Source organism: Salvelinus namaycush, chromosome 22 (genome assembly GCF_016432855.1).
Source record: "Salvelinus namaycush isolate Seneca chromosome 22, SaNama_1.0, whole genome shotgun sequence".
In the NCBI taxonomy this organism is placed as follows: domain Eukaryota; kingdom Metazoa; phylum Chordata; class Actinopteri; order Salmoniformes; family Salmonidae; genus Salvelinus; species Salvelinus namaycush.
In genome coordinates, this window is record NC_052328.1 from 9,570,067 (window position 1) to 9,642,155 (window position 72,089).

Consider the following 72,089-nt stretch of genomic DNA (forward strand, 5'->3'; position numbering starts at 1 on the left):
ACATACACAGACTGTTGGGCATCATCCACTGCCATAGCAGTGTGTTTCCAGCTACTCTTCTGGACTGTGAGTTCATTACACTTCGTAAAAACATAGCCCTACCAACTAACCCTACACCCATTAAAAACCTCACCACTGTTCCACTACTTGGCCCTAACTGATCCTTCACCAGGCCGGCAGCCTGGGAGGACAGGACACAATCACTCAACACAGCTTGTAACTCTTCTGCAGTAAAATCTTCTACACTAAAGTACATCTCTGCAGCTGCCACCAACACAGCTATTCTCTGTGATTTGTTCCTGCTGAGGCAGGTAGCCTAGCGGTTAAGAGTGTTGGGCCAGTAACTTAAAGGTCGCTGGTTCGAATTGCTGCAACATAACCATAAGCTTGGCATACGTCAGGTCACTCCTACGCAACGCTCGTTTCTCAACCAAGCAGGGATTTGTAGATCTATGTGGAGGGTTAGATGGGACTTATCTTTACACCTCCTGTGAACACTTGTGTAGGAGAGGTAAGGCACTATAGTCTAGGGTACAATTTGAACTGGGCCTAACCTTGAGCCCTCCCCTCTCAATGCAAGTGCATGATGCCATCTGGTGGTGAAGATATAGCTAATACCAGAAAACTGCTACTGTACTATGGGAATGAAAATATGTTCAGTTAAATTAGGGATAGTTTTGGCCAGTCCAGAAAATCCAGTCCAATAAGTTCAGTTCAGGTCCAGTCAAGTATACTCCAGTCCAGTCTAGTCAGTCAAGTCTATATACAGTACCAGTCAAAAGTTTGGACACACCTACTCATTCAAGGGTTTTCTTTATTTTTACTACATTGTAGAATAATAGTGAAGACATCAAAACTATGAAATAACACAAGTGGAATCATGTAGTAAGCAAAAAAGTGTTAAACAAATCAAAATATATTTGAGATTCTTCAGAGTAGTCACCCTTTGCCTTGATGACAGCTATGCAAACTCTTGGGATTCTCTCAACCAGCTTCATGAGGTAGTCACCTGGAATGCATTTCAATTAACAGGTGTGCCTTCTTAAAAGTTAATTTGTGGAATTTCTTTCCTTCTTAATGCGTCTGAGCCAATCAGTTGTGTTGTGACAAGGTAGGGGTGGTATACAGAAGACAGCCCTATTTGGTAAAAGACCAAGTCCATATTATGGCAAGAACAGCTCAAATAAGCAAAGACAAATGACAGTCCATCATTACTTTAAGAAATGAAGGTCAGTCAAGGCGTAACATTTTAAGAACTTTGAAAGTTTCTTCAAGTGCAGTCGCAAAAACCATCAAGCGCTATGATGAAACTGGCTCTCATGAGGACCGCCACAAGAAAGGAAGACCCAGAGTTACCTCTGCTGCAGAGGATAAATTCATTAGAGTTACCAGCTTCAGAAATTGCAGCCTTCATGGTCGAATTGCTGCAAAGAAACCACTACTAAAGGACACCGATAAGAGGAAGAGACTCGCTTGGGCCAAGAAACACGAGCACACAGTAGTAGGACATTAGACCGGTGGAAATCTGTCCTTTGGTCTGATGTGTCCAAATTAGAAATGTTTGGTTCCGCTGTGTCTTTAAGAGACGCATACAGTAGTAGGTGTGGTTCCCACTTTGAAGCATGGAGGATGTGATAGTGTGGGGGTGCTTTGCTGGTGACACTGTCAGTGATTTATTTAGAATTCAAGGCACACTTAACCATGGCTAACACAACATTCTGCAGCGATACACTATCCCATCTGGTTTGCGCTTAGTAGGACTATCATTTGTTTTTCAACAGGACAATGACCCACAACACACCTCCAGGCCGTGTAAGGGCTATTTGACCTAGAAGGAGAGTGATGGTGTCGCATCAGATGACCTGGCCTCCACAATCACCCGACCTCAATCTAATTGAGATGGTTTGGGATGAGTTGGACTACAGAGTGAAGGAAAAGCAGCCAACAAGTGCTCAGCATATGTGGGAATTCCTTCAAGACTGTTGGAAAAACATTCCTGAAGCTGGTAGAGAGAATGCCAAGAGTGTGCAAAGCTGTCATCAAGGCAAAGGGTGGCTATATTTTGATTTGTTTAACACTTTTTTGGCTACTACATGAATCCATGTGTTATTTCATAGTTTGGATGTCTTCACTATTATTCTACAATGTAGAAAATAGTAAAAATAAAGAAAAACCCTTGAATGAGTAGGTGTGTCTAAACTTTTGACTGGTACTGTATGTCAAAACAGGGTTGGACCCCGGACATTGCTCTGCATTGCATTTAACTTTATAATGTTATGTCTCATTATTTAATTCATATAATCTGCTGGGTTTTGAATAGGAGGCAAGTTCAACTGACCATTATTAGGCCCATGCTCTCAAGTGAACGAGATACATTCAATCTGGACATTTGTTCAGGGGTTACATCTGTATCAATTTCAAACAATCAAATAGAGGTTTCTCTTTGACCAAAAATAAATGTTTCTCTACCAAAACCTCTGACCCTTAAATCTCTGCCCTTATCCTTTAAAATATATGATATTCTTTCTGTGATATACAGTACATCAATATTTCCGTTATACACAAATTGAAATAGAAATTAACATTTACCTTATTGCTTTTTGCTCTGCAGAAGGTATTTAATCTGATCTGAGGTACCAGAATAGAAAGACTACAATAACCACAATCCATTGCAGGTCATGTTTATCCACGTTCCATGTGACGATAGATGATGGATGACAGCCGTGGGCTAAGAATAAAAGAACCGTTGATCTGCAACAGAACATCTTGGATTTCTTCTCTTTGGTCGATTTGTCCTCAAATTAAACAGATAAAATCCTAGCAAAGTAGCAGTTTACATAGTTAACCAGTCAAACAAAAAATGCTGAAGAAAAATATCCAGCTACCAGAGTAATCGACAGCAATTTACTGCTTTGACAGCTAAGCTAGCTAGTTAGCAAGCCAGAGAGGATCTCGACCAGACGTGTGACCAAGTAGTCACACCCTAATCTGGGGAAACATGAGTGAAATGTAGACCAGAGTAATGCAGCATGTAGTAGGACTTTTGTCATCGTGAAAGACATTCACTTTTTTCAGAATCTGGACATGGCTGCCTCATCATCATGCTACAGCCACAGCCGTCCGCGAGATAGCGCTTGCCAGCCAGTCTGCTAAATCAACTAGCTACATCGGAGCTTGAAAACAAATCGGTTTATTTTGTTGCACATATAATATTGTGGTATTATGAATTCACCCATGTATACATTTGTCGCACGAGACGACAACAGTACTATTTATGCTGAAGTTTCCAAAATTCTCGTCGCTACTGGACAATGGAAGAGACTGAAAAAGGATAATCCCCGATTCAATTTGATGTTGGGCGAACGGAACAGACTGCCATTTGGACGGCTTGGTAAGAGTAACACTTTTGGCATACGCAGTAAATGGTCTTACATTGCATTGAATTCCTTTTGTTACAGTGTCAGTATTCTTGTTCTCACCCTCAAGCTAAACCCATGAATTGTGTCGCATGAAACAGCTGATGTAGACCTCTGATGGAGGCCCATAGGCTGATACACATCAGAAGTACTAATCTGGCACTCACTGCAATGCGCCCAGTCTCCTTGGGAGTCAAACCAGGACATCTACCTTATGCAAAAGTAAAAAGAAAGTTACTCCCTTATACCACTGATCATTTTCCAGAATTATTCATTTGTGGTCCACCCCTGTCTCAGTTTATGATCAAGAGTTTGGCCTTGACTATCCTGGAGTCTATAGTCTATTGCTACTTTGTTACAAAATTATAACCATATTTTGGTGATATCACTGTATCCACATGCATCCTTGGTCACTGAATCATATCCTCTGTGGATAAGTGAGAAGATGCCACAAGTAGACTATATTGGACACACTGAAATGCCGTGTTTGACCTCTGAGAGGGAGAAGGACCTAAGTGATTGCTAAATGATTCATTGTGTTTACACCGCCCTATTGCAATCACCTTTTCATCCCTTTTTTCTGCATGCATTTGTTTATCCTCCACAGGTCATGAGCCTGGACTGATGCAACTGGTGAATTATTACAGAGGAGCAGACAAGTTGTGCCGCAAAGCATCTTTAGTCAAGTAGGCATTTTCAAACCTTGACGAGTTGAAAAGGTTCCAGTGTAATCATTTTCACTCTGATACTGTAATTTTCACTAAATCATGCTGATACTGTAAATATCATCAATATCCTCTTACTTTACATTGTGCAGGTTAATCAAGACTAGCCCGGAGCTTCCAGATCCCGGCAACTGGTTGCCTGAATCGTACATCATCTATCCTACTAACCTCAACACTCCCATTGCGCCTGCAAAGAATGGCATAAGCCACCTGAAAAGTAACCCCAAGACGGATGAAAGAGAAGTTTTCCTGGCCTCTTATCACTCAAGGAAGGAAAGCGGAGAGGGAACAGTGTGGATCGCCAAGTCATCTGCTGGAGCAAAAGGTACAAAACAGTCATGTCTAAAGGGTCATATTTCTACTAACAGCTGGTACTGCTAGATTCTGTAGTCATTGGGTATTATGGGGGGGGGGGGGGGGGGGTTGTTATAGTATTGCTGCCTAAAGAAGCTGTCTTTTTAAGATAATGCATGCCTCATGTTTTGGAAGTTTCCTTTGACTGCCCAGGGAGTTACAAACACTTAGTTGGCAAAATATCTATTCCAAGGATTGTATACAAAGATGAGGCGTGGGTTGGTTTTCTTGTTCCAGGTGCTGGAATTTTGATATCCCACGATGCAAATCAATTGCTGGAGTTCATTGATAATCAAGGGCAGGTTCATGTCATTCAGAAGTACCTAGAAAGACCACTACTGTTGCAACCTGGCAACCGTAAATTTGACATCAGGTAAGCAGCTGATACTAATACCTTTGAGTGATAGTACATCTAGTGTGTTTATTACCAACAAAGACCATATAGGCTTATAATACACAATTCAGGCTGTCTGAGGAACAGCAAAATAAGAAATGTTATCGCTGGTGTTTTCCCCAGTAATCTCTGACTCTGCGGGTTTGCTGTTGTGTTCTTAGGAGCTGGGTGCTCGTGGACCATCAGTACAACATCTACCTTTACCGGGAGGGTGTGCTGCGGACGGCCTCGGAGCCCTACGACAGCTCCAACTTCCAGGACGTGACCAGCCACCTGACCAACCACTGCATCCAGAAAGAGCACTCCCAGAACTACGGCCGCTACGAGGAGGGCAACGAGATGTTCTTCGACGAGTTCCGGCAGTACCTGCTGAGCACCTACAACATAGTGCTGGAGACCAACATTTTACCTCAGATAAAGCAGATTATAAGGTAGCTACTTCTCCTCCGGTGCTGTGCTGTTTGTGTTTACTTCGTTGAAGGAGATGGAAGAATACCGTTTTTTGTTCAATGACCTTGAAAACATGGCCTTTCCCTTAACATTGCGTAGTTCTACAAATAGTTATTTATAGGTATTTGCTTCACAACTAGGCTATACTCTACTTCGACAATGTTTGTTCTGTCTGGTCTCATAGGAGCTGTCTGACATGCATTGAGCCTGCCATCAGCACTAAGCACTTGTCCTATCAGAGCTTCCAGCTCTTCGGCTTTGACTTCATGGTGGACGAGAGCTTCAAGGTGTGGCTGATAGAGATCAATGGAGCTCCGGCCTGCGCACAGTCAGTCCTATTTTATATTCTTCTCCCAGTGGTCATAAACGTAGCAGGTAGTAATAGGCTATAAAACTGTCTCTTATCTTCCTGTTTATCCCCTTCCTCTTGCCTGCACTTGGTTGGTTCATCCTGTCTTTACGTCTGTTATATTGTTATTCATTACATTTTATTCATCGAATCTTTGTTGAACTCTGTTATTTTCACCAAAGGGTCTACATCTCACCTCCCCTTTTTGTTACTTTCCAATTTAATCTAGAATTTAAAGTAAAGGGCCTCACTCCCAAATGACAGTGTGAGACAATGTGATTTAAATGATTTGAGACGTGTGCTCTACTCAGACTGACCGGTAGTTGTTTGTTCATTCACGCCAAGAGGTTTGGGCTGAAATGTTAATTCCTTTGAAAATGTTTGTTCCATTGTTCAAGGCTTAGAGGGCTTTAATAACGTTTCATGTTAGGATTTAATGAATGTTTTTATTTTAAGATCTCTGACTTCCTGGTGAATCTAAATGTGCTGGAGTGTAAAATTGTCCTTTGAAATTATTTTCCATGCTAGATAAAGTTTCTGGACTCTTGATCATTAATTCCTCCCTATATAATCTGTCTGATTTAACTGTCATGGCGTTTATTAATTGCGCTGTTAACTCTCCCTCCTCTAGGAAACTCTACCCGGAGCTATGCCAAGGTATCGTGGACGTGGCCATCTCCAGTGTCTTCACACTGAACAACGATTCCGAACCACGATCATCTTCCTCCTCCCCTGCTCCCTACTCCTCCTCCCCCTCATTTTCTACTCTCACCTCATCCTCCTGTTCCTCTCCGAAACTGAGAGGACCTCTCCACGTGGGCCCATTCACCCGATTGTAAGTCCCCCCCCCTCCTCTGCTTCAGAAGTTCCACCCTCTGCTCCTCACTTCTAGACTTTTCTGAGAGGTCCCACAAGTCAGGAAGCTTGCCACCTCATTGGTTCGTGTTTTGACAAGTCTCAAAGTGGTTTGCCCTTGTGATTGACTGAAGATTGAATGTGGGACCTTCTCGTATGTGCTACCAGATGTTCCTCTCTCATACACCACAGTGGAAGGGCATTTCAGAGGAAAGCCTGGGCAGACATGCAGAATATGAATGTGGAGACTTGGTGAATGTTTGAGTGATGATGAATGGGCGACAGACTGATGACAGGTTTGGGGGTCCCAGAGCAATGAGAGAAGCCTTTGTGTTCCAGTGCTGCCACTGAGGCTCCCCTACACTGTGTACGGACGACCTCTGAAGATGGAGGGGATGCTTTACTTATTATACAGACTTTAGTGCCTTACATCGCCACCCATACCCACTTAAAGATGCAACCTGACGATTTAGCATAGCATTTCTGCTACTGTGTGTGTTACGTGAGCCAGTGTATTGTCGGTCAGGCAAGTGTGTGTGTATGCGCGGTGTCGACTTCTTATTTATTTTTCTCTCTGGGTTTGGAGATCTTTTGATTTATCCACAAAAGTTAGCATTCCTACATCTTTGTTTCATATCATGGTTATTCACAAAGCCCCGGAGAGTTTTGTGTACTGCATTTTTTTTTTTTTAGTATTAAAGCAGAAAATAGGATGCATCCAGTTTCTTTTTTATTGCTATGTAAATTGTATTATAGCTATTTGATAGCTATTATTCTGCGCATGCCGTGTAGTTTTAGGTCTTTGATTTGAGACCTTTTTTTTTTTCAAGTTAATTTAGTCAGTGTTGTTAATTCACCCCTTGTATAAGAGAAGATTCGTAGACAGATTACTTATTTTTTTCTCTGTCAACAAAGAGCATTTGTTGAATGACTAGAGATAAACCTTCCCTGTCCATCTGAGACTAGATTTGCAACTTTCTAACATTGCAAACTATTTTGAACCTTCTATGGTTCAGTAAAACTATGGTTCAGTAAAAGCCAGTAAAACTGTTAGAATTAGAATCAGTCACCTTTATTCTCCCAGGTACATTTACATATAGGCCTACTTGGAATTTGATTTGGTGAAATGGAGCTGCCACAGTCAACCGAATCAACAAACAGAATATAGACGATGAACATATACAGATGGAATATATCGACAAGGAATTTACGAATCCACGTACACTGTACACAGTTACGCACCAGGGGATCTCCGCTACAGCTGTAGATCAGTTTGTTTGTCATTTTAAGAGGGACTGCATGTTGGTGTGGATGCACGTTACAGTGTCTTATGTCCTAATGCAAGTAGGCCTACTCTCCCCTTTTGCCTCTAATACTGAGAGTTCTTAGCCAAGCACTTCCTTTAAAATGGTCTCTTTCGTACCTTTTTGATTACCTTCCCAATAGGTCCACGAGACACACCTGTTTGTCAAGAACTGCATTGCATTTTGACACCGGATGTTTTGAAATAGATTTGCCTAGTTCTGCACCAATTACTTTTGCATAAATGTTTGTTTAGTGCGTGTATTAGTGATGCTAGCTCAAAGAAAATGTGTTTCTTGTTAGTTTTTGCTTGCTTACTTAAAACATGTAGTGAACTTGAATTAAACGTAGTAGCTTCAACCCCAGAATTGACTTAGTGAAACTGCCACGTCCATTTGCGATCTTACAACAACAGACGTTACTTCAAACAACGAGCACTGTTTTTTTCCCCTCGGACATCATTGCATGCGCGATAGAACAGCAGTACCACGATGCTGGATGCTCCTTTCTTCAAAACAATAACAAATGCGCCTGGGGCGGATCTCAGCTTTAAGTGTATTTAATTTTTTAAGTAGTTTTAGACTACCAACATTGTTGTTTTAGGTTTTTAACACAGCTTCCATGATGTTAAGTGGAGTTGTGATACCTGCTTGCTAGAAAGTTGTTTTCCCTGCCCTTTGTCTGTTTCTGTGTTTACACTGTGATATTCAATGTAGAACACCTGACCCCATTCAGTTTACAGATGCTTTGTAGCATTATCACTCACAGTTATCCCATAGATTAAGTGACCTTGTCCTATGTTAAACATTGTTTTAACTATGAGTTAGTCCCTTATTAACCACCAACTCTTTTCTTCATTATCACACATTTTAGTTGAGGTAATGCTTCAACATGTTTTGAGTGAAACACTACTTAAGGGACAACATTGAGACATTTAATCACTGTCTTTTTTTTTCTGTTTAAAGATTGCTATGAAGTATGGTGTGAATGACTGCTTGAATAGTATCTGTTTGATATGCACACGGTCAAAGCATACAATGTTTATGAATTATAATCTATTTGTGGTTAAACGTTCGGTTAGTTTGTATATCAGAGGGGCAAAAAAAAGGTGTTTCTAGATTGTTTTGCAAAATAAAAAAGACCTCAACTGTATTATTCAACACATTGCTTGGGAAAACAACCAAAGGAAATGATCAGTATTATTATACAAATTGGGGAAATGTCTTTCCATCAAAGGGAAGGGGTGCCTTAGTGGGAATTGCCTCTTGATTGGAAGAAGCAATAGACTTCCTGCATATAAATGCACCTTTTCATTTGTTTGATTGTAAAGATGTGAATTTTCCTATTGCTATTTGGCATATGTGACTGTTTTAATTGTTCAATCTTTTGTGTTTGTTCAGTCTTTTGTAATGTCTGGTTGTCCTCATGCAGAGTTTCTTTGCACTGAACGTTTCCCATTTTTAATTACCTGCTTGGTAGGTTATGAATTCTTATTTCTTATCAATGAAAACGTGTTTGTATGTTAAAATCAATCCCCCCTCAGTATTACTTCCCCAGCTATGAAATCTGTGGGTTCTTAGGTATTTCAAGTCCTTTTAAAGTGCAATCTGTAACTTCCTTTGAGTGTATCATGGCCATGGGAGACAAAGAAGTTATAGATAGCAACTTTAAATCAATCATTATCAAACATTTTCACTAAACCAAGGCAGCCAAGAATAAATCAATTGGTTGACACAACAGCAACATTGGCACATTGAAATGTTAAAAACCTCTCCTCCAGTCAACATGATTTAACTGTACTGTGTTTAGTCAGATGAATGCCTATGTTTCTTTTAGCTGTTTATCAAACTTTTGCATGAAAACTGTGTCACATTATCATGGAGAATAAAATGTAATGTATCGTTGATCTGAGTCTCCTGACTTCCTTTGTGGCGTAAACTGATATAAGACCCAGGGATTTACACTAGATATGACATGAAAGAAAATCATATAGATGTTGTAAATGATTGACAGCATTGACTTTATCCAACTGAATGGCAGTCATGATGACTCTGCAATAGACCAACACAAAGGGCGAGTTCGACATTGCAGCCGACTTTAAAGGCGAGTCGAGATTGACAGATCTACAAATGTCCTTGCATCGTAAATACCAACTCTGTTGGTGCGTTCCTTTGCCAAATCTTACTTAAAATACCTATCCAGGCATTGTATCAGCTAACCACAAATGTTAGCAATCTGTCAGTTAATGACAGACATGTTGGTCATGCAATGGTTGTGTGCCACGTCAGACTGACAGATTGCTATAACATATGTGGTTGGCTTATATGTAAAATACCTATCCAGGCATTATAAGATCTGGCAGGTGACGGCTGGGCAGAGAAACACGCCCGTTGTCAGTCACAATTTACCCATTTATCACGGTTTTGATGCGCTCTAACACGGCCATAATCTACATAGAGCAACTGAGATCTGATATCTATAGACCTTTAGCTGTTTGGTTACAGTGGACATGATCTTTGATGCTGAAAATTATTTAGACACAGCATTACACTTTAGATGCTGTTTGGTAATTCCTTCTTTTTCTCACTTCTATGAATAGTCAACCAAACTAATACAATCACTTTCAAAAATACGGTTTTGATTTTGTTTGATAGCTCTGAAAATTGGATGCTGTCCCTTTAAAGGAATTGACCTTTCACTCACTTCCTATTACAACGATTGTACTTCCTGTGTAACTATGCGCATGTGGTAAACAAGAATAAGCATGGATTTTGCGAGTAAGTGGAGTAGTTTACTGACAAGTCCAAGCCTTAAACATTTAACAGAAGCAGGCTACGGCATACCGAAGGAAAAACAACATGCCGCTGTTCAGGACCTAACGAAGGCTCATATTGAGTCGTTTGACCAAGCAGTTTCAGATGGACTGTGTCGTGCTGTACAGGTAGGGGAACTTTCACGTGGGACAGTCAGTGCTGTGTCAGCCGTGCCTCCCCAAGCCACAATGTTGGCCAAACATATATATATATTTTTAAATGTCTGTGTCCACTTGCAGTTTATGATTTTGAAAATGCTCCATTATAAAAATAAATCAATATTTTGCTCCATGAAGTAATCAAATCAAAGTTTATTTTTCACGTGCGCCGAATACAACAACTGTAGACCTTACAGTGAAATGCTTACTTACAGGCTCTAACCAATAGTGAAAAAAAGGTATTAGGTGAACAATAGGTAGGTAAAGAAATAAAACAGTAAAAAGTCAGGCTAAATACAGTAGCAAGGCTACATACGGACACCGGTTAGTCAGGCTGATTGAGGTAGTATGTACATATGGTTAAAGTGACTATGCAAATATGATGAACAGAGAGTAGCAGTAGCGTAAAAGAGGGGTTGGCGGGTGGTGGGACACAATGCAGATAGCCCGGTTAGCCAATGTGCGGGAGCACTGGTTGGTCAGCCCAATTGAGGTAGTATGTACATGAATGTATAGTTAAAGTGACTATGCATATATGATAAACAGAGTAGCAGTAGCGTAAGAAGAGGGTTGTTGGGGGTGGGTGGGGGCACACAATGTAAATAGTCCGGGTAGCCATTTGAATACCTGTTCAGGAGTCTTATGGCTTGGGGGTAAAAACTGTTGAGAAGCCTTTTTGTCCTAGACTTGGCACTCCAGTACCGCTTGCCATGCGGTAGTTGAGAGAACAGTCTGTGGCTGGGGTCTTTGACAATTTTTTGGGGCCTTCCTCTGACACTGCCTGGTGTAGAGGTCCTGGATGGCAGGCAGCTTAGCCCCAGTGATGTACTGGGCCATACACACTACCCTCTGTAGTGCCTTGCGGTCAGAGGCCGAGCAATTGCTGTACCAGGCAGTGATGCAACCAGTCAGGACGCTCTCGATGTTGCAGCTGTAGAACCTTTTGAAGATCTGAGGACCCATGCCAATTTCTTTTTTTGTTTCCTGAGGGGGAATAGGCTGTGTCCTGCCCTCTTCATGACTGTCTTGGTGTGTTTGGACCATTCTAGTTTGTTGATGTGGACACCGAGGAACTTCTAGCTCTCAACCTGTATGTATTACAGACTCAATCAAGGACATGTTGAAAATGTCAGTGAAGACACCTGACAGTTGGTCAGCACATGCCCGGAGCACACGTCCTGGTAATCCATCTGGCCCCGCAGCCTTGTGTATTTTGACCTGTTTAAAGGTCTTACTCACGTCGGCTACGGAGAGCGTGATCACACAGTCGTCCGGAACAGCTGATGCTCTCATGCATGCCTCAGTGTTGCTTGCCTCGACGCGAGCATAGAAGTGATTTAGCTTGTCTGGTCGGCTCGTGTCACTGGGCAGCTCGCAGCTGTGCTTCCCTTTGCAGTCTGTAATAGTTTGCAAGCTCTGCCACATAAGACGAGCGTCGGAGCCGGTGTAGTATGATTCCATCTTAGCCCTGTATTGACGCTTTGCCTGTTTGATGGTTCGTCGCAGAGCATAGCAGGATTTCTTGTAAGCGTCCGGGTTAGAGACCCGCACCTTGAAAGCGGCAGCTCTACCCTTTAGCTCAGTGCGAATGTTGCCTGTAATCCATGGCTTCTGGTTGGGGTATGTGCATACAGTCACTTTGGGGACGATGCCCTCGATGCACTTATTGATTAAGCCAGTGACTGATGTGGTGTACTCCTCAATGCCATCGGAAGAATCCCGGAACATGTTCCAGTCTGTGATAGCAAAACAGTCCTGTAGTTTAGCATCTGCTTCCACTGACCACTTTTTTATAGACCGAGTCACTGGCGCTTCCTGCTTTAATTTTTGCTTGTAAGCCGGAATCAGGAGGATAGAGTTGTGGTCGGATTTACCAAATGGGGGGCAAATGAGAGCTTTGTACGCGTCTCTGTGTGTGGAGTACAGGTGATCTAGAATTTTTTCCCCCTTTGGTTGCACATTTAACATGTTGATAGAAATTTGGTAGAACTGATTTAAGTTCCCTGCATTAAAGTCTCCGGCCACTAGGAGCGCCGCCTCTGGGTGAGTGGTTTCCTGTTTGCTTATTTCCTTATACAGCTCACTGAGTGCGGTCTTAGGGCCAGCATCTGTCTGTGGTGGTAAATAAACAGCCACAAAAAGTATAGCTGAAAACTCTCTAGGCAAGTAGTGTGGCCTGTAATTTATCACAATATACTCTACTTCAGGTGAGAAAAATCTACAGACTTCCTTAGATTTCGTGCACCAGCTGTTGTTTACAAATATGCACAGACCGCCCCCCCCCCCTCGTTTTACCTGAGTTTGCTGTTCTATCTTGCCGGTGCAGCGTATATCCCACTAGCTGAATATCCATGTCCTCATTCAGCCACGATTCCGTGAAACATAGGATATTACAGTTTTTCATGTCCCGTTGGTAGGATATTCGTGATTGTACCTCGTCTAATTTATTGTCCAATGATTGCACGTTGGCAAGTAGTATTGACGGTAACGGCAGCTTTCCCAGTCGCCTTCGCCGGGTCCTGACCAGGCATCCGGCTCTTTGTCCTCTGTACCTGCGTCGCTTCCTCTTGCAAATAACGGGGATGTCGGTCCTGTGGGGTGTTTGGAGAATGTCTTGTGCGTCGTCTTTGTTGTAGAAATAATCTTTGTCTAATCCGAGGTGAGTGATCGCTGTCCTGATATCCAGAAGCTCTTTTTTGCCATAAGATACGGTTGCAGAAACATTATGTACAAAATAAGTTACAAATAACGCGAAAAAAACACATAATAGCACAATTGGTAGGGCGCCCTTAAAACTGTTGCCATTTCTTCCGGCGCCATTTTGTTAATCCAACAATTTGTACGCCGCCATCTTGTCTATTTCAAATCTTGTGTCATTGATTAAGACAGGGTGTCATGACATGCGGCACCTTGGGGCCTACCCACCTGTCTCAATGAGAGATTTGAAATTGACATGGTTAAGGTTGGTTGAAAATGATGTGCTATACAACAGTACCTAACCTGTAACTCACAGTAATGGATACCAAACATTTTTGGTTAACTCACATTATCTGGTGTAACAATCTGTAAATATGCAGCTATCTGGTTGTAGTTGGTATCTGTCATGCAAAACCATGGGTTTGGAGAGTTCATGTGAAAATGTTTGTTCCATTTCTCCTTTTCAGGCCATCCATCCCTTGGAGTTTATGTTTAAAAATGACAGGATCAGCCTGGCATTTGTGGAGGCCACCATCTTTAAACCAGTGGTGGGCAAAGGAAGCATCTGCCGGGACCTAAGGGTGTTCCCAGCAGAGTGCAGAGGGAGACGCTGCTCCTACCGGGGAAAGCTTGTGGTAAGCTTGCCTGTAAACCCAACACCTGTACCATATGGATTGTACTGTATATGACGGTCAAGACAAGGTCTTTCTACAATCTATCACAAGACTTGCCCATTGTGATGAATTTAAGTTTTGTGCTGTGATTCTTCACAGGCAGATGTCAGCTGGTCCGTGAATGGGGTTCCCAAAGGCATCATCAAGCAGTCGCTGGGCCAGTTGCCCATCATGGTGAAGTCTAGGCTGTGTAACCTGCATGGGCTCCCTCCCAAAGAGCTCATTGAGCACCATGAGGAGGCTGAGGTAGGAGAATGGCAGGGTTTCCTTTAGCCGGTATTAGCTGGCTTTTGGGCGTAAAAAAATAAAGGTGTTAAATAAAATCGGCCAATTGTCGGGGAGAAAGAAAAAAAATCCCATTGCGAAATAAGGCTTTTTAGCCTATTCATTGATAGAAAAAACAGTTTATGTAAATACGTTTGACCGGTCATGCTTGTCGGTCTCTTGGTTAATTTGCATAAATCTGCGGAATTAAATTGCCACGTGTGCATATGAGTTATTTATCTTATCACATGGGCACGGCATACAGATACAGAGCCTTTGAACGGAAAGTCTGTCAGGCGGCGCGATTCTAAATGCACTCGTGTGTTTAAAAATAGCTAATATTTGTATTTGTCAACTGGTAATTGAAGCGGCCTCTCCATTCGCCATTCAAATGCATAGTCAACAGAAGGCAGGCTTCATCAGCGCGTCACGTACCACTTAATTGTTTGAAACGTTAATGTTTTAGTACATATTATGAGGCATGTTTTACCTTGCTTTAAAGTGTCCTAGGGAAAATCTGACGAAATCCGTGAAGCCAGTTATTTCATAAAGACTTCCATATGCCATTTAAACCAGTAGCCTAATTCTCATTTTCTATTGGTTTTCAACTATCTTTCATTGACCAGTAGCCAAATGCATTACTGCGCTGCTAATGTTAAGAAATAATAGTTTATCAACATTTTTAAACTAAACGTTCCGATCTGATGCATCAGATGTATTGCTTTTTAACGTTTTATTTTTTTCATGTAGCCTAGGCCTACTGGTTGTGTGAATTTGATATATCGTTCCGGAGTCTGTTTTGGCTATTTCTTTCTAGACAAGCTGACCAATAGAATATGTAAACTTTTCTTCGATGGGGATAGTAGATTAACATAGGTTGCACATTCTAAAGGCTAGGTGAAGCTTTCCCTAAGTAAATTGACAAAATTATATAGCCTAATTAGCCTACTAAATAAAATCATTCAAAATAGGTTACTAAAGCATGATTTGGCCACAGAGGATTATTAGCTTCCCCTAGCTTTAAAAAAAACAACAAAAAAAAAAAACTAGGGGACGCTGTAAAGAGAAGACAAAAGACTAATCTCTTTTAGTTATCAAAATTATCAGCCATGTCCTTGGTGATTGCTCACTGCACTGAGCATATTCACTCGTTAACATTGTTGGGTCAGTGCCACTGTTTTTTTCGTCCAAAGAAAGTTACATTATTAGCCTAAATTATGACTATTCCGTCTACTTATCACCTTATGAATAGAAGGCCTGCAAATGCGATGATACATGGAATGCTTTATTTAAAGGTGCTTTTTTATGGTGAATTTCATTCCCCAAACTTTAACTTCACGCTCTCTGGGTGGCCACCCTAATCAGGTTATGTACCCAATGCATATATGTCCGGTAAATTAAAATGCTGCCGGTCAAATGTCCTGCGCCACATTTTCATAACGGAAAACCCTGATCTGTGGGAACCAATCAATCTGATCATTTATGCTTCGAAGCAAAAATCAAGGCACATTTTCATGCTTTTACACTTACATTTTACAGTTTGCATACGTCTTTACATTTCTTTAGATTCAATCTCTCTTTCTCTCCATCCTCATTGAAACAGGAAATGGGTGGTTATTTTATTGTGAATGGGAACGAGAAGGTTATTCGCATGCTGATCATGCCAAGGAGGAACTACCCTATCGCTATGTCAAGGCCGAAGTGGAAGAACAGAGGCCAGGGATACACTCAGTATGGTACGCAAGGCAGTTAATGTGGAGGGTGTTAATGTACAAGCCGAACATTGCATTGTTGGAGCAGTTGAGACCCATGGCCTACTATAAGTAGCCTAAAATTGATTATCGCAGTCCTATCGCCTTGATGCAGACAAAAGCTAAAGCTATTCTTTGTCTGTCTCCAACAGGTATCTCAATGCACTGTGTGAAGGAGGAGCACACCGCTATCAATATGAACCTGCATTACCTGGACAACGGGACTGTGATGCTCAACTTCATATACCAGAAAGAGCTCTTCTTCCTCCCCCTGGGCTTTGCACTAAAGGTGAGATGGAGCAGTGATATTTGTAATAGGAACTTGCATGTGACATTAAAGTCTGTGTCCACTAGGTTTTTATGCATGCGACACATAAGAATGTTATGAGAATTGCGCCATATGGCCTATACTGTATGAGATTCCGGTATATATTTAACATTTTAACCACATTGCCTTTCTGTTTTGGCCAGGCTCTAGTGGACTTCACAGACTTCCAGATTTACCAGGAGCTGATCAAAGGTCGCGAGGCGAACTCCTTCTACAAGAGCTGTGTGTCTGAGATGCTGCGAGTCGTCATGGAGGAGGGCTGCATCACCCGCGGAAAGGTGCTCAACTACCTGGGCGAGCGCTTCCGGGTCAAGATGAACCTGCCAGAGTGGTACACCCATGAACAGTGTGCCAACTACCTGCTCGAGTAAGTGTTTGTGTGTGTTATTAATAACTTCACCATGCTCAAAGTGATATTCAATGTCTGCTTTTTTTTTTTTGACCCATCTACCAATAGCTGCCCTTCTTTGAGAGGCATTGGAAAATCTCCCTGGTCTTTACAGTTGAATCTGTGTTTGAAATTCACGGCTCGACTGAGGGACCTTACAATTATCTGTATGTGTGGGGTACAGAGATGAGGTAGTCATTCAAAAAGTAATGCAGTCCATGCAACTTATTATGTGACTTGTTAGGCAAATGTTTACTCCTGAACTTATTTAGGCTTGCCATAACAAAGGGGTTGATTACTTATTGAATCGAGACATTTCAGCTTTTCATTTTTAATTGAGTTGTCCACATTTCTAAAGACATTGACCGGGTCAGCTCTAGCAGGGCAGAAATTTGGTGAACTGAATTGTTGTGAAAGGTGCCATCCTATGACGGTACCACGTTGAAAGTCACTGATCTCTTCAATACGTGCCGTTCTACCGCCAATGTTGGTCTATGGCGATTGCATGGCTGTGTGCTCGATTTTTATACACCTGTCCGCCACTGGTGTAGCTGAAATAGCCGAATACACTAATTTGAAGGGGTGTCCACGTACTTTTGGCCATGTAGTGAATGCCTATAGCAGACACTTGTTATGATGAATTAGTCATGAGTGGATATATTACATTTTTTTGCTGTATGGGTGGTCCTTGGAATCTAACCAACTATCCTGATGCTGCAAGCACCATGCCCTACCAACACACACATTCTTTATGGAATGTGTTGTGTTCTCTCTGTTCAGCCAGTGCATCTGTATCCACCTGAAGTCGGCTGTGGAGAAGTTCTACCTGCTGTGTCTGATGACGCGGAAGCTATTCACGTTTGCCAAGCAGGAGTGCATGGAGGAGAACCCGGACAGTCTGATGTGTCAGGAGGTGCTCACGCCAGGACGGCTCTACCTAATGTTTCTCAAGGTCAGTTCAGACATCAGGACAGCTCTGCACTGGACTACTGACAAATGTTGAGCACTTCTGGATCCGACATATTGGTGAATCAAAAACGATTTATTGTGAAGATACTTCGACATTGTGGGGAACAGAAGTTGTCATGTTTGTCATGTGTAATGTAAAAACACCACAACATTTTCAGGCCAGAATGCTCGCAGTGAAACCTTGACTGTAAGGCCTTGGTATTAAAATCACACTCTAGTTCTCCTCCAGGTCATATAATTACTCTGTAGGATGTGTTTTAACAATTTGCAATGTGATGATAGGAGAGGATGGCTGCCTGGATGGTGTCTGTGAAACTCTCTATGGAAAAGAGGGCCCATAGGCTGACTGGTGGGGTGAGCTCTGATAATCTGGTGAAGATCTTTAACACGGGCTCTGATGTTACCCATCCCTTTGAGTATCTGCTAGCCACTGGGAATCTCACTTCAAAGACGGGTATGCTGTGATACAAAACATTCTACTTATTTGTCATTACAACGTATCCACTGTTCTGTTTTTCTCCCAGTGTTTTACTTGGAGTTATGCAGATATACATGACGTGTAAGTTACCTAGAAACACATGCTGGTCCTGAGAATCTGTTCCTCTTCCCTCCTGGCGTCAGGTCTGGGCATGATCCAGAAGACGGGACTGTGTGTGGTGGCCGACAAGCTCAACTTCATCCGCTACCTGTCCCACTTCCGCTGCGTGCACAGAGGGGCAGCCTTTGCCAAGATGAGGACCACCTCCGTACGTCGTCTGCTGCCCGAGTCCTGGGGCTTCCTGTGCCCCGTGCACACTCCCGACGGAGAGCCCTGCGGCCTCATGAACCACATGACGGCCCACTGTGAAATCATAGCCCCGGCCCTGCCCACCACCACCCTCCCTGCCCTGCTCTGCTCCCTCGGTGAGTACAGACAAACCTGGGAATTGTGAATGTATAGCTAGCTGCCTCACTATGGCGTCCTCCATGTCGTAGCCCGAGTTGGAGGTCAAAGACGATGCTGTTGGTTCCAATGGGGTAGTTGTACATGACACACACTGAACATGTGTCCAAAGTGAAACACAAAGGCCTGGGATTCAACGTGACAGGATATCCAAGGTTATGTCACTCACTGTGATTGGCATGCAGCTGGAACCTATTGGGTCCTAAGGTTTATTCGTACATACTGTGTGTCGATGTGTGAAAATGCTCAGTCATTTATATGCGATTGTGTTGTCCCATCGTTCTCCTCCAGGTGTGACTCCTGTGGATGGTTCTCCTGGCAGGGCCTACGCTGACTGCTATCCTGTGCTCCTGGATGGTGCCATGGTGGGTTGGGTAGAGACTGAGCTGGCCCCCTTCCTCGCAGACTCCCTCCGCAGGTTCAAGGTAAGGCAGGGCATCTCCCAACCATCTGCAGTTATAACATGGGTTTGATCATCACTCACTTATGTAATAGATAATTCATCACACATGAATAGTGGCAGCTAGTTATGTTTTTCTGCCTCTTACTCATTCTTGTTCATGCCACTCTCTTGCAGGTGTTGAAGGAGAAGAAGATCCCTCCCTGGACTGAGATAGTTCTGGTTCCCCAGACCAGCAAGGCCAGCATGTACCCAGGCCTGTACCTCTTCACTACCCCCTGCCGCATGGTGCGACCTGTCTGCAACCTGGCCCTGGGCCAGCAGGAACTGATCGGCTCCTTTGAACAGGTACTACAGTCGCAAGCTGCTTAAAATGTCTCAATTCCTGGGCATCCTTAGTAAACCCCCTAGTTACTAATCGTAGCCTCTGGGACAAGGAGGGATGCTAGATCAAACTAGTTTTCAAGCTGAGGGTCTTGTCAGTGATTCTTTGTTTTGTCAACTCTAGGACAGTCATTACAGTAATTGTTGGAAGTTGTTTCTTGAGTTTGGTTTGTAGTGTCATGTCAGTACCTAGTTACTTGGTTAGTCTGACCGTGCCTTCAGAAAGTATTCATACCACTTGACTTATTACACCTTTTGTTGTAATAAAAAAAGAATCTCACCCATCTACACACAATACCCCACAATGACAAAGTGAAAAATTTTTTTTATAAATGTTTGCAAATATATTAAATGAAATGCAGAAATATCACATTTACATAAGTATTCACACCCCTGAGTCAATGCATGTTAGAATCACCTAACATTTATTGAGTCAGCTTTCTGGGTAAGTCTCTCTTAGAGCTTTGCACACCTGGATTGTACAATATTTGTTCTTTTTTAAATTCTAAAATTCTTAAATTCTATCTCTATGAAGTTGGTGGTTGATCATTTTTAGACAGACATTTTCAAATCTTGCCAAAGATTTTCAAACAGATTTAAGTCAAAACTATAACTAGTCCACTCAGGAACATTAATGTTGTCTTGGTAAGCAACTCCAGTGTATATTTGGCCTTGTGTGTTAGGTTATTGTCCTGCTGAAAGGTGAATTTGTCTCCCAGTGTTTGTTGGAAAGCAGACAACCAGGTTTTCCTATAGGATTTTGCCTGTGCTTAGCTCTAGTCCGTTTCTTTTTATCCTAAAAAAAACTCCCTAGTCCTTGCCGATGACAAGCATACCAATAACATGATGCAGCCACCACCATGCTTAAAAATATTAGGTGGTACTTAGTGATGTGTTGTGTTAGATTTGCCCCCAAACATAATGCTTTGTATGTAGGACATTAAGTACATTTCTTTACCAATTGTGTTGCACTCTTACTTTAGTGCCTTATTGCAAACATGATACATGTTTTGGAATACGTTTATTCTGTACAGGCTTCCATCTTTTCACTCTTGTCATTTAGGTTAGTATTGTGGAGTAACAATAATGTTGATCCATCCTCAGTTTTCTCCTACCACAGTCATTAAACTCTGTTTTACAGTAACCATTGGCCTCGTGGTGAAATCCCGGAATGGGTTCCTTCCTCACCGGCAGCTGAGTTAGGAAGGAGGCCTCTTTCTTTGTAGGGACTGGGTGTATTGATACACCATCCAAAGTGTAAATAATAACTAAACTATGCTCATATTCAGTGTCTGCTTTTTTTTTTAAATACAGTGCTTTCGGGAAAGTATTCAGACCCCTTGACATTTTCCATGTTTCGTTAAAGCCTTATTCTAAAATGGATTGTCCCCCCCCCTCAATCTACATACAATATCCCATAAGGACTAAGCAAAAACTGGTTTTTAGAAATGTTAGCTAATTTATATTTTTGACAAATGAAATCAATTTACATAAGTATTCAGACCCTTTACTCTACTTTTGTTGAAGCACCTTTGGCAGCGACGACAGCCTCGAGTCTTCTTGGGTATGATGCTACAAGCTTGGCACACCTGAATTTGGGGAGTTTCTCCCATTCTTCTCTGCAGATCATCTCAAGCTCTATCACAGGGCTGCCCAACCCTCTTCCTGGAGATATACTGTGCTGTAGGTTTTCATTACTACCCTAGTTTAGCATATCTGATTCAGTGAGTTGAGGTCTTGTTGAGCAGCTAATAAGTAGAATCAGGTGTGTTAAATTAGGGTTGGACTGAAAACCCAAAGGACGGTAGATCTCCAGGAAGAGGGTTGGGCAGCCCTGCTCTAGCGGGTTGAATGGGGAGCATTGCTGCACAGCTATGTTCAGATCTCTCCAGAGATGTTTGATTGGGTTAAAGTCCAGGCTCTGGCTGGGCCACTCAAGGACATTGAGACTTGTCCCGAAGCCACTCCTGCATTGTCTTGACTGTGTGCTTAGGGTCGTTGTCCTGTTGGAAGGTGAGCCTTCACCCCAGTCTGAGATCCTGAGAGCTCTGGATCAGGTTTTCATCAAGGATCTCTGTACTTTACTCCGTTCATCTTTCCTTCGACCACATGGCTTGGTTTTTGCTCTGACAGGTACTCTCAACTGTGGGACCTTATATAGACAGGTGTGTGCCTTTCCAAATCATGTCCAGTCAATTGAATTTACCACAGGTGGCCTCCAATGAAGTTGTAGAAAGGATGATGAATGGAAACAGGAGGCACCTGAGCTCAATTTCGATTCTCATAGCAAGGGGTCTGAATACTTACAGTACCTGTCAAGTTTGTACACACCTACTCATTCAAGGGTTTTTCTTTACTTTTTCTTTACTTTTACTAATTTTTTTTTACATTGTAGAATAATAGTGAAGAAATCAAAACTGTGAAATAACTCGTATAGAATGATGTAGTAACCCAAAAAGTGTTAAACAAATCAAAATATATTTCATGAGATTCTTCAAAGTAGCCACACTTTGCCTTGATGACAGCTTTGCACACTCTTGGCATTCTCTCAACCTGCTTCATGAGGTAGTCACCTGGAATTTATTTCAATTACCAGGTGTGCCTTGTTAAAAGGTCATTTGTGGAATTTCTTTCCTTAATGCGTTTTGAGCCAATCAATTGTGTTGTGACAAGGTAGGGGTGGTATACAGAAGGTAGCCCTATTTGATAAAAGCCCAAGTCCATATTATGGCAAGAACAGCACAAATAAGCAAAGAGAAACAACAGTCCATCATTACTTTAAGACATGAAGGTCAGTCAATCCCCAAAAATGTGAAGACATTTGAAAGTTTCTATAAGTGCAGTCACAAAAACCATCAGGCGCTATGATGAAATTGGTTCTCATGAGGACCGCCACAGGAAAGGGAGACCCAGAGTTACCTCTGCTGCAGAGGATAAGTTCATTGGAGTTAACTGCACCTCAGATTGCGACCCCCAAAAATGCTTCACAGAATTCAAGTAACAGACCCATCTCAAATTCAACTGTTCAGAGGAGACTGCGTGAATCAGGCCTTCATGGTCGAATTGCTGCAAAGAAACCGCTATTAAAGGACACCAATAAGAAGAGACTTGCTTGGGCTAAGAAACACGTGCCATGGACATTAGACCAGTGGAAATCTGTCCTTTGGTCTGATTAGTACAAATTTGAGATTTTTGGTTCCAACCGCAATGTCTTTTGAGAAACGCAGAGTAGGTGAACGGATGATCTCCGCGTGTGTGGTTCCCACCGTAAAGCATGGAGGAGGTGTGGGGGTGTTTTGCTGGTCACACTGTCTTATTTTATTTAGAATTCAAGGACCATTTCACCAGCATGGCTACCACAGCATTCTGCAGCGACACGCCATCCCATCTGGGTTGCACTTAGTCCCACTATCATTTGTTTTTTAAAGGACAATGACCCAAAACCCACTTCCAGGCTGTGTAATGGCTATTTGACCAAGGAGAGTGATGAAGTGCTGCATCAGATGACCTGGCCTCCACAATCACCCGACCTCAACCAAATTGAGATGGTTTGGGATGAGTTGGACCGCAGAGTGAAGGAAAAGCAGCCAACAAGTGCTCAGCATATGTGAGAACTCCTTCAAGACTGTTGGAAAAGCATTCCTCATGCAGCTGGTTGAGAGAATGCCAAGATTGTGCAAAGGGTGGCTACTTTGAATAATCTAAAATGTATTTTTTGGTTACTACATGATTTCATATGTTATTTCATAATTTTGATATTTTCACTTGTATTCTACAACTTAGAAAATAGTAAAAAATAAAAACCCTTGAATAAGTAGGTGTCAACTTTTGACTGGTACTGTATGTAAAAACGGTATTTCTGTTTTCTATGTTTAATACATTTGGTAAAATGTCTAAACCTGTTTTCGCTTTGTCATTATGGGATAGTGTGTGTAGATTGCTGAGGATATTAGATTTTTTTTTAAATCCATTTTAAAATAAGGCTAACTTAACATTTTGAAAAAGTCAAGGGGTCTGTACTTTCCAGAATGAACTGTATATATCTACCAATAGGTGCCCTTTGCAAGGCATTGCAAAACTTTCCTGGTCTTTGTTGTTGAATCTGTGTGTGAAATTCACTGCTCGACTGAGGGTCCTTACAATTATTTGTATGTGTGGGGTACAGAGATGAGGTAGTCATTCAAAAAGCCATGCAGTCCACGCAACTTATTATGTGACTTGTTACGCAGATTTGTACTCCTGAACTTATTTAGGCTTGCCATAACAAAGGGGTTGAATACTTATTGACTCAATACATTTCAGCTTTTAATTTTTCATTAATTTGTAAACATTTCTGTCGTCTAGTGACACCTAAATGTAATCCATTTTAAATTCAGTTTGTAACTCAACAAAATGTGCTAAAAGGTTGTGAATACTTTCTGAAGGACTGTGTGTTTTAGTCCTAATTCCTTAGAGGCCTGTGGTATGGTGTGGCCGCTCCTTCCGACTTAATTATTTTAAGCAATAAGGCCCAAGGTGGTGTGGTATGGCCAATATACCACGGCTAAGGGCTGTCCTTATGCAGGACGCAACGCGGAGAGCCTGGATACAGCCCTTAACTGTGGGATATTGGCAATATACCACAAACCCCGAGGTGCCTTATTGCTATTATAAGCTGGTTACAAATGTAATTAGAGCATTTTAAAGAAACGTTTTGGCATACCTGTGGTATACGGTCTGATGTACCTCAGCGTTCAGCCAATCAGCATTCAGGGCTCGACCTACCCAGTTTATAATCCCATTTATGCACCCAAATCTACAGTATGCTGTGATGTTTGCTTCTTGTGTGGACAGTTAGAGACAGTACCTTATTCTGTTTGAGTACAAGGAAACATTTGTGAATAAAGCTTCTCTCTCCTGTTTGACAGCTCTACATCAACGTGTGCATCAGTGAGGATGAGATCGAGCCGGGTGTGACCACCCACCAGGAGCTCTTCCTCCACAGCATGCTGAGCGTGGTGGCTAACTTCATCCCATACTCGGACCACAACCAGAGTCCCAGGAACATGTACCAGTGCCAGATGGGTAAGGGTGCACCACGTTTTCAGAAGCAGGCATCTCTGGTGTTTTCTGAGTTCAGTTACCCTTAGATACCTTTTTTATTTGTGAGTGTTTTTAGCTAATTCCTATACGGAGAACACTACATGTGAAAAAATGTGCTTTATTCTTCTAGAATTGCCTGACTTTTTAAAAATGATCCCGTAGATGTTGGTGTAACTCATCTTCTCCTCCACAGGTAAACAGACCATGGGCTTCCCCCTCCACTCGTTCCAGGACCGCTCGGACAACAAGCTGTACCGCCTTCAGACCCCCCAGAGCCCTCTGGTCAGGCCTGTCATGTACGACCACTACAACATGGACAACTACCCCATCGGCACCAACGCCATTGTCGCTGTGATCTCCTACACTGGCTACGACATGGAGGACGCCATGGTGAGTCAGCTAGCTGTACATAAATTCACTTTTTATTTACCCATTGGCTGATTTCACTGTACCGGGTGTGTGTAGAATACATGTATAATGTGTGTGTATATATATATATATATGCGTAAGTGTTCTATTTTAATTCTGTTTGCGCCTAGATCCTGAACAAGTCGTCATGGGAGAGGGGCTTTGGTCATGGCTGTGTTTACAAGACTGAGCTGGTGGACCTGGCACTGAAGATAAAGGGCGAGGACAACCTGGTGTTTGGGGTCAAACCCGATGACCCCAAGGTAATGGACAAACTGGACACTGATGGTCTGCCCTCCATCGGCGCAGTGCTAAAACATGGAGACCCCTTCTACAGCTACATCAACCTCAACACCGGGCAGAGCTTTGTCAACTTTTACAAGTGAGTTACCCAGTTTGGCCAAATGTTCTTTCCATTGTCATACCATAGTGTTGACTATTTCTCTACTCTCTACTCTCTGAGTTGGCCAGATGCAGCGGCTAATGCAATTTTATAATCTGCTCTCTTTCCCTCGCTTTCGTAGGAGTCAAGAAAGCTGTGTAGTAGACAACATCAAGGTGTGCAGCAACGACGTTGGCTCGGGCCGCTTCAAGCGCGTCTGCATCACCATGCGAGTGCCCCGTAACCCCACCATCGGGGACAAGTTCGCCAGCCGCCACGGGCAGAAGGGCATCCTGAGCCGCTTGTGGCCTGCCGAGGACATGCCCTTCACAGAGAGCGGCATGACCCCCGACATTCTGTTTAACCCTCACGGCTTCCCCTCCCGCATGACCATCGGCATGCTCATCGAGAGCATGGCCGGCAAGTCGGGCGCCCTCCACGGCCTGTGCCACGACGCCACTCCCTTCACTTTCTCCGAGGAGAACTCGGCACTGGAGCATTTTGGGGACATGTTGCGCGCTGCCGGCTACAACCACTACGGCACCGAGCGCCTCTACAGCGGCCTCAGCGGCCTGGAGCTAGAGGCGGACATCTTCATCGGCGTGGTCTACTACCAGAGGCTGCGTCACATGGTCTCCGATAAGTTCCAGGTGAGGACCACTGGCGCGCGGGACAAGGTGACCAACCAGCCGGTGGGCGGAAGGAACATCCAGGGGGGCATCCGCTTCGGGGAGATGGAGCGCGACGCCCTGCTGGCCCACGGGACCTCCTTCCTGCTCCACGACCGCCTCTTCAACTGCTCTGACCGCTCTGTGGCACAGGTGTGTGTGGACTGTGGTAGCCTACTGTCCCCTCTACTGGAGAAACCACCACCCTACTGGTCGGCCACACGCCACCGCAAGACTGTCTGCCTCCTCTGCGGCAAGAGTGATTCCATCGATACGGTGTCTGTGCCATACGTCTTCCGCTACTTTGTTGCCGAGCTGGCGGCGATGAACATCAAAATCAAATTGGACGTGAAGTGAATTCAATGTGAAGTTTGTTCAGTCTACCCACCAGCCACAGACAGTGCTATATTGTGCACAGGAAGTTTGTCTTCTCCCGTGTGTGACTGGGGGTGGTCGGATATTAGGCCTTATCTCCAAATGTAATCTGTCACATGTAAAAGTAAAAAATATGATTGCAAAGAACTTACTGGAGTTTACACAATTACCTGAACTACAAAGCCATACTGATCATCAGAATGGCCAAGTGCTCGAGAGGTTTCCCCTCTTGTTGTCCAGAATGGTCTCTACCTATCATAAGTTATGGCTAAATTGAGAATTGGGTCAAGGATAGATAGAATTTTCCAAAAATGTTCAGAAGTTACAAAGATATTGTACAGTAACTGTAACATATACTGATTTACAAAACAATATTGTGTATTTAGAGTGAGATCCTCTAAGATAATACATTGAGCATGAGACAAAGTCGATTGTGACTACTAGGTAATAAAAGGAGTTTTGTCAATGACTAACTACACTTTACTCTTCAGAATGACAATCAATACACATTCAAGTTGTTCCTGTCATAACCAGCACCTTGAAGGAGACAATGTTGTGCACAGGGCTTTAGCTTCTTATGTCCTGTTTTTTTATACCTACCAGAAGATGCTGGTGGGAGGAGCTGTAGGAGGACAGGCTCATTGTGAATGGAATCAATGGAACGAAGCGTTGTTTCCATAGGTTTGATTCCATTCCAGCCATTTACAATGAGCCGCTCCTCCCACCAGCCCGCTGCTACCTACCTCCCCCAACAGATAAAATATATTATACATTTGACTACATTAAGAGTAGACGATGAACAATGCAATAGGCCACGTCATTTGGTACGTAAAACAATTATTACACCCTTTCTCCCACATTGAAGGTGAAAGAAAAGCAGTTGATTTGATTTTCACAATTCCCTTTACAAGAAACCCATGTCATTAATGCAGGCCTTTTGAAACAATCTTCATTTACAGTGCATTCGGAAAGTATTCAGACCCCTTGACTATTTCCACATTTTGTAACGTTAAAGCCTTATTCCAACATTGATTAAAATGTGTTTCACCCCCAATCTACACACAATACCACATAATAACAAAGAAATTTTTGCAAATGTATTAAAAATAAATGTAATCACATTTACATAAGTATTCAGACCCTTTACTCAGTACTTTGTTGAAGCACCCTTGGCAGCGATTACAGCCTTGAGTCTTGGGTATAACGGTACAAGCTTGGCACACCTGTATTTGGGGAGTTTCCTCCCAATCAAATGTATTTATATAGCCCTTCTTACATCAGCTGATATCTCAAAGTGCTGTACAGAAACCCAGCCTAAAACCCCAAACAGCAAGCAATGCAGGTATAGAAGCACGGTGGCTAGGAAAAACTCCCTAGAAAGGCCGAAACCTAGAGAGGAACCAGGCTATGAGGGGTGGCCAGTCCTCTTCTAGATTATAACAGAACATGGCCAAGATGTTCAAATGTTCATAAATGACCAGCATGGTCAAATAATAATAATCACAGTAGTTGTCGAGGGTGCAGGAAGTCAGCACCTCAGGAGTAAATGTCAGTTGGCTTTTCATAGCCGATCATTAAGAGTATCTCTACCGCTCCTGCTGTCTCTAGAGAGTTGAAAACAGCAGGTCTGGGACAGGTAGCAAGTCCGGTGAACAGGTCAGGGTTCCATAGCCGCAGGCAGAACAGTTGAAACTGGAGCAGCAGCACGGCCAGGTGGACTGGGGACAGCAAGGAGTCATCATGCCAGGTAGTCCTGAGGCATGGTCCTAGGGCTCAGGTCCTCCGAGATAAAGAAAGAGAGAATTAGAGAGAGCAAATTAAAATTCACACAGGACACCGGATAAGACAGGAGAAGTACTCCAGATATAACAAACTGACCCTAGCCCCCCGACACAAACTACTGCAGCATAAATACTGGAGGCTGAGACAGGAGGGGTCAGGAGACACTGTGGCCCCATCCGATGATACCCCCGGACAGGGCCAAACAGGAAGGATATAACCCCACCCACTTTGCCAAAGCACAGCCCCCACACCACTAGAGGGATATCTTCAGCCACCAACTTACCATCCTGAGACAAGGCCGAGTATAGCCCACAAAGATCTCTGCCACGGCACAACCCAAGGGGGGGGCGCCAACCCAGACAGGAAGATCACGTCAGTGACTCAACCCACTCAAGTGACGCACCCCTCCTAGGGACAGCATGAAAGAGCACCAGTAAGCCAGTGACTCAGCCCCTGTAATAGGGTTAGAGGCCGAGAATCCCAGTGGAGAGAGGGGAACCGGCCAGGCAGAGACAGCAAGGGCGGTTCGTTGCTCCAGAGCCTTTCCGTTCACCTTCACACTCCTGGGCCAGACTACACTCAATCATATGCCCCACTGAAGAGATGAGTCTTCAGTAAAGACTTAAAGCTTGAGACCGAGTCTGCGTCTCACATGGATAGGCAGACCATTTCATAAAAATGGAGCTCTACAGGAGAAAGCCCTGCCTCCAGCTGCTTGCTTAGAAATTCTAGGGACAATTAGGAGGCCTGCGTCTTGTGACCGTAGCGTACGTGTAGGTATGTACGGCAGGATCAAATCGGAAAGATAGGTAGGAGCAAGCCCATGTAATGCTTTGTATGTTAGCAGTAAAACCTTGAAATCAGCCCTTGCCTTAACAGGAAGCCAGTGTAGGGAGGCTAGCACTGGAGTAATATGATCAAATTTTTGGTTCTAGTCAGGATTCTAGCAGCCGTATTTAGCACTAACTGAAGTTTATTTTGTGCTTTATCCGGGTAGCCGGAAAGTAGAGCATTGCAGTAGTCTAACCTAGAAGTAACAAAAGCATGGATAAACTTTTCTGCATCATTTTTGGACAGAAAGTTTCTGATTTTTGCAATGTTACGTAGATGGAAAAAAGCTGTCATTGAAACAGTCTTGATATGTTCGTCAAAAGAGAGATCAGGGTCCAGAGTAACGCCGAGGTTCTTCACAGTTTTATTTGAGACGACTGTACAACCATCAAGATTAATTGTCAGATTCAACAGAAGATCTCTTTGTTTCTTGGGACCTAGAACAAGCATCTCTGTTTTGTCCGAGTTTAAAAGTAGAAAGTTTGCAGCCATCCACTTCCTTATGTCTGAAACACAGGCTTCTAGCGAAGGCAATTTTGGGGCTTCACCATGTTTCATTGAAATGTACAGCTGTGTGTCATCCGCATAGCAGTGAAAGTTAACATTATGTTTTCGAATGACATCCCCAAGAGGTAAAATATATAGTGAAAACAATAGTGGTCCTAAAACGGAACCTTGAGGAACACCGAAATTTACAGTTGATTTGTCAGAGGACAAACCATTCACAGAGACAAACTGATATCTTTCCGACAGATAAGATCTAAACCAGGCCAGAACTTGTCCGTGTAGACCAATTTGGGTTTCCAATCTCTCCAAAAGAATGTGGTGATCGATGGTATCAAAAGCAGCACTAAGGTCTAGGAGCACGAGGACAGATGCAGAGCCTCGGTCTGACGCCATTAAAAGGTAATTCACCACAAGTGCAGTCTCAGTGCTATGATGGGGTCTAAAACCAGACTGAAGCATTTCGTATACATTGTTTGTCTTCAGAAAGGCAGTGAGTTGCGGCGCAACAGCTTTTTCAAAAGAATTTGAGAGGAATGGAAGATTCGATATAGACCGATAGTTTTTTATATTTTCTGGGTCAAGGTTTGGCTTTTTCAAGAGAGGCTTTATTACTGCCACTTTTAGTGAGTTTGGTACACATTCGGTGGATAGAGAGCCGTTTATTATGTTCAACATAGGACAGCCAAGCACAGGAAGCAGCTCTTTCAGTACTTTAGTTGGAATAGGGTCCAGTATGCAGCTTGAAGGTTTAGAGGCCATGATTATTTTCATCATTGTATAGAGATATAGTACTAAAACACTTCAGTGTCTCTCTTGATCCTAGGTCCTGGCAGAGTTGTGCAGAGTCAGGACAACTGAGCTTTGGAGGTATAAGCAGATTTAAAGAGGAGTCTAATTTGCTTTCTAATGATCATGATCTTTTCCTCAAAGAAGTTCATGAATTTATTACTGCTGAAGTGAAAGCCATCCTCACTTGGGGAATACTGCTTTTTAGTTAGCTTTGCGACAGTATCAAAAAAAAAAATCTGATTGTTCTTATTTTCCTCAATTAAGTTGGAAAAATAGGATGATCGAGTAGCAGTGAGGGCTCTTCGATACTGCACGGTACTGTCTTTCCAAGCTAGTCGGAAGACTTCCAGTTTGGTGTGGCGCCATTTCCATTCCAATTTTCTGAAAGCTTGCTTCAGAGCTCGGGTATTTTCTGTATACCAGGGAGCTAGTTTCTTATGACAAATGTTTTTAGGGGTGCAACTGCATCTAGGGTATTGCGCAAGGTTAAATTGAGTTCCTCAGTTAGGTGGTTAACTGATTTTTGTCCTCTGACGTCCTTGGGTAGGCAGAGGGAGTCTGGAAGGGCATCAAGGAATCTTAGTGTTGTCTGAGAATTTATAGCACGACTTTTGATGCTCCTTGGTTGGGGTCTGAGCAGATTATTTGTTGTGATTGCAAACGTAATAAAATGGTGGTCCGATAGTCCAGGATTATGAGGAAAAACATTAAGATCCACAACATTTATTCCATGGGACAAAACAGGGTCCAGAGTATGACTGTGACAGTGAGTAGGTCCAGAAACATGTTGGACAAAACCCACTGAGTCGATGATGGCTCCGAAAGCCTTTTGGAGTGGGTCTGTGGACTTTTCCATGTGAATATTAAAATCCCAAAAAATTAGAATATTATCTGCTATGACTACAAGGTCCGATAGGAACTCAGTGAGGAACCCTGTATATGTCCCAGGAGGCCTGTAAACAGCTATAAAAAGTGATTGAGTAGGCTGCATAGATTTTATGACTAGAAGCTCAAAAGACGAAAACTTAATTTTATTTTTTGTAAATTGAAATTTGCTATCGTAAATGTTAGCAACACCTCCGCCTTTGCGGGATAAACAGGGGATATGGTCACTAGTGGAACCAGGAGGTGAGGCCTCATTTAACACAGTAAATTCATCAGGCTTAAGCCATGTTTCAGTCAGGCCAATCACATCAAGATTATGATCAGTGATTAGTTCATTGACTATAACTGCCTTTGAAGTGAGGGATCTAACATTAAGTAGCCCTATTTTGAGATGTGAGGTATCACGATCTCTTTCAATAATGGCAGGAATGGAGGAGATCTTTATCCTAGTGAGATTGCTAAGGCGAACACCGCCATGTTTAGTTTTGCCCAACCTAGGTCGAGGGACAGACACGGTCTCAATGGGGATAGCTGAGCTGACTACACTGACTGTGCTAGTGGCAGACTCCACTAAGCTGGCAGGCTGGCTAACAGCCTGCTGCCTGGCCTGCACCCTATTTCATTGTGGAGCTAGAGGAGTTAGAGCCCTGTCTATGTTGGTAGATACGATGAGAGGACCCCTCCAGCTAGGATGGAGTCCGTCACTCCTCAGCAGGCCAGGCTTGGTCCTGTTTGTGGGTGAGTCCCAGAAAAAGGGCCAATTATCTACAAATTCTATCTTTTGGGAGGGGCAGAAAACAGTTTTCAACCAGCGATTGAGTTGTGAGACTCTGCTGTAGAGCTCATCACTCCCCCTAACTGGGAGGGGGCCAGAGACAATTACTCGATGTCTTACTCGACACATCTTTCTAGCTGATTTACACGCTGAAGCTATGTTGCGCTGAATAAAATAAATTCTACAAACAATTTGAGGGAGTGCGCACATGCGGCTATTCTGTGTTGAGCGGTTAAAGAAATAGGTCATCCTATATCTCGATGATTAATTTAGAGTTACTAATGTAACTTTAGTTGTTCTACAAACGTTGGGCTATATGTTTAGATTTTTTTAAATACATTTTGAGGATGCAAAAAGTCACTTGCAAGGCTCTGCTTTTTATTTTTTTTACCCCTTTTTTCTCCCCAATTTCATGGTATCCAATTGGTAGTAGTTAGTCTTGTCTCATCGCTGCAACTCCCATACGGACTCGGGAGAGGCGAAGGTCGAGAGCCATGCGTCCTCCGAAACACAACCCAACCTATCCGCACTGCTTCTTGACACAACGCACATCCAACCCAGAAGCCAGCCGCACCAATGTGTCGGAGGAAACACCGTACACCTGGCGACCTGGTCAGCGTGCGCTGCGCCCGGCCCGCCACAGGAGTCGCTAGTGCACGATGAGACAAGTATATCCCTGCTGGCCAAACCCCCCCTAACCCGGACGACGCTGGGCCAATCGTGCGTCGCCCCATAGACATCCCGGTTGCGGCCGGCTGCAACAGCCTGGTGGCACAGAATCTCTGGTGGCACAGAATCTCTGGTGGCACAGCTAGCACTGCGATGCAGTGCCTTAGACCACTGCGCCACCCGGGAGGCCCCCTGCTTTGTTTTTTGTGCAGGCTGAACACACGTCATTAGTCTCGCATTCACAATTTGACAAGCACTTGATAATGCCTCGAATTTCACGACGGCATCCCCTTTGTGGCTGTAATGCACCCTAAAAAAATCCATGATTTTGTTGTGCCCTTCTCCCTGAGTGCTGCATGCTCTCCATCATGATCGGGTCTTTCTCACAGGCTACAAGTGAAGACAGACATTTCGGGACACAACTGCGCGTGTCCTTATCCAACTCCAAGGTGCATATTGAAGATATTGTAAGAACTGTCCACATTTACTTTTCATCAGCCAACAAGATGAGTAGGCATAACAAACAGCAAAAGCACTAGCCTATGTCAATCTACTATCCCCCATAGTACAAAAGTCGACCTATTCTGTGCGAGAAATAAATATTCCAAACATAGTCTGGGACACTTCACATAAGTACAGCAATGCGCACATGGCAGTAGGCTATAAGCGGGAATATTCCATTAGCGGGAAAACACCATTATCAAAAGTGACAGCAAATGCAATTATGCATTTAATGCTTTTATTATGAAGGTGCATTTTTATGGTGAAAATTATTTTCCCCAAACTTGAAACATGCGCTGCGCTGCTTATGTATGCCAGTTAGGCTCTAAACCCCTTGTAAAGCAGATTAATGTGCTCAATTTTAATAAGTTATTTGGTCACATTAGTTGTGATTACAAACCTTATAAAAACATATAGACCTATGGGCTCGGCTACATGAGGTGTGTGACTATGATTCAAAATAAATATTTTTAAAAAGGCTGTTTCTTATGCTGGGCATCATTCACAAGTGATAATATATCATTTATTTATTTTTATTTAACCAGGCTAGTCAATTAAAACCAAATTCTTATTTACAATGATGGCCTAGGAACTGCTTTGTTCAGGGGCAGAATGACAGATTTTTATCTTGTCAGTTCGGGGATTCAATCTAGCAACCTTTCGGTTACTGGCCCAATGCTCTAACCACAAGGCTACCTGCTGCCCCTTCACAAGTGATAGGCTAATATTGTCACCCATCAGACTATTCTTGATTTAATCTTGTCTTTACAAATACTAAATAATATGTGTGAAATTTGTTTTGATTTAGAATGGACCATTATCATGCACCTGTCTGGAAATGGGGGCAGGGGGAAAAATACATGTCATCTATGCACTTAAATAGCAGATGGAGAATGCTTTTCCAGTGATGTTCCATGCCAGCCAGGTTGGCTATACTCCTGTTGTAAAGATAAGCAATGTGCTAAAAATTAGGAAAGTTGAGAAATAAATATAGTAGGCCTAACCTATAGAAAGCTGATGGGATCTTCCTATGTAGTAGAACAACGACGAGATGGCCTACAGGGAGGAGGTGAGGGCCCTCGGAGTGTGGTGTCAGGAAAATAACCTCACACTTAACGTCAACAAAACAAAGGAGATGATTGTGGACTTCAGGAAACAGCAGAGGAAGCACCCCCCTATCCACATCGACGGGACAGTAGTGGAGAGGGTAGTAAGTTTTAAGTTCCTCGGCGTACACATCACGGACAAACTGAATTGGTCCACCCACACAGACAGCGTTGTGAAGAAGGCGCAGCAGCGCCTCTTCAACCTCAGGAGGCTGAAGAAATTCGGCTTCTCACCAAAAGCACTCACAAACTTCTACAGATGCACAATCGAGAGCATCCTGTCGGGCTGTATCACCGCCTGGTATGGCAACTGCTCCGCCCACAACCGTAAGGCTCTCCAGAGGGTAGTGAGATCTGCACAACGCATCACCGGGGGCAAACTACCTGTCCTCCAGGACACCTACACCCCCCGATGTCACAGGAAGGCCATAAAGATCATCAAGGACAACAACCACCTGAGCCACTGCCTGTTCACCCCGCTATCATCCAGAAGGCGAGGTCAGTACAGGTGCATCAAAGCAGGGACCGAGAGACTGAAAAACAGCTTCTATCTCAACATCAGACTGTTAAACAGCCACCACTAACATTTAGTGGCTGCTGCCAACATACTGACTCAACTCCAGCCACTTTAATAATGGGAATTGATGGAAATGTATGTAAAAATGTATCACTAGCCACTTTAAACAATGCCACTTAATATGTTTACATACCCTACATTACTCATCTCATATGTATATGTATATACTGTACTCTATATCATCTACTGCATCTTGCCATCTTTATGTAATACATGTATCACTAGCCACTTTAAACTATGCCACTTTATGTTTATATACCCTACATTACTCATCTCATATGTATATACTGTACTCTATACCATCTACTGCATCTTGCCTATGCCGTTCTGTACCATCACTCATTCATATATCTTTATGTACATATTCTTTATCCCTTTACACTTGTGTGTATAAGGTAGTAGTTGTGGAATTGTTAGGTTAGATTACTCGTTGGTTATTACTGCATTGTCGGAACTAGAAGCACAAGCATTTCGCTACACTCGCATTAACATCTGCTAACCATGTGTATGTGACAAATACAATTTGATTTGATTTGGAGGCCATCACTGTTTTCTCACACAATTGCATAGCCTATAGAAACGTTGCGCAACATGACCTCATGGGCTCTCTTGAAGTGTTTGAAACTATTTGCATTGATGTCAGAGTGATTACAGGGACAATTGAGTGCCAGGCAGTTAGCAAGTTTGGTAGGCTACTAATGACCATGAGCTGCATCAGAGCTTGGAGAAGCCTAATTACCCTGAGAAATTTGACTACCTTCGTGACTCGTGACCGCCGATGTTGCGGTAATAAGGCCACCACAACAGGCTTACCTTGGCGTGACGTTTTGATACACGTGTAATTCTCTTTTGGACAACGTGGTTTTATCAATATATTCCCCTAGATCTACTCTCCAAAATTCAAAATGCTAATTAGGAACAAAGAAGACTACAAGGCTCCTTCCTGCCTGCACGTCATCTCTCGTTGACACGGTCAGCTACAGAACCGTTTACCTGCGCGAGCAGAAACATGCCCAATCCATGACGAATCCATGCCCTGTATTGAAATGAATTGAATAGTGTTGAACTTCTTCCGTACCCGTTCTCTGTCTTCGCTAGCCACGGACTACACTTTAGCTAGCTAGTTAGAGCAGTAGATCAAAAAATAATTTTGTATTACTTAGCCTAGATAATTCTTTGTACTGTATTTCGACTTTGGTGTCTATTTCAGATCTTATGGCATTTTTCAAGGATGAGCATAAGAACATTAAAAGGGGGAGACGACCACATTAAGTCTGGCCATGTGGAAAAGTGGAGCTATAGTGGTTTGGTCAGGGCCAGTATAAGGGTTCAAGTTTATACTGTGTCGGTGAGTGTAGCTATTAAGTTAAGTTTCAGCATCTTAGCAATACAATGTGTTCTATACAGCTGTCCACATTCTACAAGGAAAGAGACACTTAATCAATTATATAATCATTCAGCAGATTACCCCGGATACCAGACTTCGATTAAGCAATAAGGCCCAAGGTGGTGTCATATGGCCAAAATACCACTGCTAAGTGGGATATTGGCAATATACCACAAACTCCCAAGGTGCCTTATTGCTATTATAAACTGGTTGCCAATGTAATTAGAGCAGTAAAAATAAACGTTTCATCATACCCGTGTTATACGGTCTGATATACCATGGCTGTCAGCCAATCAGCACTCAGGGCTCGAACTACCTAGTTTATAATGAGTGATAAAGTTCTAGAATGTTGTCATTGATGAGAATGAATCTAAAAACCTGTTGACATTCAGAATTGACTTTGTTTAGATATCCAGCCTTTGTTTAGATATCCAGTGTATTAAATATTCTACATCTGTAATGGCATCAATCAAATCAAACTTCATTTATATATCACATTTCTTACAACAAATGCATTTCAAGGTGTTTAAAGTCATGCATCGAAAGGCATGTGGCACGTAACATCCTTCCTCTAGCCAGGTCTCTATAGGGGACCAGGGGATTCTCTCTACCACATGTGAAGGCCTCCGTGGAGCTCATAAGTGCAGCCATGCAGCCTATTTTGGCGGTTCACAATATCAGCGGTACGGATATAGAATGCGAGTGGAGGGAGCCAGCCGTGCCCAACCAGTTGCAGTCAGTGGAGGACCCGTACCCGGGCACCTGGGGCATGCAGGCATTTCTGGCTGGCATGGCGCTGTCGGTGGAACAGCAGGAGGCTATACGGCAGGCAACAGTTGGAAAGCTCACCAACACCAACTGGCACACCATGGGGAGAGTGAGGTTGACGGCCAACAATTTTGGAGCAGTGGCTAGGGCCAAGTCCGTTACTCCGTCGCTGCTAAAAAGGGTCCTCAGATCTGTAAAGTGGGGCACAGATAATGAAGCGGAGGGCATCAAGGCATTCAAAATGGCTACAGGGATGGATGTGCAGGAGTCAGGGCTTTTGACTCACAGGGTCTGGGATCCTGGGTGCCTCACCGGATCGTCTGCTGGGCACCACAGTAGTGGTAGAGGTCAAGTGTCCCTATGGTGCAAGGGACCTTACCATTGAAGAGGCAGTGAAGTCAAAGGATTTCTATATCAAGGAGGGAGGGTCTTACAGCCTCCGTGAAGACCATTCTTACTGGAACCAGGTCCAAGGTCAGCGCCACATCACTGGAAGGGACACCTGATTCTTAGTTGTGTAGACCACCAAAGCCTCCATCACCAACCCCATCCAGCGTGACGACCTCTGGCAGACTCATATTGCTCATCCAAAAATATTCCACATAGTTCATACACACACACTAGGCTCCCAGAATAGGTTATATTACATAGAAGCTTTGCTCAAAGCAGCCAACTAAAGTAATGTAATTAACTTCATCATGGGCACAGTGGGAATTTATATATGTGATGTTCAAATGATTTCTTACCCCGTGTGTCTTAGTCATCCCTGACATTGTTGAAAAACAAGTTAACAACGAATAAAGATCATACACAAACAATGGGCTCCTAGAATAGGTTATGTTACATTCAAGTTTTGCTCCAAGCAGCCAACTACAGTAATGTAGTTAACCTAAGTTCAATTACAAAGGTTGGTCGGAGTGCATCTTCTCATTCAGTAGTACAACACAATTCACATTGCATTTCATCAGTGGGAATTTATATATTTTATATGATGTTTAAATTATTTCTTATCCCCAGAGTGAGAGAGTACGTCACTTCCAGCAGATATCCTTGCTGCTCTGCTTCTCGTGGGGTGAGCCTGATGTTCCGCATGTCACGCCTCGTGTCTAAAACATGGGGGGAAGGGGGCATAAAGTCAAAATTTAGTAAAAAAGTTTTACTAAATATTGTTTCATATTTGAGTTACTGACCTGTCCATCCACAAGCTCAATGTGCTGTAGTCGCCACTTCCGGCGCTCGTTTACAGTGAACACTGAGGCTGTACCCTTACAGTTTTAGACAGCCACAATAGCCTATTGGCTACTATTTGAGCATAATATAGGCCTAACAAAAAAAACAGGGAGCAAAACCCATAACATTTTCACATAGAAATAGCTTTTGATTTCTATGATGTAGCCTACAGTAGCCTATATGTGGTGTTCAATGCAGGCCTACAATGCATGAGACTTTTAAAACCGTTTTTACATTATGAAGGGCTTGACATGAATTAATGATTTTTTACTTGGTCTGTAACACCACGGGCCAAATAGGTGACTGTAAATTGCATTGTGTTTTATGATGCAAGAAACCACTTTACATAAACCAAAAGTATATATTTTTTTCCTTTATTTAACTAGGCAAGTCAGTTAAGAACAAATTCTTATTTTCAATGACGGCCTAGGAACAGTAGGTTAATAAATGCCTTGTTCAGGGGCAGAATGACAGATTTGTACCTTGTCATCTTGGGGACTATTGTCACGCCCTGACCTTAGAGATCATTTTAATTCTCTATTTGGTTAGGTCAGGGTATGACTAGGGTGGGCAATCTATGTTTTCTATTTCTTTGTTGGCCTGGTATGGTTCCCAATCAGAGGCAGCTGTCTATCGTTGTCTCTGATTGGGGATCATATTTAGGCAGCCTTTTCCCACCTGTTGTTTGTGGGATCTTGTTTTTGTGTAGCTGCCTGTGAGCAGCCCAGAATGTTTTGTTTTCGTCTGTATTGTTTTTGGTGAGTTTCATATTTATTAAACATGTGGAACTCTAAGTACGCTGCGCCGTGGTCCATTAATTCAGACAAGCGTGAGAATTATATCTTGCAACCTTTCGGTTACAAGTCCAACTCTCTAACCCCTAGGCTACCTGCCACTTATTATTATTACTACCATACAGGTAATTAGACAATGTAGGCTACCCCTCTGCCTATTGGCTTATTTGCGTATTCATGCCTGTCTCAAAATATAACACTGCCTCTTTAATTAAGACATAAGCTTTTTACCTGACTGTCTTCAAAGAAAAGCTTGAAATGTAGCCTACACATTTTGTGCTCTTGTAGAGAGCAATAGCTGACCTATGCTTATCTATAACTGGGCTAATAACTTGCTAACTAGCAAACACTATCAACAAATGTGCATATGCTCTGCCCTCTGACCTGATCTGAAACTCACCAGTGATTGAAAGACTGCTTTTGGGCTTCCCAGCCAATACAATTATACTCCATTGTGCTCTGGCTCTGCCAACAACAAAATAACAGATTCAATCTTGCAAAGTTAGATTTGTTTTGGTTTGTTGCATTTTAAAAGGGCTGATATAATGTTGATTCGATCCCAGAAAAAACGTTGATCTATATAGTGCAAACTAATGGGCCGCACTCAGTGAAGTTTTTACAATTTCTTTAACCTTTATTTAACTAGGCAAGTCAGTTAAGAAGAAATTCTTATTTACAATGGCGCTGGGCCAATTGTGCTCCGCCCTATGGGACTCCCAATCACGACCATATGAGATACAGCCTGGATTCGAACCAGGGACTGTAGTGACACCTTTTGCACTGAGATGCAGGGCCTTAGACCGCTGCGCGTGGCAGTCCTGGAGGAGGTGTGCGGCCACGCATGCACAGTTTAGAGGGACCATTGCTCACAAGCTAGCTTTTGAGGTTTCGCGATTGCCTAAGATGCAAGTGTGTTGGTGAAGCAGAGGTCCAGAGTTTATGTCAGGTATGGGCCGAATCGGGAGGAAGTGGTACCTGCTAAGCAATCAGTGTGACATCCTTTACACTGGGACAGGATGTCGACACCCAATCTTAAGTCATGAGAACCATACAAACACTGCACAGATATATCTACAAATTCATTGATGCATCAGATTTGTGTAACTGACCTGTCAGTCCACAGGCTCGATCTGCTGTAGTCTCTACAACGGGACGCTTGTGTTCGGATCACACTGCCACACTGCCACAGATCCATGCATCAGATGGTCTGAGGGATGTACTCTTGTTGGACTGGAAAACAAAGATACATTTGGTCAGTGCTGGGTCATTTTCAATGCTGTATCAACATCTTTATCTGGATAGAAAATGCATTGTTTATCATAACACCTTGGACAATGTGACAAGTGGTCCCTCAACACCCAATCCTCATGCCTCATTGTTTGTTCTTGTTTCCCAATCAACTGTATCTTCTTCTTCTGCCATGGCAGCCACAGGCCTGAGTGTTGTCACTGTATTTCCGGTACACCCATCTGAAAGACAAAAAAAAAGCTAAAATGATTACTAAAATAGTAACATCAATATTAAAATACCATAACCCACAGACTTGACTATAGTAATGGTAAAATAGACTGGACATTGGTCTATTTGCACATCGAAAATCCTACTATATTGATGGGACATTTCTGCTAGGATGGAAGAATTGTCTGGAATATTTGCCCAAATAGGTGAAGTATTACGAGGAGCTATATGACTGTACTTCTGACAGCCGTGAGGTCACTGAGGAGAACTAACAGTGATCGGGGGATCGCCTTAAAAGGGACTGACATGCAGGGATGTAACATCAGGATTTTGGGCACTGGCCAGCAGACCATACATTTCTACACTGTGGTCCTAAATCTGTGGCATGCAATGTTTTTAAAGGCTAGTTTGGCACATTGTATACTAGCCCAGTCTGAAAAGTACTAGCCTTGGGCTAGCTTAATTTCTATCCCTGCTGACATTTCTAACTGACTTCACAGGTCATCTGATTAGTCCTGTACAACAGATGTACTCGTGGAACAAAACTGTTTCTGTGATTTGTTTGGGGAAATATTTTAGCCCACAGGCAATATTTAGTTAGCTAGCTAGTTAACATTAGCTCACCGTTCATGTAGTCACACTTTTCTAAGTGGCGACATGCTAGCTAATAAACTATCCTTGCCACGGTGCCAGCAACGTTAGCTAGCAAGTCTGACTACACAAATTGTGAGTTAATGTTAACTAGCTAGACAAATATCCCTTCCCTGATGGGCTAACGTTAGCAAGCATGTCACCACGTCAAAAAGTAACTTGCTAACTCACTGAAGACTTGTCAATAAAAAGGTCACAACAGTCATTATGTTAGCGTATGCTGGTTTTCTTTTTACTTCAAATCAAATTTTATTGGTTACATACACATGGTTAGCAGATGTTAATGCGAGTGTAGCGAAATGCTTGTGCTTCTAGTTCCGACAGTGCAACAATATCTAGCCTGAAATCTAACAATTCCACAACAACTACCTAATACACACAAATCTAAGTAAAGTCAAATTTCAAATCAAATTTATTTATATAGCCCTTCGTACATCAGCTGATATCTCAACGTGCTGTACAGAAACCCAGCCTAAAACCCCAAACAGCAAGCAATGCAGGTGTAGAAGCACGGTGGCTAGGAAAAACTCCCTAGAAAGGCCAAAACCTAGGAAGAAACCTAGAGAGGAACCAGGCTATGAGGGGTGGCCAGTCCTCTTCTGGCTGTGCCAGGTGGAGATTATAACAGAACATGGCCAAGATGTTCAAATGTTCATAAATGACCAGCATGGTCAAATAATAATAATCACAGTAGTTATCGAGGGTGCAGCAAGTCAGCACCTCAGGAGTAAATGTCAGTTGGCTTTTTTAGGGTCAGGGTTCCATAGCCGCAGACAGAACAGTTGAAACTGGAGCAGCAGCAAGGCCAGGTGGACTGGGGACAGCAAGGAGTCATCATGCCAGGTAGTCCTGACGCATGGTCCTAGGGCTCAGGTCCTCCAAGAGAGAGAAAGAAAGAGAGAGAGAAGGAGAGAATTAGAGAGAGCATACTTAAATTCACACAGGACACCGGATAAGACAGGAGAAGTCCTCCAGATATAACAAACTGACCCTATCCCCCCCCCCCCCCCCCCCCCCCCCCCCCCCCCGACACGTTAACTACTGCAGCATAAATACTGGAGGCTGAGACAGAAGGGGTCAGGAGACACTGTGGCCCCATCCGATGATTCCGCTAAAGGAATGGAATAAGAATATATACATATAAATATATGGATGAGCAATGACAGAGCGGCACAGGCAAGATGCAATAGATTGTATGAAATACCGTATATACATATGAGATGAGTAATACAAGATATGTAAACATTATTCAAGTGGCATTATTGAAGTGACTAGTGATCCATTTATTAAAGTTGCCAATGATTTCAAGTCTTTATGTAGGCTGCAGCCTCTCTGTGTTAGTGATGGATGCTTAACAGTCTGATGGCCTTGAGATAGAAGCTGTTTTTCAGTCTCTCGGCCCCAGCTTTGATGCACCTGTACTGACCTCGCCTTCTGAGTGGTAGCGGGGTGAAAAGGCAGTGGCTCGGGTGGTTGTTGTCCTTGATGATTTTTTTTACTTTCCTGTGACATCGTGTGCTGTAGGTGTCCTGGTAGTATGCCCCCGGTGATGCGTTGTGCAGACCGCACCACCCTCTGGAGAGCCTTGCGGTTGTGGGCGGTGCAGTTGCCGTACCAGGCGGTGATGCAGCCTGACAGGATGCTCTCAATTGTGCATCTGTAAAAGTTTGTGAGGGTTTTAGGTGACAAGCCAAATTTCTTCAGCCACTGTCTGTGTGGGTGGACCATTTCAGTTTGTCTGTGATGTGTACGTCGAGGAACTTAACTTTTAAGGAAGGTAATGTGCGTTGTACGCTTAACTACAGTCGGTGTGTATCTAGCTAATTTTCATAAGCACCTAGCTAACCACAGATCTTTGACCTAACCAAAATAGCTTGTTAGCAGATAGCAAACTGCTAATGCTAAGGTAGGTAGCTAGGTATTTTGAAAAATGGTAAAACAAGAATACATACAAGTAATACACAATATCAATTATTTACAGGAGAAACTAAAAAGCCTATAATATATACTTGCTAGGTTACTTGCTACTTGTCAATGAGTTTGCATGGAGAAATGCCCCTTGAGGGATGACGTCAGCTTGAGACAAGATGTGTAGTTCTGTATAATAGCCACATTAGCAGCTAATTAGCATTTCAATTTGGGGGGGTAATTACAAATGAACATATTGCTAAAAGTGACCTTGTCCGAGAGAACGGCATGGTTACCAAAACGTCACGCCAGGGTAACCCTACATGAAACACAGACCTTTTTATGAAGCTGTTCTAAAATCACAGATGGAAAAATGAATGGTGAAAAAACGATTGGAACCTTTTCTGTGTTTTACCGCTAGGTTTTATGGGTATTATGACTCATACTGTAGTACTCAATATGGCAACCGGAGTATGGGCGAGTGTGTTTGTTGAAAGGAAAGTAGTGGGGTTGTGGAAAGGAGTGGGTGTATCACAGGAGGTTGATGGCACCTTAATTGGGGAGGATGGGCTCGTGGTAATGGCTGGAGCGGAATTGGTGGAATGGTATCAAATACAAGAAACACATGGTTTCAATGTGTTTGATGCCATTCCATTTGCTCCCTTCCATCCATTATTGTGAGCCGTCCTTCCCTCAGCAGCCTCCACTGTCAGTCGAAAGGTTAGATGGTTTTGATTTCACCCTTTTTTTTCTTCCGATTCTTAGCAACTACCGTACTCTGAGCTACCACACCACGAGAGTTTGGTCTGGGTATAACTGACAATTGTTTATTTTGGATTAAAAGTATTGATGGTGGGTTTATTGTTGCTTCATGCATTGTATGCATGTGTGTGCTTCAGTGGAGGCTGGTGGGAAGAGCTATAATAGGACGGGCTCATTGTAATGGCTGGAATGGAATTAATGGAACCGAGTCAAACCTGGTTTCCATGTTTGATACCGTTCCATTAATTCCATTCCAGCCTTTACAATGAGCCTGTCCTCCTATAGCTCCTCCCACCAGTCTCCTCTGGTGTGCTTACTGTGACTGTCGCCCTGATATTGGCTGCTAGGTAGCCCCACTTTGTTGTTGGACAGTAGTGCTTGTCAAGCTGGAGCGAAGGGCACTATGTCACGGTGTCGTTGCAGTTCATGTCCTTCCCATTGAGTAGTATACTGTGGGTGTTTCTCAAAAATGAATACTACCGTGCTCCGAGCACGCAAATTGGAGCATGGGAGGGTCGGAGTCAGAGCATTGGGGCGATTGAGTGGTCGGAAATCAAGCTCATCAGGCTCCTACCCTCCATGTCTTTTCCTACCACGCCACTAAAAAGCGCTCTGCAGTCACAGAAAAGCAAAATGGCACTCCAAATTCGCTCCATTCATTAAAATCACAATTTAACCAACACCCATTTATTTTTCTGACTCCCTGGACGTACCAATTGGTTGTAAAATATTGAAATTAAACCATATGGATTTGAATGAAAAGTATTTTAATAAACATGAAAAGGTGAATGTAAGATGCAAACATAATTTCAAGGAGGCTACAGGTCATGTTAAACAGCATATAAGCACTCTAAATAGGTCAGGAGCCAGTCAGGGAGCCTAAGAAGGAAGGCACATTTATGATTCAGGCTATGTTATTTCAAGGCTATACCCTACAAAGAAATACATTGTGAAGCATTTGCAAGTGCGACACATTAGGCTGGTAGGGACATAAAGCACTCAGCATTAAAACAACATGTTGTTGTATTAAATCATTATAGTCTATAAATTGCATATATAGGCTGCGACTTACTTAGAATTAAATTCAAATTTAATAAAAAATTACTTATTAGTGCCTTTTGAATTCATTTTTAGAAACAGGAGTTTGGCCAGTCCATTGCTTCAGGCTAATGCGATGGTGCCCGGGGAGCCGGCCAGCGGTGGAGAATATCCTCTCCACACTTTCAGAGCCACTGGGAATGCTAAGCACCCTTTTGGCCACTCTTGCCAGATTGGGCAGAGATGCAGAGTTGTTTCGTTTTTTTTTGTCAATAGGTAGGCCTGAAAGTTTTTAGACAAAATAACCCAATCAAAATGGAAAGCGCCTTGATTATGGCCTATTGTAGATAATATAACAAAGTGTTTTAAGGGATCAGATGTTTGTTTATAAATACCCTGCTACAATGATACACTTCGCTATCTACCCACCTCATTCCTTTCTTTTAGCATATGCACATGGTAAGTACACCATCATGCTTTTTGGATAAGTGTCTTTTCAGATTTCACAATGATTCTTTAGTGTGGACACTACATCACCACACTCTTTCTCTTGCTCTTGGTCCTCATCTTTGTAAGTCACCTTGATTTTGCACTTTGTGTTTTATCAGTTTCTTTATGAAAATATTTAGCAAACTCCATGACAGTAGCTAAATTGGAAGGCAAAATCTCGCTCCACGCTCCAGTCAAATTGGGCACGCACAGCTCCTGGCTCTGCTGCAGCTTTGTTCTGCTCGGTAGGAAGCACTTCAAGTCAGCAGGCACATTGATACAACACTGGTCGACTCGTCGTGCAGCCCAATCGGAATGGCAACAAATCTGCCCAATTAGCTGATTCGCTTTCCATACACCCACTCCTTTCGACACACCCACTCGCCCATACTCCCCGGCACTCATCCTTCCTTTCCTGGCATTTCTTTGTGTTCTTCTTCAGATAGTTTCAGTTTGTCCTTTTAATGGCACATATTCAAAGTGGATGGCCCTTGATAATGTCTCTCACCCTTACAGTCCATTATGTCTTTGTCCATTTTCCTACCAGTACACCAGCAGCATGAGAGCAGTTTGGACGGGATCTCTCTCCATGCTCACTCCACATGGACCCATGTCGCACTCCTGAGAGAAAAAGCATGAGACAAAATGCAGTTGATAGCTTCTGGATGCTGTGTACAGGTTGCTGGCTCGGACTCAGGTCTGAACGCCATTTTGAATGCCATTTTCAGCCGGTTTAGATGGGGTGTTGAGGTTCACAGTGTTCTGTTCTCGGCCAAATTATCATCCATGCATCTAGATACCATCTGTGGTCACCTTTGCCATAACCTCGAGAGAGGACAGACCAGAACAACAGTTTAGTTTAGGGCATTTGTAATTCAGGAAATCCAGACTTCTAAGACAAATGTCTTAGAGAATAACAACACAAAGTTGAAACTATTCCCCCCCCCCCGAAAAGAAAATTGTCTTATACTCCCCTATCATCTAGGCGATCTCACTGCAGAGTTACAGGCCGGGGAGTCAGAGGGCTAATCCTTAGAGAGAAATCCCAACCATCCAGCAGACCCAATCTGGGGAGATTTGTTATTGAAGCAGGACAAAACAAAGTAAAGAAAAGAAAACAACAACAGCAATACACATCACTCGAGGTGGGGAAAACCTCTAATTATTTTGGAGTAACTGTCATCCATTACGAACATTTCTTTTTCTCTTTTACAGGCATGCATGTGAAGAAAATCTATTTGGATATTTATCAAAGGGCTCCAGGGGACTGGTAATTCCCCCTTTGGACACATGACTCACATCGTGATTCACGCATCCCCCCCAAAAAACTGCCTGTTAAATCAAAAATAAACAAAATAGAATAGCAAATCGAATTATCTCTTGATAACTCCATAAGGAAATAATTGTATCCCATAAGGTAATGGTAAAATAGACTCGAATTTGTTTTTACATGGTCCATAAAAAAAAAGTCTGCTGTCTTTCTAGTGAGTGTGATCAGGCCTTACCAGGAAGTCAGAACAGAGGTCAGAGGTCAGTCAGCCCTATTAAGGGAGTTTTTGTTTTCCTGTACCACAGACATTATTTAAAGATATTTCAAACATTTCAAACACTTTGTGTATCAGGTTTACATTGGGTTTTTCAGTACATTTATTCTAATCAAGAGAATTTACATGTGTGCAACCAAAACTCTGACAATAGAATCTTTCATTTGTCTACAGCATCCTTTCTAACCCATGAAAAACCCACTAAAACTAAATAAAAAGACCCCACACTTCTAAATCAAACAGAGTATGAACCACTAACAAATATTCATTAACAGGTGGGTTGTGTGTGGGTGATGGCGTGTGTGTGGCAAAAATCGTAGGGTAAACACAAACAAAATGGCCAGGCATTGCTTAACTTGGGAGGTCCCTAGCAGCTGGATCCGGGTACTTTCAAAGGGAGAGATACAGAATCATTGATAAACATGAAAAAATAAAATTTGGTAGCGGACATTTCATCAGTCCTGGAAGAAAGAAAATAAACATGTAGTAAGTTTTCACTATGCTACATTTTAATCAGTCCAATTTTTTTTTCATCATTAATCGAGTTTACTGCACCTTGGGCAGGAAGTCTCAATAAGCCCATGCGTATACAGAATTATACTTCAGACACATTTATACTTCAGATGATACGGTGTCCCGTAAAGCTGAATTGGGCACCTTCTAAAGTAAACAACTCTTGTAATCGTAATCTTTTTGACCTGTTGCATTGACATACAATTCTGTACAAACTGTCCCTAACTTCCCCACTGTGTCTCTCGCAGCCTGTTTGAGTTCAGTGTCGACTGGCGGCTATCTATTGTTCCGCAGGAAGGTTATCTCTAACCCAACAACAGATGACTTACACGAGAGCAGTGGACCAGGCCTTGAAGAGTGAGAAACTTCTAATTTAATATCAATCCCAATGCTCAATCCCTCTGTTTTACTCCTTTAAATTACTAAAATATTGCATTATTGGATTGCTACCTGAAAGCCAATTACCATTCACTTTGATACTTTCACTAGTCTCCATAATATGTTTCCTTCAACTAAAACCCTTCTACTCTTTCTAGTAGAAAAGAACATTCTCAATTACTACTCCTAGTACACACGGATCACTCTCAAACAATGTTCTGCTTTTCCCCCTATTGCAAGATTTAAAATGTAACAAACATGATAACTTTCTCCATATTGGAAGGCATTATGTTAATCTGAGTATACCTTCAAAAAGTTACTCTATATTTTTATTACCAATCTCTGTTGGATATTCACTTTCTGCTTCAATATTTATTAAATGTCTATTATTTTAAGATTCATATGTAATGCTTTGGAGGGATCAATATGTATGAACTGGGTTGGGACGGTCTCAGTACCCAGTAGATGTCATGCTCTGTCCATAATAAGTCTGGCACCTGAGACAACAGGGAAACAGATGCAGTCTCCATTTTGCCTACTCACAAATTGGTTTAGAATGTTATCATTTGGGATATCAACGAAAACTCAATCGGGAGTACAATAAATTGTTTCCTTTTAAGTTTAGTTAACAAAAAATCATGTTCAACATTCATTGGTTCTATTTAACAGGGTATGGGCTTATTTCAAAATGCATTACCAGGGTGGAGGAAATATTTTAAGCGTCCATTAGTTATATTGGTTAGGGGTAAGTCAAGTCCTGTACAATGCTTTAAAATTATCATACCTCAAATTATCCATAAAGGGACCACTCTGAACATTCCACAGAATACTTTTTTCACCAGTTACGTCTTACATGTGGGTGTGCAGGTTGTATATTATAATTTTTCTATTCTTACTTCATCAGATCATAATAACCCATTATACTCAGTATTACGTTACTTTAACTCTAGTAACCCATTATAAATGTGTGCTACATCACAAGTTCCTCATCTAGACTAGTGTTCTATTCATACAGGGATTTAGATATTTACACTAGCTCTATTTAACAGCATATTCGGAAATAGTTATCTTCTTTCATACCTCCATACATAATAACGTTAAAACATCAAACTCTCACGTTATCTCCATATGAGGATAACATGAGACATGTTATCCTCATATAATCTAAAGTCATGTTAACCTCAGAGACATGTTATCCTCGTTACTGATGAGACATGTTATCCTCGTTACTGATGAGACATGTTATCCTCGTTATTAACGAAGCATGTTATCGTCTTTACTAACGAGACATGTTATACTCTGAGACATGTTACGTTTGAGATTTCCAGAGACATGTTATCCTCTACCTGTAGATCCAACGGCGGTGTTGAACATACCCCTAGATAACGTTACAGATCAGCTCACACAGAACTGGTTGTTGCATTCATTCACCTCTTTCACACGTGAGATAGTCCCCTGACAGCTCTCATTCACTCAATACTTAATGGCTCAATTTCAATCCTCTTATTATCCACATTTCAATCTTATTATCCAAATTCCAATCTTAATAGTAATAATTTAAATCCATTTGTTATCCAAATTTCAATCAGCCCTTGTTATCCAAATATCAATCTTTCAGCTTATTATCCCATATCTCACAATCACACAACTTTCACATCCACATTCACTTAGTACTATTCCCAAACACAATCGGTAATATCCTCATTACCCCGTGCATTGTCAACTCTTCTCTCTTGTCTTTACTTGCTATGCACCATATGCATCGCCAACGGTTCTCTTGCCGCTACTTGCTATACATATAAATAACACCCTGTACATTACCACGTGTTATTTTTTTAGTGACTGCAGACCACATAGACATTTCTTCTAAACGCCCGCGGTCAGTGGGGCTTTCCATGGTACTGTTACACCCTCGCTCTAGTTTTTTACATAAAACTAGTGGATAGCCTTCTCTCTATAAGACTATGGCTACCTTTTTATGCGTTACTCGCCTTGATTTTCTTTTTTCTCATTTCATATATTTTTTTTTATACAGATTCATTTAAATTGACTTACTAAAATCAGTTGCCGTCCCTCAATTGTTCGTTGAAGATGTGTCTCCTCCTAGGCAGCTCACAGTAAGGGTCTGTTGTGGTCAGATGGGAATTTCCCTCACGCTTCATAAAATGTGCCACCGGTTTTCCTCGCAGACCCCCACTGGAAAGCTCCGCAGGCAGAATCAATCATGCTGTTCATTGACGCCAAATTGTCGTAGAAATTCTCATTCAGGGACACTCAAAGTCAATCTTAAATGAATCATTGTTTATTGTCAGCGCGCTGGAGAGGTTCCAACCAACTCAATGCAGCATAGTACACATGTCAATCAGGGGCTCTCCCTGGGCAGTCCCAGAAGTTCTTTTATATACGGCTATACACAGACAAGTTATATTTGCATGATTTAGCATAATTAATTCAACATTACCATCTTGTTTCGTTCATGTGACCGACCAATACTGGTACATAACATGTGACAGACCAATACCTCACAGACCAATACCTCACAAGACCTTGAAACTGAGATATCTTTAGACCAAAACATGGTCTGGGCGTACTGCCAAATTACAGATACTGATAAGTGAGGATTCGTTAAATCAGTCACTTCCATGAACACATAAATTGGTTATTAGAACAGCACATGAATAGGACACAGAAATTAGTTATAAGATAAACACAAACATTAAAATTCCCATTACAATAGTTTACGCAGTTCCCTTTTTACTTGTAGGTTTAGATTATGTTGGTAATTTCCTATTTGATCGTAAAACTCGATTCTGTACGTACCTCATTGTCATTTAAGACTGATATACTTACACACTGATCCATTGAAACTAATTACTGTGTGTGCGTGTTGTAATAATCAGTTCTGGTCAGTGATATGGTATCATCAAAATTAGCTAGCTAGCTAAGTAACTAGCTAACATCAAACATATCAGTCATAGAAAGGGCAAGTTACGATAAAGAAAAAGCCAGCAAGCTAGCTGAGATCCCGTTAACGGGATTGACTTGACAACAGCCAGTGAAAGTGCAGGGCGCCAAATTCAAACAACAGAAATCTCATAATTAAAATTCCTCAAACATACAAGTATTTTACAACATTTTAAAGATAAACTTGTTGTAAATCCAGCCACAGTGTCCGATTTCAAAAAGGCTCTACGACGAAAGCACACCAAATGATTATGTTAGGTCAGTACCTAGTCACAGAAAAACACCGCCATTTTTCCAGCCAAAGAGAGGAGTCACAAAAAGCAGAAATAGAGATGAAAATTAATCACTAACCTTTGATGATCTTCATCAGATGACACTCATAGGACTTCATGTTACACAATACATGTATGTTTTGTTCGATAAAGTTCATATTTATATCCAAAAATCTTAGTTTACATTGGCACGTTATGTTCAGTAATGTTTTGCCTTCAAAACATCCGGTGATTTTGCAGAGAGCCGCATTAATTTACAGAAATACTCATAATAAACATTGATAAAAGATACAAGTATTATACATGGAACTTTAGATAAACTTCTCCTTAATGCAACCGCTGTGTCAGATTTCAAAGGACCTTAGGACCTTGAGCGTGGCTGAGGTGCACCCATGACCAGCTCTGAAACCAGATTGCATAGTGGAGAAGGTACGGTGGGATTCGAAATGGTCGGTAATCTGTTTGTTAACTTGGCTTTCAAAGACCTTAGAAAGGCAGGGTAGGATCTATATAGGTTAAGTAACAGTTTGGGTCTAGAGTGTATCCCCCTTTGAAAAGGGGAATGATCGCGGCAGCTTTCCAATCTTTGGGGATCTCAGACGATACAAAAGAGAGGTTGAACAGGCTAGTAATAGGGGTTGCAACAATTACGGCGGATCATTTTAGAAAGAGAGGGTCCAGAATGTCTAGCCCGGCTGATTTGTAGGGGTCCAGATTCTGCAGCTCTTTCAGAAAGAGAAATGGGGGAGGAGAAGGAGAAGGAAGGAGAAATGGGGGAGGCTTGGGCAAGTTGCTGTGGGGGGTGCAGGGCTGTTGACCGGGGTAGGGGTAGCCAGGTGGAAAGCATGGCCAGCCATAGAAAAATGCTTATTGAAATTCTCAATTCTCATGGATTTATCGGTGGTGACAGTGTTTTCCTAGCCTCAGTGCAGTGGGCAGCTGGGAGGAGGTGCTCTTATTCTCCATGGACTTTACAGTGCCCTGGAACTTTTTTGAGTTTGTGCTACAGGATCCAAATTTCTGTTTGAAAAAGCTAGTCTTTGCTTTCCTAACTGCCTGTGTATATTGGTTCCTAACTTCCCTGAAAAGTTGCATATCGCGGGGGCTATTCGATGCTAATGCAGTACGCCACAGGATGTTTTTGTGCTGGTCAAGGGCAGTCAGGTTTGGAGTGAACCAAGGGCTATATCTGTTCCTGGTTCTACATTTTTTAAATGGGGTATGCTTATTTAAGATGGTTAGGAAAGCACTTTTAAAGAATAACCAGGCATCCTCTACTGACAGAAAGAGGTCAATATCCTTCCAGGGTACCCGGGCCAGGTCAATTAGAAAGGCCTGCTCGCTGAAGTGTTTTAGGGAGCGTTTGACAGTGATGAGGGGTGGTCGTTTGACCGCAGACCCATTACGGATGCGGGCAATGAGGCAGTGATCGCTGAGATCCTGGTTTAAGACAACAGAGGTGTGTTTGGAGGGCAGGTTGGTTAGGATGATATCTATGAGGGTGCCCGTGTTTACAGATTTGGGGTTTACCTGTTAGGTTCATTGATAATTTGTGTGAGATTGAGGGCATCTAGCTTAGATTGTAGGACGGCCGGGATGTTAAGCATGTCCCAGTTTAGGTCACCTAACAGTACGAGCTCTGAAGATAGATGGGGGGCAATCAATTCACATATGGTGTCCAGGGCACAGCTGGGGGCTGAAGGTGGTCTATAGCAAGCGGCAACGGTGAGAGACTTGTTTCTGGAAAGGTGGATTTTTAAAAGTAGGAGCTCAAATTGTTTGGGCACAGACCTGGATAGTATGACAGAACTCTGCATGCTATCTCTGCAGTAGATTGCAACTCCGCCCCCTTCGGCAGTTCTAACTTGTTGGAAAATGTTACAGTTAGTGATGGAAATTTCAAGGTTTTTGGTGGCCTTCCTAAGCCAGGATTCAGACACGGCTAGGACATCCAGGTTGACAGAGTGTGCTAAAGCAGTGAATAAAACAAACTTAGGGAGGAGGCTTCTAATGTTAACATGCATGAAACCAAGGCTTTTACGGTTACATAAGTCAACAAATGAGAGCGCCTGGGGATTGGGAGTGGAGCTAGGCATTGCAGGGCCTGGATTAACCTCTACATCACCAGAGGAACAGAGGAGGAGTAGGATAAGGGTAAGGCTAAAGGCTATAAGAACTGGTCGTCTAGTGCGTTCGGAACAGATAGTAAAAGGAGCAGGTTTCTGTGCACGGAAGAATATATTCAAAGCATAATGTACAGACAAGGGTATGGTAGGATGTGAATACGGTGAATGTAAACCTAGGCATTGAGTGACGATGAGAGAGGTATTGTCTCTAGAGACACCATTTAAACCAGGTGAGGTCACCGCATGTGTGGGAGGTGGAACAAAAGGGTTAGCTAAGGCATATTGAGCAGGGCTGGAGGCTCTACAGTGAAATAAGACAATAATCACTAACCAAAACAGCAATGGACAAGGCATATTGACATTAGGGTGAGGCGTGCGTAGCCGAGTGATCGTGGGGTCTAGTGAGTAGCTAGGCGGGTTGGAGACACGGCGATTCAGACAGCTAGCGGGCCGGGGCTAGCAGGCTAGCAGAAGGGCATTAGGGCGACGTCGCGTCAGAAGAGTCAGTTATAGCCCCCTCGGGCGGTTACGTCGGCAGACCAGTCGTGATGAATCGGCAGGGCGCCGTGTAGTAAAAGGGTCCATGCCAATTAGCAAAATAGGTATTGTATCCCAAGAAAATTGACTGATGGACCTCTTTAGCTAACAGTCCGATATGCTCTAGACAGCTAGCGGGCCGTGGATAGCAGGCTAGCAGATGGGCATTCAGGGGACGTCGCGACGGAGGAGCCTGTTGAAAACCCCCCCAGGCGGATTACGTCGGTAGTCCAATCGTGAAGGATCGGTGGGGCTCCGCATCGGCAACAAAAGGGGTCCAGGCCAATTGGCAAAATAGGTATTGTAGCCCAAGGAGTGGCTGATGGACCGCTTCAGCTAGCCGGGAGATGGGCCTAGCATAGGCTAGCTCCAGGCTAATTGGTGCTTGCTTCGGGACAGAGACGTTAGCCAGGAGTAGCAACTCGGATAGCAGCTAGCAAGCTGGCAGTGGCTAGCTGACAACTAGCTAGTAGCTAGTTAGCTGGCAAGCTTCTGTTGGGGGTTACGGTTCTAAAGTAAAGAAAATAGCAGATCCATACCACATTGGGTGAGGCGGGTTGCAGGAGAGTATGTTGGAGTTGAGGTTAAAAATATATATATAAAAAAAAAGAAGAAATATATGCGAAGAAAAAAGATATATACACGACAGGATGAAGACAAAGACGCCTGACTGCTACGCCATCTTGGAGTACTTGACATTACAGTCCATTGCAGCTACTTATATCAACAGGTTACACAGAAAGTAAATGTTAGTAAAGCTTTGATTAGTTGAAGCGGGCTACTAGCTAGCTACTGTAAATGCATGCCTTCAACGCAGAAATGTTGTCAATAAATAAATGCATTATGGGAGCTGTAGGTTTCCAGAGAAACACATTTTTCGTTTTGTCCACTAGAAGGTGGCAAAACATCACTTAACACAATGTATTCATTGCAGACACAGGTCTAAATGCAATCCATTTTAACCCAGATAACCACACTTGACATTATGGGTCTTCCTTTACTAATTTCTACCATTTATGTGGCATGAGCTAAAGAAAGAAGTGGTGAAAGTGACTGAAACATTTTAGGGAGCAAGTGTGTCATAATACTGGTAATCTGCGCATTCTGCAGACCAGGGCCTTGGGAGGGAGAGTCCTGCTGCCCTAATGGACCACATCAAGTGGAGGGGAAACAATGATGAAACAGAACACTCCATAAAAAAAGGGAACCCCCATATAACAGTTTCCATCCAGCCAGCGATTGACTGCCAGCGATTGACTGGCCAATTTTTCCAGCCACGATGGGAGGGTGAATTGTCCTAGGGGGATACCCTGAGAAAGAGAATGCTTTATTAAAGGCACAGTTGGAAAATACATGTTAAATTGAGCTTTTAAGGTGATTCCAAGGATTTTCTATTGTTGGTTTCCCAGATGGACTTTTCCACTTGTCTATATTATGTTCACCAGATGACAGCTTTCATGTTTTTATCAACATGTAATCACATCAAATCATGACGGACCTAGGGAAACTGTGACAGAAAGATTGCCAGCAGTCATCATCTCAGATAGACCAAGGACTCCCACAAAATATGTGTTATTTCCTGTAGTTTTGGCATCGGTTATTGGGCTGATACTGTAGCTACATTCCTCTCCTCTGTTTTCTCTCCTCCTAGAGCAGCATTTCCCAAACTTGGTCCTCGGGATCCCAAGGGGTGAACGTTTACTTTTTTACTTTTTTGAAAGAGCTGTGTAAGCGCTAGGGGGAAGAAACGAAGTTCACCACTTGGGGTTCCAAGGACTGAGTTTGGGAAACCCTGTCCTAGAGCCTACCTGCAGTATGGCAGTAGCAAGTTTCCAATCTAAACAAGACATGTATTGCAGCATTGTAGTACCAGTAGATAACACCCATTTTCCTGGAGGGTGAATGATAATAAAAGCTATGGTTTATAGCTATGGTATTTAGATGGATGTATAAGCATTGGATTTATAGCATTCATATGTGGTAATTGTTTGGGCAGGGTTGATCGTTTCATCAGAGCATGGTTCAAGCTATCAACACTCCCTGCTGGTAAAATATGGAGGTGCATCAGATTTGCGTCGGACACTCACACTACTTATCACAGGCTTTATCGTCTCCAGAGAGGAGAAAAATGAATATACTGTAGAAACTTTAATCTCCACAGTGCCAGCACTCTGGCTGATTAGATGGAGGAGTGTAATGTTATGGCATTGTAACCCCCCCCTCTCTCTCCCTCTTTTTCACGCAGACACACAGACAGACAGACAGACAGACAGACAGACAGACAGACAGACAGACAGACAGACAGACAGACAGACAGACAGACAGACAGACAGACAGACAGACAGACAGACAGACAGACAGACAGACAGACAGACAGACAGACAGAGACAGAAAGAATTAATTAATTAATTAATTAATTAAATTCCTACTCATTATGTAACCAGTTCCTTTTTGCTTTGCGTGCTCTCACACCTGGACAGGTGCCAAAGGTTCACACGCAAAAATGCGATGCATACTCTTCCCTTACCTAACCCAATCAGAAATCATAGCTCACGTGTTTGGCTCTGTGTAACAATTCCACTTATGTCAATTACCTTGGGCTAAAACACAAAGTAATATAAACTTTACATCGGGGAATGGTGTGTGAAATACTAGCCTACTTTCATCTAGAAGTACAAACAATGCCTGCAGGTTGCATGCGAAGGAGGAATATGGTTGTATAAATGACACACTACCAAATTAACTCCGAGCTGTTATCGTTAGTCTACGGAAGGAAGAGGAGTATAAACAGTGGATATACATAAAGTGTGAATGTATGAATATGAAATGGAATTTCCCTGCTAATAAAAAAAAACCTTCTCCCAATACTTCATAATGAGTTCTAAGAAACTACAGGCATCTAAAGGAGTCATGGAGCATGTTTTCTTTATCTACTCTGCTTGCAGACAGACACTATCATTGCCCTTTTATCTCTGTGGGTGGTTATGGCTGCACAGTCACACACCATCTCTTCTCTCTAGTGGGCACTCCCCTCTCCCAAACTGATAATGCTACTCCATCTGTAACACACCACATCCTATCCAGAACATTTAGATAAAACCTGGACATCTGTCTCTCTTTTTCCAGACTCAGATCACTGATAGAGAAAAGGTAACTGGCGAAGCACACACGGAGGTCGGGCACCCCAGATAGCATATACACGTGTCATAAGCCATATGTCTTAAGCTCAAGGATTCTTGAAAGTCGGGACATTCCGGCAGGGAAACTTGGATGGATTTTGTTGCATTATTTGGGTTTAAAATATACATTTAGTGGAATTTTATAGGGAAAACATTTGCTTTTAGAATTTTCCAAATACTTTCAATATTATTAATTTCCATGTCCGGTCTGTGCTTGGAGCAAAGGATCCCAATTTCAAACTCTTAAAAAAAGTGTTTAAGGCAATGATGGAGTTGTCAGCAGATATTCAAAACAAACACATTTTTGCCTCAAAAAAGAAAAATTCTATAAAAACATAAGTAAAATATGGAAAATTATTTATTTGAAAATCCCCAATGAAAACACATCTTACAGACCATGAATGGTCTTGTTGCACTACTTGAAATGATGTCACAACTGCTTCCCACAGTTGTGTCAAGTTGGATGGATGTCCTTTGGGTGGTGGACCATTCTTGATTCACACGGGAAACTGTTGAGCGTGAAAAACCTAGCAGTGTTACAGTTATTGACAAAAATCGGTGTGCCTGCACATACTACCATTCAAAGGTACTTCATTTTTTGTTTTGCCCATTTATCCTCTGAATGGAACACATACACAATCCGTTTCTCAATGCTTAAAAATCCTTCTTAAGTACTACATAAGTCGTTTTTTGGGGTATCTGTACTTTACTATTTATATTTTTGACAACTTTTACTTAACTACATTCCTAAAGAAAAAAAAAGTACTTTTTACTTCATACATTTTCCCTGTCAACCAAAAGTACTCGTTACATTTTGAATGCTTAGCAGGACAGGAAAATGGTCAAATTCACGAACTTATCAACAGAACACGTGGCCATCCTTACTGCCTCTGATCTGACTGACTCACTAAACACAAATACAACATTTCAAAGTTGTGGCAAAATGGCTTCAGGACAACAAAGTCAAGGTATTGGAGTCATCATCACAAAGCCCTGACCTCAATCCTATAGAAAATTTGTGGGCAGAACTGAAAGAGCGTGTGCGAGCAAGGAGGCCTACAAACCTGTCTCAATTACACCAGCTCTGTCAGGAGGAATGGGCCAAAATTCACCCAACTTATTGTGGGAAGCTTGTGGAAGGTTACCCAAAACGTTTGACCCAAGTAAACAATTTAAAGGCAATGCTACCAAATACTAATTGAGTATATGTAGACTTCTGACCCACTGGGAATGTGATGAAATAAATAAAAGCTGAAATAAATCCTTCTCTCTACTATTATTATGACATTTCACATTCTTAAAATAAAGTGGTGATCCTAACTGACCTAAGACAGGGACTTTTTACTCGGATTAAATGTCAGGAATTGTGAAAAACTGAGTTTAAATGTATTTGGCTAAGGTGTATGTAAACTTCCGACTTCAACTGTAAGTGTTGTGTACTGTCTCAGCTGTACCAAACTGCCTGAGTAAGAGGACTTTCCCAAGGCAGTTTGTGTTGGGCAAATAACACAACTCACCAGTAAATAGCTTCTGTAAACTCATTAAAGCAGAATGTTTAAATGGCACAGAACTGACTCACAGAAGAGGTATGGGTTTCCTAAAGCAAGGGCTAGATTCAACCTCTAGCAGAAGCTCCGCATTATAGAGCAATTTAAATGTAAAGATCATTTCAGATTGGGCCGACATATGCAGCATTTACCGTGAATGCAGTCTCCACGAACCTAGAAACATCGGCTTTAAATTTAAATCTCGGATATTTTAACAACATGCATTGAATCCAGGCCTTAATCTACTTCTGACCACCTGAGATGGAACTACTTCTTGGCCCCTGAATTTGATGACAGTCACACCACCAGAGGAGCTGGATCAAACCGCAGCACCCCAAGGGGCCAATTTTTCAAGCTGACTGGCCAATGTTTGGACAGGCTCAGGCAGGTGACTGGAAGAGGTGTGTGTCTCAGAGCCTTTGATGCTCTTCATTGACACGCTAACAACACAAAGCGTTCAAAACCAAACACATCCAGATATGGAGGAGCAGGCTTCCAAAGTCAAGAGCTCCTCTAAGGTCGGAGCGTCAAGGGTCACATATTGTACAGCCATGTTATCTTCACTCGTTAGTGTTATTTGTTACTCACTGTGTATTTATTCCTCGTGTCACAATAGTTTTTCGTTTTATCTGTATTTAACTCTGCATTGTTGGAAGAAGGACCTGTAAGTAAGCATTTCACCGTCAGTCTACACCTGCTTACGAAGCATGTGACAAATACAATTTTATTTGATTGAATTGATTGTACGTTATTCATATTTTGTTGTCCCCACGATGAAATTGGGAGGGGACTGTGGATCTGTCTCCGTCTCTTAGTACGTTTGCACATTCGTCACACGCGATATCTCAGACAGCACTGATTTTGACAAAACTTAAGGTGAATGATGTGTCTTGCCGTAGAGATCCGGCATTTACAAAATTAACTGATTGGCCATATGGTGGCGCTATAACAGGCGATTGAAAATGGCAATTTTGAAAGGATATTCGCCTCACCCCATTTGACCTAAAGTCATGCATCATTTGCGGGGGGGAGGGGTGTCATGTTTACTATTGCATGGTTTTGTTTGGTTTCGAAGCAAATCCAAAAGTTTAAGGACTAGTGGTAGACTGGTAACAACATACGCTGCAACTTTCTGGGCAAAAGGGAGTGTGGTCCCTTGGTTTATCAAGAGCATAGATACGGGGGCCATCTTGAGCCATTCCGTTCTCTCTGTCCGAGTGTAGATAAGTCTCCCCACTGAAGTACCCCGTCAAGGGTTGATTACGTCTATGATTACAATAGATTACAATAGACATTTCTTTTTCACAGTGGTACTCCTCTCAAGGATTGGAAAACAAACCGAGTAAAGTCCCTATTGCTTACACTCTATGATTGGATCAAGATGTGTACGAGTCGCTTCAATGCAGAAATCCTTGGGATATGGGAGTGGAGGATGAATGGACAAATGGAACGGCTACTTCACGTGTACAGTGGTTCAATCACTTTACAATCCAATCTTTTTTTCCTTCAGTAGAGTAGGAAATGACTGTTTCGAGACATGCCCAATGCCAAGTGTGGTGGTTTTAGGAGTTCTCCAGATGGATGGTCTTCATGTTGACGTGTAGCAGATGTGATGCCATGTGGATGCTGTGTGTCACTCCTCTAGTCATGCTCAGAGCTGAGGCTCCACTATGACGTCGCTCAATCCTTACACTCTTAGAAAAAAGAGTTATTCAGCTATCCCCATAGGAGAACCCTTTTTGGTTGAAGGTAGAACCCTTTTGGGTTCCATGTAGAACCCTCTGTGGAAAGGTTTCTACATGGAACCCAATAGGGTTCTACCTGCAACCTAAACGGTTCTACCTGGAACCAAAAAGGGTTCTTCAAAGGGTTCTACTATGGGTACAGCCGAAGAACCCTTTTATGTTCCAGATGGCAACTTTTTTTCTAAGAGTGTACCTCTGACATATGATTTACAGTTAAAGGCTGCAATTTTGTAAGCTGTATTTAATTCCTTTAGGAACACATTAGGAACACCTTCTCTTTCCATGACACAGACTGACCAGGTGAATCCAGGTGAAAGCTATGATTCATTATTGATGCCACCTGTTAAATTCCCTTCAATCAGTGTAGATTTTTAATAAACCTTGAGACAATTGAGACATGGATTGTGTATGTGTGCCATTCAGAGGGTGAATGGGCAAGATAAAAGATTTAAGTGCCTTTGACTGGGGTATGGTAGTAGGTAGCAGGCGCACCGGTTTGAGTGTGTCAAGAACTCCAACGCTGCTTTTGTTTTTCACGTTCAGCAGTTTCCCGTGTGTATCAAGACTGGTCCGCCACACAAAGGACAAAGGAGGCTGACACAAATTGTGCAGAGCAACAGACGGGCTACAGTTAATCAACTGACAGTCCAGTACAACATTGGTGCCCGACGACCCATAAAATAACTTGTCGTCCCTTGACACGAATGGGGTATGGCAGCCGAATACCTTACAGAGTTCCACTTCTTTCAGCAAAAAACAGGAAGCTGCGATTGCAGTGGGCTAAGGAACAAAACACTGGACACTGGAGAATTGGAAAACAATTGCCTGGTCTGATGAATCCCAGTTCCTGCTGTTTCACGCTGATGGGGAGGACTAAGGTGTGGAGAAAACCACAAGTACATGTATCCATCATGTCGCATGTCAACATCGCAGGCTGGTGGTGGTGGTGTGATGGTGTGCGGCGTGTTTTCATAGCACACATTGGGCCTCTTGATAAAAGTGGAGCAATGTTTGAATGCCACAGGATATCTGAACATCATTGCCAATCGGTCGCATCCCTTCAGGGCAGCAGTGTATCCATCTGCAAATGTATTTCTTCAGGAGGATAATGCCCCGTGCCACAAGGATTGTCCAGGAATGGTTCCACGGACAACAGTGAATTCAGCTTACACCAGAGCTCAATCCAATTGAGGATCTGTGGGATGAGATGGAACGAACTATTCGGAGTAGAGATCCACTACCAGCCAACTTGACACAACTGTGGGAAGCATTGGAGTCAACCCTTCTAATTTAGTGTAACCTGCGCGCACAACCCATTTGGAATTCCTAGTCTCTGGCAGTGTTCGGAACTGCTGATCTGCAGTTCAATAAGGCTGAGTTCCTCTCAGCGTATGTTGCCCTTCAGTCTCTACACTTTTTGGCCCAAACGGACACATGGATATTTCCCAAGAGAACACTGCTACTCCACTACGACGAAGGGAAACGGAACTATTAATTGCATTGAGGAAGTTGATCCGGTATGACATGACAAATCTATTTCAGACTTACAATGCCACCTCTGTAGTAACAACAGGCTATGAATCAGAGATTGTGGGAAGAGTTTGTTGCCATCAATACAAATACAGTACATGTGGCTAGCTATATCGATCAAGTATTTTTGCCTATCTATGCATACATTTGAAACATACACTGAGTGTACAAAACATTAGGAACACCTTGTAATATTGAGCTGCATCCCCTTTTTCCCTCAGAACAGCCTCAATTCGTCGGGGCATATGGACTAGAAGGTGTCGAAAGTGTCCCCACCATGGTCCCGTGTGGCTCAGTTGGTAGAGCATGTATCTTGCAATGTCAGAGTTGTGGGTTTGATTCTCACAGGGGACCTTTACGAAAATGTATGCACTCACTACTGTAAGTTGCTCTGGACAAGCGCTTCTGCTAAATGACAAAAACAATGTAAATCAGGGTCGATGAAGGGGACGAGACAGGTTTTAACAGGTCCCATCAGTAATGGATCATAGCATTCACCTGGTCAGTTTATGCCAGGTGTTCCTAATGTAGATGTACCGGTATCAAATAAAAGTGTTTATTTCAAACAAGAAATAGTTTTTATTGAGAAAACAGAAATCCAACTTTGGGTTTAAAAAAAGGAATTCACCAAAAACAGTAGAAAATGAATAAATGAATAGCTACAAATAAAATACATGCAAAATACACTGAACAAAAATATAAACCCCTACATGTAAAGTGTTGGTCCAATGTTTCATAAGCTGAAATAAAAGATCCCAGAAATGTTCCATACGCACAAAAAACGTATTTCTCTCAAATGTTTTTCACAAATTTGTTTACATCCCTGTTAGTGAGCGTTTCCCCTTTGCCAAACTAATCCATAGACCTGACAGGTGTGGCATATCAATAAGCTGATTAAACAGCATGATCATTACACAGGTGCACCTTGTGGTGGGGACAAGAAAAGCCCACTCTAAAATGTGCCGTTTCTTCACACAACACAATACCACAGATGTCGGAAGTTTTGAGGGAGCGTGCAATTGGCATGCTGACTGCAGGTATGTCCACCAGAGCTGTTGTCAGATAATTTTATGTACATTTTTCTACCGTGAGCCGTCTCCAACGTTGTTTTAGAGTATTTGGCAGCACGTCTAACCGGCCTCACAACCTCAAACCACGCGTATGATGTTGTGTGGGCAAGCGGTTTGCTGATGTCAACGTGGTGAACAGAGTGCCTCATGGTGGCAGTGGGGCTATGGTATGAGCAGGCATAAGCTATAGACAACGAACACAATTGCATTTTCATCGATGGCAATTTGAATGCACGGAAATACTGTGACGAGATCCTGAAGCCCGTTGTGAGACCCATTGTTTTCAAGGTATCTGTGACCAATAGATGAATAGCTGTATTCCCAGTCATGTGAAATCCATAGATTAGGGCCTACTGAATTTATTTCAGTTGACTGATTTCCTCATATGAACTGTAACTCAGGATAATCTTAGAAATTGTTGTGTGTTGCGTTTATATTTTTGTTCAGTATAATTGACAGCTGATTATCAGCTTTTCTCAAAACCAAAATGAGTATTTAAAGTATACTCGATTTTCGAAATGTCACAAACTCTAAAACATAATTTTTTCACACACTGAAACATCCTACTATTTAGGACGCAAGTATGGGTATTTGGACGCGGCCACTGTAATACAAGCTACTTACCCAACTGTCACTACTGTACTGCCAATAGACTCTGGGACACACACAGTATAACAACCCACAAACACTAAGCGGCAAGCAGCAGTCAAACAGTAAACACACACACAATATAGTGAAAGGAGTGTACATTAGTTGTCAGGCATGATTACTGGCAGCTTATATTACTCCGTGGCCAGTCCCTGGACACACACCTCCCAACAAAACCCAACCAAAACCACAAATGAATAGCTGGAAAGAGCTGGTCCATGACAACTACACATGTACAGTAATGATGCACATTGGTGCATATTATTTGTGATGTTGGAGGAGTGGCGATCCATGCATGGGGTAGTTTTCCATGTATCCTTACACTGCAGGGAGTGGGAAAAGTCTGCAAAGAATTCTCCTTCTGGGAGTGACTACAAGGCTTATGACATTACATAATTGGGATCAACTGGATTTAGTTACCAGGGTGCTACAAGTACAGTATGGCTCAATATACAACATCACTACTGACGAAGTAGCCTACTTCTTCTAGCCTATCTGAATTAACTGAGAGAAAGCTCTGACATCATGACAGGAATAAAATAGTCTGTATAAAATAGTGAATAAAAGCCCCATTGACACAGGTTCTTCTTTTCAGATGGAGGCTGAGTGATACAATTAGGCATGTCCTTGGTACCCCAACACTATACTACACAGCATATAAAGATATGAGAAAGAGAGAGAGAGAGAGAGAGAGAGAGAGAGAGAGAGAGAGAGAGAGGAATAGGGAGCCCCTCAGTTATCTCAAGCAGACACATTCCACTGAACTGGACTTCCCAGGGGCTCTTTGGGGGGGGTCTCATGGGGTGCTCTTTCATGGCTCAGAGTCCCGGACAGGCCCCAAGGACCCTGATAAGGCCTGACAACAGATGGTTATTACCCGTAGTGAGGCAGACAGCCTGACTGCTCCTTATCTCACCTAGCGGATGGGAACAGGACCTCCAACCCATAGAAGGTCCCCAAAGGAACCTTTGTTGTCAGCATGACCGAGCAGAAGGTCAAACAAAGAGGCCCTCTATCTTTACCAGGCGGTGGTGGAACGATTCTGGAGGAGAACAATCACACCTGTGTCTATGTGTCACAGTATAGAGTAAGCCGAAGTACCAGTAGATAGATGTATTATGTGAAAGCCTTTTTGTTGCAAATATATGTTGAAAGTGTTTCCTTGTTATTTTGAAATGCACATAATAACAGTGCAAACTACTTCCTTCCGGTGTAAATGATTATGGAATCAACGTGTGCAGAGCCTGAATGTGATGATAGAAGATAAAATAGGAGCAGATCTCGAGAGTGGTGAGGTCATGGTATAATGGCATCGGAGGAGATGGCTGCCGTTTTACGGTCCCCTAACCAATTGTGCTATTGTGTGTGTTTTTTCACGTTATTTGTAACTTATTTTGTACATAATGTTTCTGCCACCGTCTCTTATGACCGAAAAGAGCTTTGAGATATCAGGACAGCGATTACTCACCCCGTACTGCAAGAGTCGGGCGCAAAGGATTAACTCCAGACACCCGACAAGGCCCTCATCCCCGTCATTCGCAGGAGAAAGAGAAGGAGATACCGGGGACGTAGGTCTGGGTGCCTTGTAAGGATCCGACGGTGAGTGGGTAATCTAATCTGCCAACGTACAATCACTGGATAATAAAATAGACTAACTACGAGGACGTATATCCTACCAACGGGACATTAAAAACTGTAATATCTTATGTTTCACCGAGTCGTGGCTGAACGACGACATGAATAACATACAGCTGGCGGGTTTTACACTTTTTCAGCAGGATAGAACAGCTGGTGGACGAAATCTAAGGAAGTTTCTAGGTTTTGCTCTCCTGAGGTAGAGTATCTCATGATAAGCTGTAGACCACACTATTTACTAAGAGAGTTTTTATCTATATTCTTCGTAGCAGTCTATTTACCACCACAAACCGATAATGGCACAAAGACCGCACTCAACGAGCTGTATTAGGCCATAAGCCAACAAGAAAACGCTCATCCAGTGGTGGCCCTCCTAGTGTACGGGGACTTTAATGCAGGGAAACTTAAATCCATTTGACTTCATTTCTACCAGCATGTTAAATGTGCAACCGGAGGAAAAAAACTCTACACCACATTTACTCCACACACAGAGACGCGTACAAAGCTCTTCCTCGCCCTCCATTTGGCAAATCTGACCATAATTCTATCCTCCTGATTTCTGCTTACAAGCAAAAAGTAAAGCAGAAAGCACCAGAGACTCAGTCAAAAAAAAAAGTGGTCAGATGAAGCAGATGCTTAGCTACAGGACTGTTTTGTTAATACAGACTGGAATATGTTCCGGGATTCTTCCGATGGCATTGAGAAGTACACCACATCAGTCACTGGCTTCATCAATAAGTGCATCGATGACGTCGTCCCCACAGTGACTGTATGTACATACCCCAACCAGAAGCCATGGATTACAGGCAACATCCGCACTGAGCTAAAGGCTAGAGCTGCCGCTTTCAAGAAGTGGGACTCTAACCCGAAAGCTAATATGAAATCCCACTATGCCCTCCGATGAACCATCAAACAGGCAAAACGTCAACACAGGACTAAGATCGAATCGTACTACACCGGCTCAGATGCTCGTCGGATGATGCAGGGCTTGCAAACTATTACAGACTACAAAGGGAAGGACAGCCGTGAGCTGCCCAGTGACACGAGCCTACCAGACAAGCTAAATTACTTCTACGCTCGCTTCGAGTAAAGTAACACTGAAACATGCATGAGAGCATCAGCTGTTCTGGACGACTGTGTAATCACGCTCTCTGTAGCCGATGTGAGTAAGACCTTTAAACAGGTCAACATTCACAAGGCCGCAGGGCCAGACGGATTACCAGGACGTGTACTCCGAGCCTGCGCTGACACTGGCAAGTGTCTTCACTGACATTTTCAATCTGTCCCTGACTGAGTCTGTAATACCAACATGTTTCAAGCAGACCACCATAGTCTCTGTGTCCAAGTTACTACTGCCTAAATGACTACTCACTCACGTCTGTAGCCATGAAGTGCTTTGAAAGGCTGGTCATGGCTCATGTCAACACCACTATCCCAGAAACCCTAGACCCACTCCAATTTGCATACCGCCCCAACAGATCCACAGATGATGCAATCTCTATTACACTACACACTGACCTTTCCCACCTGGACAAAAGGAACACCTATGTGAGAATGCTGTTCATTGACAACAGCTCAGCATTCAACACCATAGTGCCCGCAAAGCTTATCACTAAGCTAAGGACCCTGGGACTAAACACCTCCCTCTGCAACTGGATCCTGGACTTCCTGACGGGCCGCCCCCAGGTGGTAAGGGTAGGTAACAACACATCTACCACACTGAGCCTCAACACGGGGGCCCCTCAGGGGTGCATGCTCAGTCCCCTCCTGTACACCCTGTTCACTCATGACTGCATGGCCAGGCACGGCTCCAACACTGTCATTAAGTTTGCCGATGACACAACAGTGGTAGGCCTCATCACCAACAGCGATGAGACAGTCTATAGGGAGGAGGTCAGCAACCTGGCCGTGTGGTGCCAAGGACAACAACCTCTCCCTCAACGTGATCAAGACAAAGGAGATGATTTTGGACTACAGGAAAAGGAAGACCGAGCACGCCCCATTCTCATTGATGGGGCTGTAGTGGAGCATGTTGAGAGCTTCAAGTTCCTTGGTGTCCACATCACCAACAAACTATCATGGTCCAAACACACCAAGACAGTCGGGGAGAGGGCACGACAAAGCCTATTCCCCCTCAGGAGACAGAAAAGACATGGGTCCTCAGATCCTCGAAAAGTTATACAGCTGCTCCATCGAGAGCATCCTGACTGGTTGCATCACTGCCTGCTATGGCAACTGCTCGGCCTCCGACCGCAAGGCACTACAGAGAGTAGTGCGTACGGCCCAGTACATCACTGGGGCCAAGCTTCCTGCCATCCAGGACCTCTATACCAGGTGGTGTCATAGGAAGGCCCTAAAAATCTTCAAAAACTATAGCCACCCTAGTCATAGACTGTTCTCTCTGCTACCGCACGGCAAGGGGTACCGGAGCGCCAAGTCTAGGTCCAAAAGTCATCTTAACAGCTTCTTACCCCAAGCCATAAGATTCCTGAACAGCTAATCAAATAGCTACCCAGACTATTTGCATTGCACCCTCCCCCCTCTTTTATGCTGCTGCTACTCTCTGTTTATTATCTATGCGTAGTCACTTTAACTCTACTTACATGTACATATTACCTCAATTACCTCGACTAACTATTGCCCCGCACACTGACTCTGTACCGGTACCCCCTGTATATAGCCTCACTATTGTTATTTTACTGCTGCTCTTTAGTTATTTGTTACTATCAAATTACTTTACTTAATCAACAATGCATTTTTAAGAAAAATAAGTGTTAAGTGCTTGTAAGTTAGCATTTCACCGTTGTATTCGGCGCATGTGACAAATAACATTTGATTTGATTAATCTAACATGACATGACTCCTTGAAATCACTTCAAACAAAGGAAGATCTAGCCTGAGCAGTGGACCTGGGTGGGAGGAGCTATAGGAGGGCTCATTGTAATGTCTGGAATGAATCAATGGAACGGAGTTAAACACGTTGTTTCTGTGTGTTTGATGTTTGGTACGATTCCATTTCTACCATTCCTGCAATTACAATGAGCCTGTCCTCCTATAGCTCCTCCCACCAGCTTTCTCTGAGCCCGAGGTACCATAAGGTATGAGTGTGTGTTGAAATGGTTTTGGGCTTGGGTACATTTTTCCATGAGTCAGGATGAGTATGGAACTAACCCTGTAATGACGTGTTGCATTCTGCCCACAGGTAGGCAGGCCTACAGTATGCAGGTGAGCTAATGATGATCCCCATCTCAGAGGAAGATTTCCAGGATACAAATTATGTGAGTGACTCAATTTGGGTCCTAGATGGAAACAGTATGTTTGGAGCACAGGTATTTGCTGGCTCTCGTCACTCCCCGCTGCATCTTCATCTTGAAATAGTGACACTTGGATGACCTGCTGAGTCGTCCACATCTGTAAAGCACTCAAAAAGCCCTTGAGTCCGAAAAAAGAAAAGTTCTTAAAAGTTACTTGAGAGCTTAAAAGTATGATAGAAACAATATGCATTAATCTCAAGCCACTTTCTCCCTTAAATGAAAGCAAGAATTGACAACTATAGAGGAAGTTTGTTAAAAATATATATTTTCTATTAATCCTATTTAAGGGCCATGTCCACACACCAAATTCTCCAGTGTTAAATAAATTCTGAGAGTGTTAAATGTAACACTTTTCCAGAGTCTACAGTGTATATAGGTCCACACAGATGCAATAAGTCCTACCACTTACAGATCAGATTAGTTTAGAAAAATGTATCTTATTCATATTTGTGTAGTATAAGAAAAAAAACATAGATATTGGAAACAAACAATTCCCCCCAAAAATCTACCTGCAACAGAGCATGCGGAGAAATTTGATAATGTTCCTCACGTCTTTTTTACTCTGAGAGAGTTAATGGAAATTAACTCAACTCTGGAAATGTAACACTTGGTAAATAGTGAATTTTACACTCTGGAGTGGGACATAGGTATCTGAGGCTGTGTTTAATCAACTTTTGAATCAACATCTTACAACTCTAGAAATGTTACACTGAAAATACTAGCCAACATCTGCATAGCAGTTGTTTTGGCGGTGCCGGAGGTGGAACTGTGTTAGAGCTGTCAAATCCACAAGCGGCTCCTTGCATTACCTTATTGAGGACACTGCCATTGGATGCAACGAAACCAAACACAAAATAATATCTGACAAATCCCATACAGCCGAGTTTTAAATCATGCAGCAATGTTACAAGTTCAAATACTCAAAAACATTCAAGACACCTGCTATTTTCATGACATGGACTGACCAGGTGAATCCAGTTGAAAGCTATGATCCCTTATTGATGTCAAATGTTAAATCCAATTCAATCAGTGTAGATGAAGGGGAGGAGACAGATTAAAGAAGGATTTTTAAGCCTTGAGACAATTGAGACATGGATTGTGTATGTGTGCCATTCAGATGGTGAATGGGCAAGACAAAGATTTAAGTGCCTTTGAACGAGGTATGGTAGTAGGTGCCAGGCACACCAGTTTGTGTCAAGAACTGCAATGCTGCTGGGTTTTTCACACTCAACAGTTTCCCATGTGTATGAAGAATGGTCCACCACCCAAAGGACATCCAGCCTACTTCAAACAACTGTGGGAAACTTTGGAATCAACATATGCCAGCATCTCTTTGGAACGGTTTCGACACCATGTAGAGTCCAAGCCCCGACAAATTGAGGCTGTTCTTAGGGCAACTCAATATTAGGGCAACTTAATGTCGATGTGCATGGGTACGAGGTAATTGAGGTAGCTATGCACATATAGGTAGGGGTAAATTGAATAAGCAACAGGATAGATAATAGACAGTAGCAGCAGCTTATGTGGTGAAAGTGTGTGTGTGACGTCCGTATGCATGTGTGCGCATGTTATGTGTGTGTGGGTGTATGCAGGGTGTGTGTGAGTGTGTATGTGTGTGTTGGGGTGTCAGCGTAAGTATCTGTGAGTGTGTGGTTAGAGTCCAGTGTGTGTGCAGTCATTACAAGAGAGTTTCAGCAAAAAAGGGTCAATGCAGGTAGCCATTTGATTAGCTATTTAGCAGTTTTGTCTTTTTGCCTTTGTGGGAGATGTTGTTGTCCTGGCAACACACTGCCAGGTCTCTGACCTCCTCCCTATAGGCTGCCTCATCGTCGTCGGTGATCAGTACTACCAACGTTGTGTCATCAGCAAACTTGATGATGGTGTTGGAGTCATGCACGGCCATGCAGTCGTTTAGCAGTCTTATAGCTTGGGGGTAGAAGCTTATAGTCTTATGGAGTCATGCACGGCCATGCAGTCGTTTTACAGTCTTATAGCTTGGGGGTAGCTTGGGTTCAGGGTCATGTTGGTTCCAGCACATCCGGCATGCTGACCATCAACATGTGGGCCCCTCAGGGGTGTGTGCTTAGTCTCCTCCGGTACTTCCTTTTCAACCACGACTGCGTGGCCAGGCATTACATTCCTATCGGACCTGTGGATCATAACTTCACTAGGGTAGGGGGCAGCATTCGGAATTTTGGATGAAAAGCGCGCCCAAATTAAACTGCCTGCTACTCAGGCCCAGAAGCTAGGATATGCATATAATCGGTAGATTTGGATAGAAAACACCCTAAAGTTTCCAAAACTGTTAAAATAATGTCAGTGAGTATAACAGAACTGATATGGCAGGTGAAAACCTGAGGAAAATCCATCCAGGAAGTACGATTATTTTGAAAGGCTGTTTTCCCATTGAAAGCCTATCCACCATACAAAGACTTAGGACCCAGTTCACGATCTCTATGGCTTCTTCTACATTTGGCCAGTCTTTAGGCATTGTTTCAGGCTTTTACTCTGAAAAAGGAGGGAGATCAAATCAAATCAAATCAAAGTTTATTTGTCACGTGCGCCAAAATGCTTACTTACAGGCTCTAACCAATTGTGCGGGGGAAAAGGTATGTGTGTGTGTGTGTGTGTGTGTAGGTAAGTAAAGAAATAAAACAACAGTAAAAAGACATTTGAAAAAAAGAGTAGCAAGGCTATATACAGACACCTGTTAGTCAGGCTTATTGAGGTAGTATGTACATGTAGGTATCGTTAAAGCGACTATGCATATATGATGAACAGAGAGTAGCAGAAGCGTAAAAAGAGGGGTTGGCGGGTGGTGGGACACAATGCAGATAGCCCGGTTAGCCAATGTGCGAGAGCACTGGTTGGTCGGGCCAATTTAGGTAGTATGTACATGAATGTATAGTTAAAGTGACTATGCATATAAGACAAACAGAAAGTAGCAGCAGCGTAAAAGAGGGGCTGGGGGGGCACACAATGCAAATAGTCCGGGTAACCAGTTGGTTACCTGTTCAGGAGTCTTATGGCAAAAACTGTTGAGAAGCCTTTTTTGTCCTAGACTTGGCACTCCGGTACCGCTTGCCATGCGGTAGTAGAGAGAACAGTCTATGACTGGGGTGGCTGGGGTCTTTGACAATTTTTTGGGCCTTCCTGTGACACCGCCTGGTGTAGAGGTCCTGGATGGCAGGCAGCTTTGCCCCAGTGATATACTGGGCCGTACGCACTACCCTCTGAAGTGCCTTGCGGTCGGAGGCCGAGCAATTGCCATACTAGGGCAGTGATGCAACCCGTCAGGATGCTCTCGATGTTGCAGCTGTAGAAACTTTTGAGGACTTTTGAGTGGAAGGTGGAAATTTTCCGACATGAGTCCACGCATGATCGGGAGCGCACCTTTCTTGTTTCTCCTTTTCTATTGACGAAGCTTTTTTTCCGGTTGAAATATTATTGATTATTTATGACAAAAACAACCTGAGGATTGATTTTAAACATCGTTTGACATGTTTCTACAAACTTTTATTGTACTTTTTTAAACTTTTCATCTGGATGTTGAGAGCGTGCTTTGTGCCTTTGGATTACTGAACTAAACGCACCAACAAAACTGAGGTTATTGGACATAAAGAGGGACATTATCGAACAAAACAAACATTT

The 72,089-nt window shown here is 42.9% G+C and overlaps 2 protein-coding genes across 2 annotated transcripts; both read left to right on the top strand.

Annotated features, from left to right (window-relative positions):
- Positions 1 to 2,714: 2,714 nt before the first annotated feature.
- On the top strand, positions 2,715 to 9,749 carry LOC120017533 (tubulin--tyrosine ligase-like). The gene is made up of 7 exons (XM_038960355.1): positions 2,715 to 3,391; positions 4,024 to 4,102; positions 4,234 to 4,466; positions 4,733 to 4,868; positions 5,051 to 5,320; positions 5,524 to 5,667; positions 6,320 to 9,749. Exons 1-7 carry the CDS (start codon positions 3,223 to 3,225, stop codon positions 6,525 to 6,527), a joined length of 1,239 nt encoding a protein of 412 aa, XP_038816283.1. The 5' UTR covers positions 2,715 to 3,222; the 3' UTR covers positions 6,528 to 9,749.
- Positions 9,750 to 10,590: 841 nt separating this feature from the next.
- On the top strand, positions 10,591 to 27,007 carry polr1b (RNA polymerase I subunit B). Its single transcript, XM_038960357.1, has 15 exons — positions 10,591 to 10,786; positions 13,981 to 14,148; positions 14,287 to 14,433; positions 16,055 to 16,187; positions 16,355 to 16,491; positions 16,674 to 16,897; positions 17,699 to 17,870; positions 18,170 to 18,341; positions 18,509 to 18,790; positions 19,122 to 19,255; positions 19,408 to 19,578; positions 24,522 to 24,678; positions 24,890 to 25,086; positions 25,236 to 25,486; positions 25,629 to 27,007. Exons 1-15 carry the CDS (start codon positions 10,610 to 10,612, stop codon positions 26,509 to 26,511), a joined length of 3,405 nt encoding a protein of 1,134 aa, XP_038816285.1. The 5' UTR covers positions 10,591 to 10,609; the 3' UTR covers positions 26,512 to 27,007.
- The last annotated feature ends 45,082 nt before the right edge of the window (positions 27,008 to 72,089 follow it).

Bases quoted from the DNA above. Each gene is read 5' to 3' on its own strand.
- LOC120017533 (XM_038960355.1), top strand. From the start codon at position 3,223: ATGAATTCACCCATGTATACATTTGTCGCACGAGACGACAACAGTACT. The intron at 4,103-4,233 runs GTAGGCATTTTC...TACATTGTGCAG, and splicing joins CGCAAAGCATCTTTAGTCAA to GTTAATCAAGACTAGCCCGG. The intron at 5,668-6,319 runs GTCAGTCCTATT...TCCCTCCTCTAG, and splicing joins GGAGCTCCGGCCTGCGCACA to GAAACTCTACCCGGAGCTAT.
- polr1b (XM_038960357.1), top strand. From the start codon at position 10,610: ATGGATTTTGCGAGTAAGTGGAGTAGTTTACTGACAAGTCCAAGCCTT. The intron at 16,492-16,673 runs GTGAGATGGAGC...TGTTTTGGCCAG, and splicing joins CCCTGGGCTTTGCACTAAAG to GCTCTAGTGGACTTCACAGA. The intron at 19,256-19,407 runs GTAAGGCAGGGC...ACTCTCTTGCAG, and splicing joins ACTCCCTCCGCAGGTTCAAG to GTGTTGAAGGAGAAGAAGAT.